Source organism: Leiobunum rupestre, chromosome 3 (assembly GCF_980474605.1).
Source record: "Leiobunum rupestre chromosome 3, qqLeiRupe1.1.hap1, whole genome shotgun sequence".
In the NCBI taxonomy this organism is placed as follows: Eukaryota; Metazoa; Arthropoda; class Arachnida; order Opiliones; family Sclerosomatidae; genus Leiobunum; species Leiobunum rupestre.
This window is the reverse complement of record NC_143386.1, coordinates 38,678,873-38,750,961: the sequence shown is the minus strand read 5'-3', so window position 1 is coordinate 38,750,961 and position 72,089 is coordinate 38,678,873. Positions and strand designations below refer to the sequence as shown.

The 72,089-nt window shown below is 38.1% G+C and overlaps 1 long non-coding RNA gene across 1 annotated transcript; it reads left to right on the top strand.

Moving 5' to 3' along the window:
- The first annotated feature begins 17,724 nt into the window (after window positions 1-17,724).
- On the top strand, window positions 17,725-46,102 carry LOC149951722 (uncharacterized). Its single transcript, XR_016479869.1, has 3 exons — window positions 17,725-17,966; window positions 43,331-43,486; window positions 46,047-46,102. It is a non-coding gene; the product is annotated as an uncharacterized LOC149951722 (long non-coding RNA).
- The last annotated feature ends 25,987 nt before the right edge of the window (window positions 46,103-72,089 follow it).

Genomic DNA, 72,089 nt, shown 5'->3' with positions numbered 1-72,089 from the left:
AGCGTTTGATATTTAATTTACCATCCTATGTTAAAGAGTGGCCACCGCCCACCCTCAGGATACCCGGATGGGCAAACCAATACAAAAGCTGTTGAGGCCATATGATTTCCTAGCGTTTGATATTTAATTTACCATCCTATGTTAAAGAGTGGCCACCGCCCACCCTCAGGATACGCGGGTGGGCAAACCAATACAAAAGCTGTTGAGGCCATATGATTTCCTAGCGTTTGATATTTAATTTACCATCCTATGTTAAAGAGTGGCCACCGCCCACCCTCAGGATACCCGGATGGGCAAACCAATACAAAAGCTGTTGAGGCCATATGATTTCCTAGCGTTTGATATTTAATTTACCATCCTATGTTAAAGAGTGGCCACCGCCCACCCTCAGGATACCCGGATGGGCAAACCAATACAAAAGCTGTTGAGGCCATATGATTTCCTAGCGTTTGATATTTAATTTACCATCCTATGTTAAAGAGTGGCCACCGCCCACCCTCAGGATACCCGGATGGGCAAACCAATACAAAAGCTGTTGAGTCCATATGATTTCCTATCGTTTGATATTTAATTTACCATCCTATGTTAAATAGTGGCCACCGCCCACCCTCAGGATACCCGGATGGGCAAACCAATACAAAAGCTGTTGAGGCCATATGATTTCCTAGCGTTTGATATTTAATTTACCATCCTATGTTAAAGAGTGGCCACCGCCCACCCTCAGGATACCCGGATGGGCAAACCAATACAAAAGCTGTTGAGGCCATATGATTTCCTAGCGTTTGATATTTAATTAACCATTCTATGTTAAAGAGTGGCCACCGCCCACCCTCAGGATACGCGGGTGGGCAAACCAATACAAAAGCTGTTGAGGCCATATGATTTCCTAGCGTTTGATATTTAATTTACCATCCTATGTTAAAGAGTGGCCACCGCCCACCCTCAGGATACCCGGATGGGCAAACCAATACAAAAGCTGTTGAGTCCATATGATTTCCTATCGTTTGATATTTAATTTACCATCCTATGTTAAAGAGTGGCCACCGCCCACCCTCAGGATACCCGGATGGGCAAACCAATACAAAAGCTGTTGAGGCCATATGATTTCCTAGCGTTTGATATTTAATTTACCATCCTATGTTAAAGAGTGGCCACCGCCCACCCTCAGGATACGCGGGTGGGCAAACCAATACAAAAGCTGTTGAGGCCATATGATTTCCTAGCGTTTGATATTTAATTTACCATCCTATGTTAAAGAGTGGCCACCGCCCAGCCTCAGGATACCCGGATGGGCAAACCAATACAAAAGCTGTTGAGGCCATATGATTTCCTAGCGTTTGATATTTAATTTACCATCCTATGTTAAAGAGTGGCCACCGCCCACCCTCAGGATACCCGGATGGGCAAACCAATACAAAAGCTGTTGAGGCCATATGATTTCCTAGCGTTTGATATTTAATTTACCATCCTATGTTAAAGAGTGGCCACCGCCCACCCTCAGGATACCCGGATGGGCAAACCAATACAAAAGCTGTTGAGTCCATATGATTTCCTATCGTTTGATATTTAATTTACCATCCTATGTTAAATAGTGGCCACCGCCCACCCTCAGGATACCCGGATGGGCAAACCAATACAAAAGCTGTTGAGGCCATATGATTTCCTAGCGTTTGATATTTAATTTACCATCCTATGTTAAAGAGTGGCCACCGCCCACCCTCAGGATACCCGGATGGGCAAACCAATACAAAAGCTGTTGAGGCCATATGATTTCCTAGCGTTTGATATTTAATTAACCATTCTATGTTAAAGAGTGGCCACCGCCCACCCTCAGGATACGCGGGTGGGCAAACCAATACAAAAGCTGTTGAGGCCATATGATTTCCTAGCGTTTGATATTTAATTTACCATCCTATGTTAAAGAGTGGCCACCGCCCACCCTCAGGATACCCGGATGGGCAAACCAATACAAAAGCTGTTGAGTCCATATGATTTCCTATCGTTTGATATTTAATTTACCATCCTATGTTAAATAGTGGCCACCGCCCACCCTCAGGATACGCGGGTGGGCAAACCAATACAAAAGCTGTTGAGGCCATATGATTTCCTAGCGTTTGATATTTAATTTACCATCCTATGTTAAAGAGTGGCCACCGCCCACCCTCAGGATACCCGGATGGGCAAACCAATACAAAAGCTGTTGAGGCCATATGATTTCCTAGCGTTTGATATTTAATTTACCATCCTATGTTAAATAGTGGCCACCGCCCACCCTCAGGATACCCGGATGGGCAAACCAATACAAAAGCTGTTGAGTCCATATGATTTCCTATCGTTTGATATTTAATTTATCATCCTATGTTAAAGAGTGGCCACCGCCCACCCTCAGGATACCCGGATGGGCAAAACAATACAAAAGCTGTTGAGTCCATATGATTTCCTATCGTTTGATATTTAATTTACCATCCTATGTTAAATAGTGGCCACCGCCCACCCTCAGGATACGCGGGTGGGCAAACCAATACAAAAGCTGTTGAGGCCATATGATTTCCTAGCGTTTGATATTTAATTTACCATCCTATGTTAAAGAGTGGCCACCGCCCACCCTCAGGATACCCGGATGGGCAAACCAATACAAAAGCTGTTGAGGCCATATGATTTCCTAGCGTTTGATATTTAATTTACCATCCTATGTTAAAGAGTGGCCACCGCCCACCCTCAGGATACCCGGATGGGCAAACCAATACAAAAGCTGTTGAGGCCATATGATTTCCTAGCGTTTGATATTTAATTTACCATCCTATGTTAAAGAGTGGCCACCGCCCACCCTCAGGATACCCGGATGGGCAAACCAATACAAAAGCTGTTGAGGCCATATGATTTCCTAGCGTTTGATATTTAATTTACCATCCTATGTTAAAGAGTGGCCACCGCCCACCCTCAGGATACCCGGATGGGCAAACCAATACAAAAGCTGTTGAGGCCATATGATTTCCTAGCGTTTGATATTTAATTTACCATCCTATGTTAAAGAGTGGCCACCGCCCACCCTCAGGATACCCGGATGGGCAAACCAATACAAAAGCTGTTGAGTCCATATGATTTCCTATCGTTTGATATTTAATTTACCATCCTATGTTAAATAGTGGCCACCGCCCACCCTCAGGATACCCGGATGGGCAAACCAATACAAAAGCTGTTGAGGCCATATGATTTCCTAGCGTTTGATATTTAATTTACCATCCTATGTTAAAGAGTGGCCACCGCCCACCCTCAGGATACCCGGATGGGCAAACCAATACAAAAGCTGTTGAGGCCATATGATTTCCTAGCGTTTGATATTTAATTAACCATTCTATGTTAAAGAGTGGCCACCGCCCACCCTCAGGATACGCGGGTGGGCAAACCAATACAAAAGCTGTTGAGGCCATATGATTTCCTAGCGTTTGATATTTAATTTACCATCCTATGTTAAAGAGTGGCCACCGCCCACCCTCAGGATACCCGGATGGGCAAACCAATACAAAAGCTGTTGAGTCCATATGATTTCCTATCGTTTGATATTTAATTTACCATCCTATGTTAAATAGTGGCCAACCGCCCACCCTCAGGATACGCGGGTGGGCAAACCAATACAAAAGCTGTTGAGGCCATATGATTTCCTAGCGTTTGATATTTAATTTACCATCCTATGTTAAAGAGTGGCCACCGCCCACCCTCAGGATACCCGGATGGGCAAACCAATACAAAAGCTGTTGAGGCCATATGATTTCCTAGCGTTTGATATTTAATTTACCATCCTATGTTAAATAGTGGCCACCGCCCACCCTCAGGATACCCGGATGGGCAAACCAATACAAAAGCTGTTGAGTCCATATGATTTCCTATCGTTTGATATTTAATTTATCATCCTATGTTAAAGAGTGGCCACCGCCCACCCTCAGGATACCCGGATGGGCAAACCAATACAAAAGCTGTTGAGTCCATATGATTTCCTATCGTTTGATATTTAATTTACCATCCTATGTTAAATAGTGGCCACCGCCCACCCTCAGGATACGCGGGTGGGCAAACCAATACAAAAGCTGTTGAGGCCATATGATTTCCTAGCGTTTGATATTTAATTTACCATCCTATGTTAAAGAGTGGCCACCGCCCACCCTCAGGATACCCGGATGGGCAAACCAATACAAAAGCTGTTGAGGCCATATGATTTCCTAGCGTTTGATATTTAATTTACCATCCTATGTTAAAGAGTGGCCACCGCCCACCCTCAGGATACCCGGATGGGCAAACCAATACAAAAGCTGTTGAGGCCATATGATTTCCTAGCGTTTGATATTTAATTTACCATCCTATGTTAAAGAGTGGCCACCGCCCACCCTCAGGATACCCGGATGGGCAAACCAATACAAAAGCTGTTGAGGCCATATGATTTCCTAGCGTTTGATATTTAATTTACCATCCTATGTTAAAGAGTGGCCACCGCCCACCCTCAGGATACCCGGATGGGCAAACCAATGCAAAAGCTAATGAGGCCATATGATTTCCTAGCGTTTGATATTTAATTTACCATCCTATGTTAAATAGTGACCACCGCCCACCCTCAGGATACGCGGATGGGCAAACCAATACAAAAGCTGTTGAGGCCATATGATTTCCTAGCGTTTGATATTTAATTTACCATCCTATGTTAAAGAGTGGCCACCGCCCACCCTCAGGATACCCGGATGGGCAAACCAATACAAAAGCTGTTGAGGCCATATGATTTCCTAGCGTTTGATATTTAATTTACCATCCTATGTTAAAGAGTGGCCACCGCCCACCCTCAGGATACGCGGGTGGGCAAACCAATACAAAAGCTGTTGAGGCCATATGATTTCCTAGCGTTTGATATTTAATTTACCATCCTATGTTAAAGAGTGGCCACCGCCCACCCTCAGGATACCCGGATGGGCAAACCAATACAAAAGCTGTTGAGGCCATATGATTTCCTAGCGTTTGATATTTAATTTACCATCCTATGTTAAAGAGTGGCCACCGCCCACCCTCAGGATACCCGGATGGGCAAACCAATACAAAAGCTGTTGAGGCCATATGATTTCCTAGCGTTTGATATTTAATTTACCATCCTATGTTAAAGAGTGGCCACCGCCCACCCTCAGGATACCCGGATGGGCAAACCAATACAAAAGCTGTTGAGGCCATATGATTTCCTAGCGTTTGATATTTAATTTACCATCCTATGTTAAATAGTGACCACCGCCCACCCTCAGGATACGCGGATGGGCAAACCAATACAAAAGCTGTTGAGGCCATATGATTTCCTAGCGTTTGATATTTAATTTACCATCCTATGTTAAAGAGTGGCCACCGCCCACCCTCAGGATACCCGGATGGGCAAACCAATACAAAAGCTGTTGAGGCCATATGATTTCCTAGCGTTTGATATTTAATTTACCATCCTATGTTAAAGAGTGGCCACCGCCCACCCTCAGGATACGCGGGTGGGCAAACCAATACAAAAGCTGTTGAGGCCATATGATTTCCTAGCGTTTGATATTTAATTTACCATCCTATGTTAAAGAGTGGCCACCGCCCACCCTCAGGATACCCGGATGGGCAAACCAATACAAAAGCTGTTGAGGCCATATGATTTCCTAGCGTTTGATATTTAATTTACCATCCTATGTTAAAGAGTGGCCACCGCCCACCCTCAGGATACCCGGATGGGCAAACCAATACAAAAGCTGTTGAGGCCATATGATTTCCTAGCGTTTGATATTTAATTTACCATCCTATGTTAAAGAGTGGCCACCGCCCACCCTCAGGATACCCGGATGGGCAAACCAATACAAAAGCTGTTGAGGCCATATGATTTCCTAGCGTTTGATATTTAATTTACCATCCTATGTTAAATAGTGGCCACCGCCCACCCTCAGGATACCCGGATGGGCAAACCAATACAAAAGCTGTTGAGTCCATATGATTTCCTATCGTTTGATATTTAATTTACCATCCTATGTTAAAGAGTGGCCACCGCCCACCCTCAGGATACCCGGATGGGCAAACCAATACAAAAGCTGTTGAGACCATATGATTTCCTAGCGTTTGATATTTAATTTACCATCCTATGTTAAATAGTGACCACCGCCCACCCTCAGGATACGCGGGTGGGCAAACCAATACAAAAGCTGTTGAGACCATATGATTTCCTAGCGTTTGATATTTAATTTACCATCCTATGTTAAAGAGTGGCCACCGCCCACCCTCAGGATACCCGGATGGGCAAACCAATACAAAAGCTGTTGAGGCCATATGATTTCCTAGCGTTTGATATTTAATTTACCATCCTATGTTAAAGAGTGGCCACCGCCCACCCTCAGGATACCCGGATGGGCAAACCAATACAAAAGCTGTTGAGGCCATATGATTTCCTAGCGTTTGATATTTAATTTACCATCCTATGTTAAAGAGTGGACACCGCCCACCCTCAGGATACGCGGGTGGGCAAACCAATACAAAAGCTGTTGAGGCCATATGATTTCCTAGCGTTTGATATTTAATTTACCATCCTATGTTAAAGAGTGGCCACCGCCCACCCTCAGGATACCCGGATGGGCAAACCAATACAAAAGCTGTTGAGGCCATATGATTTCCTAGCGTTTGATATTTAATTTACCATCCTATGTTAAAGAGTGGCCACCGCCCACCCTCAGGATACCCGGATGGGCAAACCAATACAAAAGCTGTTGAGGCCATATGATTTCCTAGCGTTTGATATTTAATTTACCATCCTATGTTAAAGAGTGGCCACCGCCCACCCTCAGGATACCCGGATGGGCAAACCAATACAAAAGCTGTTGAGTCCATATGATTTCCTATCGTTTGATATTTAATTTACCATCCTATGTTAAATAGTGGCCACCGCCCACCCTCAGGATACCCGGATGGGCAAACCAATACAAAAGCTGTTGAGGCCATATGATTTCCTAGCGTTTGATATTTAATTTACCATCCTATGTTAAAGAGTGGCCACCGCCCACCCTCAGGATACCCGGATGGGCAAACCAATACAAAAGCTGTTGAGGCCATATGATTTCCTAGCGTTTGATATTTAATTTACCATTCTATGTTAAAGAGTGGCCACCGCCCACCCTCAGGATACGCGGGTGGGCAAACCAATACAAAAGCTGTTGAGGCCATATGATTTCCTAGCGTTTGATATTTAATTTACCATCCTATGTTAAAGAGTGGCCACCGCCCACCCTCAGGATACCCGGATGGGCAAACCAATACAAAAGCTGTTGAGTCCATATGATTTCCTATCGTTTGATATTTAATTTACCATCCTATGTTAAATAGTGGCCACCGCCCACCCTCAGGATACGCGGGTGGGCAAACCAATACAAAAGCTGTTGAGGCCATATGATTTCCTAGCGTTTGATATTTAATTTACCATCCTATGTTAAAGAGTGGCCACCGCCCACCCTCAGGATACCCGGATGGGCAAACCAATACAAAAGCTGTTGAGGCCATATGATTTCCTAGCGTTTGATATTTAATTTACCATCCTATGTTAAATAGTGGCCACCGCCCACCCTCAGGATACCCGGATGGGCAAACCAATACAAAAGCTGTTGAGTCCATATGATTTCCTATCGTTTGATATTTAATTTACCATCCTATGTTAAAGAGTGGCCACCGCCCACCCTCAGGATACCCGGATGGGCAAACCAATACAAAAGCTGTTGAGTCCATATGATTTCCTATCGTTTGATATTTAATTTACCATCCTATGTTAAATAGTGGCCACCGCCCACCCTCAGGATACGCGGGTGGGCAAACCAATACAAAAGCTGTTGAGGCCATATGATTTCCTAGCGTTTGATATTTAATTTACCATCCTATGTTAAAGAGTGGCCACCGCCCACCCTCAGGATACCCGGATGGGCAAACCAATACAAAAGCTGTTGAGGCCATATGATTTCCTAGCGTTTGATATTTAATTTACCATCCTATGTTAAATAGTGGCCACCGCCCACCCTCAGGATACCCGGATGGGCAAACCAATACAAAAGCTGTTGAGGCCATATGATTTCCTAGCGTTTGATATTTAATTTACCATCCTATGTTAAAGAGTGGCCACCGCCCACCCTCAGGATACCCGGATGGGCAAACCAATACAAAAGCTGTTGAGGCCATATGATTTCCTAGCGTTTGATATTTAATTTACCATCCTATGTTAAAGAGTGGCCACCGCCCACCCTCAGGATACCCGTATGGGCAAACCAATACAAAAGCTGTTGAGGCCATATGATTTCCTAGCGTTTGATATTTAATTTACCATCCTATGTTAAAGAGTGGCCACCGCCCACCCTCAGGATACCCGGATGGGCAAACCAATACAAAAGCTGTTGAGGCCATATGATTTCCTAGCGTTTGATATTTAATTTACCATCCTATGTTAAAGAGTGGCCACCGCCCACCCTCAGGATACGCGGGTGGGCAAACCAATACAAAAGCTGTTGAGGCCATATGATTTCCTAGCGTTTGATATTTAATTTACCATCCTATGTTAAAGAGTGGCCACCGCCCACCCTCAGGATACCCGGATGGGCAAACCAATACAAAAGCTGTTGAGGCCATATGATTTCCTAGCGTTTGATATTTAATTTACCATCCTATGTTAAAGAGTGGCCACCGCCCACCCTCAGGATACCCGGATGGGCAAACCAATACAAAAGCTGTTGAGGCCATATGATTTCCTAGCGTTTGATATTTAATTTACCATCCTATGTTAAAGAGTGGCCACCGCCCACCCTCAGGATACCCGGATGGGCAAACCAATACAAAAGCTGTTGAGGCCATATGATTTCCTAGCGTTTGATATTTAATTTACCATCCTATGTTAAAGAGTGGCCACCGCCCACCCTCAGGATACCCGGATGGGCAAACCAATACAAAAGCTGTTGAGTCCATATGATTTCCTATCGTTTGATATTTAATTTACCATCCTATGTTAAATAGTGGCCACCGCCCACCCTCAGGATACCCGGATGGGCAAACCAATACAAAAGCTGTTGAGGCCATATGATTTCCTAGCGTTTGATATTTAATTTACCATCCTATGTTAAAGAGTGGCCACCGCCCACCCTCAGGATACCCGGATGGGCAAACCAATACAAAAGCTGTTGAGGCCATATGATTTCCTAGCGTTTGATATTTAATTTACCATTCTATGTTAAAGAGTGGCCACCGCCCACCCTCAGGATACGCGGTAGGGCAAACCAATACAAAAGCTGTTGAGGCCATATGATTTCCTAGCGTTTGATATTTAATTTACCATCCTATGTTAAAGAGTGGCCACCGCCCACCCTCAGGATACCCGGATGGGCAAACCAATACAAAAGCTGTTGAGTCCATATGATTTCCTATCGTTTGATATTTAATTTACCATCCTATGTTAAATAGTGGCCACCGCCCACCCTCAGGATACGCGGGTGGGCAAACCAATACAAAAGCTGTTGAGGCCATATGATTTCCTAGCGTTTGATATTTAATTTACCATCCTATGTTAAAGAGTGGCCACCGCCCACCCTCAGGATACCTGGATGGGCAAACCAATACAAAAGCTGTTGAGGCCATATGATTTCCTAGCGTTTGATATTTAATTTACCATCCTATGTTAAAGAGTGGCCACCGCCCACCCTCAGGATACCCGGATGGGCAAACCAATACAAAAGCTGTTGAGGCCATATGATTTCCTAGCGTTTGATATTTAATTTACCATCCTATGTTAAAGAGTGGCCACCGCCCACCCTCAGGATACCCGGATGGGCAAACCAATACAAAAGCTGTTGAGGCCATATGATTTCCTAGCGTTTGATATTTAATTTACCATCCTATGTTAAAGAGTGGCCACCGCCCACCCTCAGGATACCCGGATGGGCAAACCAATACAAAAGCTGTTGAGGCCATATGATTTCCTAGCGTTTGATATTTAATTTACCATCCTATGTTAAAGAGTGGCCACCGCCCACCCTCAGGGTACGCGGGTGGGCAAACCAATACAAAAGCTGTTGAGGCCATATGATTTCCTAGCGTTTGATATTTAATTTACCATCCTATGTTAAAGAGTGGCCACCGCCCACCCTCAGGATACCCGGATGGGCAAACCAATACAAAAGCTGTTGAGGCCATATGATTTCCTAGCGTTTGATATTTAATTTACCATCCTATGTTAAAGAGTGGCCACCGCCCACCCTCAGGATACCCGGATGGGCAAACCAATACAAAAGCTGTTGAGGCCATATGATTTCCTAGCGTTTGATATTTAATTTACCATCCTATGTTAAAGAGTGGCCACCGCCCACCCTCAGGATACCCGGATGGGCAAACCAATACAAAAGCTGTTGAGGCCATATGATTTCCTAGCGTTTGATATTTAATTTACCATCCTATGTTAAAGAGTGGCCACCGCCCACCCTCAGGATACCCGGATGGGCAAACCAATACAAAAGCTGTTGAGGCCATATGATTTCCTATCGTTTGATATTTAATTTACCATCCTATGTTAAAGAGTGGCCACCGCCCACCCTCAGGATACGCGGGTGGGCAAACCAATACAAAAGCTGTTGAGGCCATGTGATTTCGTATCTTTTGATATATAATTTACCATCCTATGTTAAAGAGTGGCCACCGCCCACCCTCAGGATACCCGGATGGGCAAACCAATACAAAAGCTGTTGAGGCCATATGATTTCCTAGCGTTTGATATTTAATTTACCATCCTATGTTAAAGAGTGGCCACCGCCCACCCTCAGGATACCCGGATGGGCAAACCAATACAAAAGCTGTTGAGGCCATATGATTTCCTATCGTTTGATATTTAATTTACCATCCTATGTTAAAGAGTGGCCACCGCCCACCCTCAGGATACGCGGGTGGGCAAACCAATACAAAAGCTGTTGAGGCCATGTGATTTCGTATCTTTTGATATATAATTTACCATCCTATGTTAAAGAGTGGCCACCGCCCACCCTCAGGATACCCGGATGGGCAAACCAATACAAAAGCTGTTGAGGCCATATGATTTCCTAGCGTTTGATATTTAATTTACCATCCTATGTTAAAGAGTGGCCACCGCCCACCCTCAGGATACCCGGATGGGCAAACCAATACAAAAGCTGTTGAGGCCATATGATTTCCTATCGTTTGATATTTAATTTACCATCCTATGTTAAAGAGTGGCCACCGCCGACCCTCAGGATACGCGGGTGGGCAAACCAATACAAAAGCTGTTGAGGCCATGTGATTTCGTATCTTTTGATATATAATTTACCATCCTATGTTAAAGAGTGGCCACCGCCCACCCTCAGGATACCCGGATGGGCAAACCAATACAAAAGCTGTTGAGGCCATATGATTTCCTAGCGTTTGATATTTAATTTACCATCCTATGTTAAAGAGTGGCCACCGCCCACCCTCAGGATACCCGGATGGGCAAACCAATACAAAAGCTGTTGAGGCCATATGATTTCCTATCGTTTGATATTTAATTTACCATCCTATGTTAAAGAGTGGCCACCGCCCACCCTCAGGATACGCGGGTGGGCAAACCAATACAAAAGCTGTTGAGGCCATATGATTTCCTATCGTTTGATATTTAATTTACCATCCTATGTTAAAGAGTGGCCACCGCTCACCCTCAGGATACCCGGATGGGCAAACCAATACAAAAGCTGTTGAGGCCATATGATTTTATATTATCTCGGTGATTAAATTAGTATTTTCTTAGAGCAGATATTTAATATGGATTATTAACAACTGCATAAATCATATTATTGCAAGAATGTATTTATGTACGAAGAATATGGCAAGACGGAGATTCTGTCCCCATGGTCGCATAGTTTTCAGCTTAAGGGCCTGTTGCCAAAGTGCTAGCCCATTGAATTTAACATTTTTGATTCTAGCAAAGCAGACTTTTGCAACACGCCCTAAGTTCGACTGCTTTGGAATTTTTGGTCTCACTCTTTCAAGTAGACGCGAGCGTAGACGATTCCATTCTTTTACTTTTATTGTTCTATGAGACCAAATTTTTTTTCCGATAACTCTCCGGAGGGGGCGGAAATTAACGGCACGGCGTGCGCGTCAAAGAGCTCTATCGAATGAGACCAACTTGTTTTTTTCGGTCACTTTCCCTTTAAGGGGGTTGTTCGGAGGGGCCGGAAATTATCGGCACTGCGTGCGCGTCAAAGAGTTCTATCAAATGAGACCAACTATACAAACTATACAAGTTCGCCAAGAAGGCGATAATATTATTTTGTGCCACATATAAACGACTTCGATAAGAAAGTGCCATACTTATTTATTACTTCTGACCATACACGGTTTCGATAAGAAAGTGCCACACTTATTTATTACTTCTGACCATACACGGTTTCGATAATAAAGTGCCACACTTATTTATTACTTCTGACCATACACGGTTTCGATAAGAAAGTGCCACACTCATTTATTACTTCTGACCATACACGGTTTCGATAATAAAGTGCCACACTTATTTATTACTTCTGACCATAGACGGTTTCGATAAGAAAGTGCCACACTTATTTATTACTTCTGACCATACACGGTTTCGATAAGAAAGTGCCACACTTATTTATTACTTCTGACCATACACGGTTTCGATAAGGGGGTCGAAATTGGGGCGGGGGGAGGCGAAGTTTGAGATTAACTTGACCCTAAAACGCCGTAAATATACGTAAAATAACGTGGAAAAACGAACGGGAATTGCGACAACTTAACTTGACAAATCCCCCCGCGTTGCAAAGAAAGATTAGAAGTTCCGACTGGCCTCATGTTGGCAAGCAGGGCTGTTTATAATCAGCAGCGACCCCTCGCTGCGCGTTGTCGCCGGTCCGATCCTCCGGTAGAAGCTCTATTGTTACTTTCTGTCAATCAATGCTTTTAGTTTTAAATTCGCCCGTAAAGTTCAGCCGAAAATAATTACCGGCAACACTGCCAAGAGACGAGTTTCAGCGCCATCTAGTATTTTTTTCTCGAAACACAAAACCTCAGACTTCACCCTTAAGGTTTTTGATAAATGTAAATTAAATAGCATTTAAATAAAACAGTAAACAGATCCTCCAATTCCAATTAGACGATTCATTTTATATTTTTAACTTATAATTTACGTGTGAATCATAAGAAAGTTTAGAAACGTTCGCGTAAGGCCAGGATTCTTGGCTAGGCTTATGTTTCCCACAAAAATACTGCAGCAAACGAAATTGGTTTTTAACGTTTTTTATAGTTTTGATATCTGTACATAGATGGCGCTGCTGTTGAACATACGTCACAAACTTACTTCCCCTTCCTACCCCCTTTCCGAAATCCTCTAGTAGTGAGGGAAAGAGAACAACTTAGGCGAAATATTTTTATCGGCCTATTTTAATGAACCAAAACTTTTATACAGGGAATCGAATTATTTTAAAAGAAAATTTATTAAAGGTGTACATAAACGATTTTTGGTAGACTTAATCTAGATGAGGGGAGTATAACAGCGAACTGTGGGGGGTGTTTGACAAAAAAACTATTGTATCCGACCTTTAGAAATTAATTTGTTGTAGTTGTTTTAATATTTTAACTTGTATGTGTTTATTTGGTTCTGTTTCGAAACGTTACATATATCGGTAACGTTGCATTGTTTCATTTACTTTGACAAAGACCCGCCCCCCGCGGGTCGGAAGCTCACGATAGTTTTAATTAAACTGCTGATTTTTAATATCCATGTGTTTCCTCCGTTTAAATTTTTATTCTTAGTAACGTTATGATATTTATGGTCATTGATGAAACAGACTAAATTATTAGAAAAATTACTTTATTTCAAGAGGGTAATTTTCAAATAGTTCTGTGATAAATTTTGTGATTAATATTTAGTTCCTTAAACGTTCTGGTCATTTTTAAACGTTGTAATTCCCACGTTGCAATGTAACACGTTTTTTATTTCAAAAATAACTTGAAAGAGTAAACTCATTAGTTACTTTTAAAAGTAAAGTATAAAGTAGTGAACTTCGGAAAATTTTCCGCTAAAAATGACCGAGGCCTTTTTCTGGAAAATTTTCAGTATTTTTCCAAAAATAATGATAAAAAATTTTCATTCCATAATTAGTCTAATATTATTTGCAAATTTAAATATTTTAAAGCTGAATTTTTGCCTCATTTTTTCGAATCTAAAAGTAAAACTAAACCTCTAAACTAGAATCAAACTTATTAACAATTTAACACTATTAATGTTTTGTAGTATGTTTACTGTTATTAGATATTTTATATCGATAAAAAGTTTAAAATATTAAAAACCCTTAAAAAGTAATTTATGTTTTAATTTTTTATTTTTCCGGAAAATTAACAACACTAGCTTCAACGTTCTCAAGAACCTACATGCGTTCTCTCTAATATGAAAATCTCCATGTACACTCCCTTATCTGATGCATATCATTTGAATATCATTTATTATTTGACTAATTATTCAATGATAACGCCAGTAATTCGGATTAGAGATAAAATCTTTTTTATATTGGTGTAAAAATAATATAAAGGTCTGGGCTCTAGATGGCGACTACGGTTCAAAGGCAAGGTAGAGATGTTGCCGTCACGCAAAAGCCACTTATAATAAATAGGCGACTTTAGTGTCTTTGGTATCTAAACTAAAATGTCCCGCCCTATATCATATCTTGAGAGATTTTTAACCCGGAAAATTTGCATAGCGTCTCGACTCTAAAACAACAAAATTTGTCTGGCTTCGTAGTCATTGCCTGTTTGTTTAGAACAGAACTTTATTCAGTTTTCTTTTTATTATTTTCTTCACGTATTCGAAGAAATAATAGATTTCATCGTAGGCAATTTTTCAAACGTCAAAAAATAACGCATTTGTACGCTGATGTAACCTTTTGCGTCTCAATCGATTGCTTTTCAATTTTTTAAGGGCGTTAGTTTAGCGTTAACTTCTACTACATTTATTATAAATTAGTGTTGTTAATTTTCCGGAAAAATAAAATGCGGAAAATTTTCTGGAATAGGTGGATTTACTTATGTTCACGGGGAAAGTTTACTTTATAGGGGTAAACGACATAGTCACAATTTAACATAATGAACACTTGGCTCACTAGATGGCGGTAGTCGCGAGTTTCGACTTTAAAAAATTATCTGGCAGCCAGAAACTTTAGCGCTTTTCCGTTGCACCTTGCTGTACGTGTTTTGTCACATAATAGAATTTCATAAATAGTTAAATTTTTTCGCTTTTAATTGAAGGTAGATATTAAATTAGTTAGTAAAATGCATGGTTGATGTTTAACAACATCTATATTATCAGTCAAATTGGTTTTAGACGATAGTGTCTTAGAATTAAATTCCAAATCTTAAGCCTTTGCATACTGTGTTATATACAATGGGAAGATTTTGTGTTGTACTTAGTTGTAAAGAAACATAAATTACTTTTTAAGGGTTTTAAATGTGTTTATCTTTTTATCGATATAAAATGTTTAATATCAGTAAACATACTACCAAACATGAATAGTGTTACATTGTTAATCAGTTTAAACTAGTCTATAGGTTTAGTTTTACTTTCAGATTCGACAAAATGAGGCGAAAATGCCGCTTTATTTAAATTTGCAAACAATATATTAGACTAATCATGGAATGAAAACTTTTTATTTTTTCGGAAAAATACAGAAAATGTTTCAGAAAAAAGGCTTCGGTCATTTTCCGGAAAATTTTCCGTGGACTTACAACACTGTTATAAATATTATAATTATTTTAACGCGCAGTAGATTTATTTTATTTACAAATATTACTCTTCGTTATGAGGGAGTGCCGATTTTTGCGTTACGTCATATATTATGTATAATATTTATAATACATTACATAACACTACATTACATTACATTACACTACATTACATTACATTACACTATATTACATTACATTATATTAAATTACATTGCATTATATTACATTACATTAAATAGTATTGCATTACATTATAATACATTACATTACACTACATTACATTATAATACATTACATTACACTACATTACATTGCATTGCATTATACTTCATTACATTTCATTATATTACATTGCATTACATTTCATTATACTACATTTATATTTACAAAATCCTATAATGTCTTATAATTACAAGGTTAAGCGAGCGCTAGAAATCGGGCAGAAGAAACCTGTAGGAATGAATACGTAGTTTTATTCTATACAATCTACACTCGGCTACATTTTCGCACTACAAGTTTTCTAAGGCTGGCTTAACCTGTAGTCCTGTATAATATTTCCCGAACTTTTAGTTTTGTTCGTACTTTTAACGTTTTTTCCCGAAATAAATATTTTATACCGATATTACCATAAGTTAATAATATTGTTACATAAGAGTGACACTTCCTATTTTTACTGAGAGCTATTCACCAGACTGCATTACCGGCCGTTTTGGGTCCGCTTGATAACGCGTCACACGTAGCCTTTGACAGCGCCTCGCTAGGGGGAGATTTTCTTCTTGTGATGACGTCACTCCGTTACTAGAGATACGAATCGGTAATTTACCCTGGTAATTTACGCGGTAAATTACCCTGGTAACAGTAATTTACAATTTTCTCAGGTAAATTACGAAAATGGTAATTACCCTGGTATAAAATTTTAATTTAAATAATTGAGACGAAACAACAGAGTTTAATTTATTCAGAATAATATAAATTAAGTAGTTACAACAGCGAGTTAGACGTACTAAAACAATGCACAATTGAATTTAACCCTATTTACAGAACAAGTTTATCAGTTAAATATAATACAAAGCAAATTTTAAAAAATAGCAAAAATTGTACTTTTTTTCGCCTAGTGAAGTTATAGACTCTATAGTACAAGGAAATGGCGGTAGATGGCGTGATTATCGTGTTAATAAGACAAAGTTTGCTTCACAAATATAAAGTCACTTTTTAAAAACATTATTGACTTTATTATGAAGTTCACGCATCCTCCGCAAACGAACTTGGCGCTGTGTACAACTTTCGACCTTTAAATTTTAATTGAGGCCAAGGCCTACAGAAAATTAGATCACTTTCGTATTGAAATTATTGAATCTTAACCTAAAATTGGCAAATATAAACACTCTTCTTTAATTTATTACCATCATCGTAATACGGTAGTCATTACTTCAACAAATAGACGAAACACTATACTTCGAGAACGGAGGACAAGCTACTAGATTTATAGGTCCTTTAATAGCCACTTTGAAATCTCAAATTTGATCAAGGGTGTTTGAATCTCGTCCTATTCCGAGTTGCATCGTTAGTTTTATTAATTCATTCTTTGCCGGCGATAAATAACGAACGCCCGTCCTCAAGGACACGTCACGTCGGTCACTGTAAATGCATTTTTTATAGTTCTGGCATTTTAGGTTTAGCGAGACGAGCCTCGGCCATCGAGCCAATAAAAATCCCCTACTTTCATCTTTTCTCCCTCTTATTTATCCAGTGATTCGCATCTTCAGCGAAACGCGGAAGTTGAGCGAGAGTCGGAAGACTAGCCCGGTCTCCAGGGGCAACCAACCCTCCGCCAATCACGGCCGTTCTTTTCGCCGCTTCTGTCGGTGACGTCACTCGTTCATCTTCGCCTGCCTTAAAACGCGTCTTCGAACGGGTTTTCGAATTAAACGAGCAGTCAACGTTCTGGCAACGCGTCGCGCGGAATTTTATTCAAAATAAGCCGAATACGCGCTTTTCAGAATTATACATTTCTCGGTCGTTACTGACAAGTGACAACGCGTTATATCCCCCAACATAATTACCAGAAGTCGTTTTAGCAGGAAAAATAGATAACAGTTTTTAAATAATCGATAGGCCTTTGCCAAATTCGTAGTGAAACTAACGAGATCTGCTTCGAGATTTTCAAGTATTCTGAGGTAAGTCTTATAACGGTTTTTTTGGCACGATTGTAGATTCCCTACGGTAAGATTTAACGTTTTAAAAGGACGATTTTTTTTAGAGAATAAACCGAGCGCCAGTAATTTAAATACCGGTATCGTATTAAAAGCAGCTCGACTGCTGTTTTTGTTGTTTTTTCGACGCTGACGCTGCTGGAGGAATAATAATAAAAATGTCTAGCTGACTTCCTGGTCGTGTTGTTTAGTAGATTAAATAAGGCTGAATCTGATGTGGTAGAAAGGAAATTACAATTTTAGTTTTTTAGTTTTTTATTTATTAACAGCCAGGCTGTGGGGTTCTATATAATTTGAATTTCTACGAAATTGATCTACGCTTGTGATGGTTACGTCTTTTATTACGAAACTTACGCTAGAAAAATGTTCTTGGCGAAAATCGCCGCCAGAATCTTTTGATATTTAATTATAACCCTTGGTTTTTAAATTATTCGTGTCTAGGCTGATGCGGTCTGCACAATATTTTATTATGTGTGTTTTATGGTTTATTTTGGTTTTAGTTTTTAGTAAGTGTATCATCATTGTGGTGGGAGCGAGCAGTTATTATCAGCAGGGGAAAGATGACATGCCAAACTATATAATATAATTTTTGACTACCTCGTTTCGGATTAAAACGTTGATTTATTTATTATAAGTCGGGAAATTGGAATTATAGTTGCTAGTACAAATGTCATGAAAAAGTCGGGAAATTGGAATTATAGTTGCTAGTACAAATGTCATGAAAAAGTCGGGAAATTGGAATTATAGTTGCTAGTACAAATGTCCTGGAAAAGGTGGGGAATTGTAATTACTAGTACAAATGTCCTGGAAAAGGTGGGGAATTGTAATTACTAGTACAAATATTATGGAAACGTCGGGGAATTGTAATTACTAGTACAAATATTATGGAAACGTCGGGGAATTGTAATTACTAGTACAAATATTATGGAAACGTCGGGGAATTGTAATTACTAGTACAAATATTATGGAAACGTCGGGGAATTGTAATTACTAGTACAAATATTATGGAAACGTCGGGGAATTGTAATTACTAGTACAAATATTATGGAAACGTCGGGGAATTGTAATTACTAGTACAAATATTATGGAAACGTCGGGGAATTGTAATTACTAGTACAAATATTATGGAAACGTCGGGGAATTGTAATTACTAGTACAAATATTATGGAAACGTCGGGGAATTGTAATTACTAGTACAAATATTATGGAAACGTCGGGGAATTGTAATTACTAGTACAAATATTATGGAAACGTCGGGGAATTGTAATTACTAGTACAAATATTATGGAAACGTCGGGGAATTGTAATTACTAGTACAAATATTATGGAAACGTCGGGGAATTGTAATTACTAGTACAAATATTATGGAAACGTCGGGGAATTGTAATTACTAGTACAAATATTATGGAAACGTCGGGGAATTGTAATTACTAGTACAAATATTATGGAAACGTCGGGAAATTGTAATTACTAGTACAAATATTATGGAAACGTCGGGAAATTGTAATTACTAGTACAAATATTATGGAAACGTCGGGAAATTATAATTCCTAGTGCAAATGGTTTGGGAAAAGTCTGGGGATTATAATTACTTGTACAAATGGCTTGGGAAAAGTTGGGGAATTTAATTTTGGTTGCAAATGGGAAATGTTTGTTAAAATATGGGTAAAATTTTACTAAATTGTAGGTTAAAAGATATCAGGGAACATCTCTGGGAATGCTCATGGAAAACCTGGGAAAGCCAGGTAATTTGAATCTAAAAAACTGGCATCCCGGTCAAAACTTTTGTATTTTTCTTTCAATAACAGTCGCATTTCAATAATAAATTAAGTTCATTTACGTATGATAATAGTAGTGTTTTCTGTTCGACAAATAACTAATCTGAAAAGCGACATATACCGCGAACCACCCACGTCTAACTCAGTCGTTTAAAACGGAAAACGTTTACTTTATCTGTTTTTCCGTTATTATAAATTGCGAATTATTTATATGCAGTCCCATTGTTTGTATCGTTGTTTGCTTTTAAGTTTCGTGTCATTTTTCAACCGTCTGTTGCGCTTACGAGAATGGCGCCACCTTTTGACGTTTCGCTTTAATTCTTTCAAAGCTTTTTTTTGCGCGCGCGTTGATTAAAAACCCGTAGAACGTTTCTAAAAATAAATTAAAAATTTTCCACTAGATTCGACGCGTTGTCGTAAGCTATTGAAATCGTGTTGTACGTCGCCGCGCTACCACCTTTGTTTATTTATTGGCGCGTGCGTAGGATGAACTGAAATATTATTACGTTTTATTCTCTTCCCACATAAATCGCTTTAAAAGCGTACGTTGAGCTGGCAAAATATCACTAACACGAAACTATTATATTACAATTACTTTTAAAATTTACCTCCTTAAATTTCGCTTTAGAATAATAGGTGTTGGTCCATTTGATCGAAAAATATATGATCGACAGTCGATCATTATACGTTTGCAATTGATCGAAATTCCATTTGATCGAATCCCATTTGTCATTTGTTTCATAAGATCGAACCTTCAAATGATCGAATACTATTTGATCGAATTCAAAAGTATTTATAGTACCAGTTGGTATGTTTTTATTTTACCGAATGTCAATATGAAGTGCAGAAGGAATAATGATGGAATGATTCATTGCTTAAGTGCAGAAGGAATAATGATGGAATAATTCATTGCTTTAACTGTATTAAGCCACAAAGATGAAGAGATTTTTACTTTATACACTATATGATGGAATTTTTTATGACATCGACGATAACGGCCCGTTGTTTTTGATATATATAAATAGGGTCAGGTTAGGTTAGGTTAGGTTAGGTTGATGTACACGCGCCTTAGGCGCGTATGCACCGTTGCCTTTTCGATTTACTCCCAAAAACTAGTAGTTTTGCCCTACAGTAGCTTTCGATCAAATGCCATTCGATCAAATGGGACCCGTTCGATCATTTGGGAATCGATCAAATAGACTCAAACCGAATAATATCATAATATCTACAAATTAAGTACAAATTAAATGATATTATATTAGAGAGGTTAATCTGGACGCTTTAGACGTTTGAACGACAACGTCGGGAGTATCTAGACGTTCGTGAAATTAAATTCTTTAAAATCAGTTAAGCGTGCTGTCACTTTGATTGCTAAAGAAAACATTTACAATTGCAATGGAATTTTAATGCATTTTATAAATATTTGCCAAACCCGGGTACATGACGAAAATAACAAGACGTACGACGGTCAGAATACACACAATCCTTCTAATGTGTTAAGTTTGTTTGAGCTATTCACAGCAACCTGCAACGCCGGTATGGCGGTATCACAAACAATATCCACGGTCACGCATAATTGTATTTACACTTATTTGTTACTTCTAGTCATACTTTGAAGGCATCGAAGATTCCTACGATCAGTGTCACTCTTATTTTTTACTTCTGATCACACTTATTTGTTACTACTAGTCAGCCGTTGAGTGTCACACTTATTACTTCTGGTCATACGCCGAAGACTAGGTCGATCAGTGTCATACTCAATTATTACTTCTGGTCATACGTTGAAAGCGCGGCGCACTCTGAACGGCCTTGAAAAACGCTAGAGGGAAACGGCCGCGTAGACCTCTATAAACACGCTGATTTACAATGTTGGAAATTGCGGGAGTCCGTATACGCTGTCCAAAAAACCATACTTAGAATTAAAATTAAGGAACCTATTTGCAACTCTAGGTTATATGTAAACCACAGCTATTCAAAAATATAACTTTCATGAAAATCGGACTTAAATTAAGGAACTGTATGTAGATTTTTAGGCGAAAATATAAAACCACGAAAATTTGGGTCCCGTAAATTACCCTGAAAACTATACTTAAATTTAATATTTACCGATATAACCGAAGTTGTAGGTCCGCTGAATCCTAACCTATCCAATAATATTTTTTTTAACGTTATCGGACTTAATTTTAAATAAAATATCTACCACATAAAGCGAAACCACCGAAAATAGTAACTTGGGCAAATGCCCAACTTCTAGGGCGCCGATTTGAAAACTTTATGAAAGGCTATCAATGGAGATGTATGTACATTCGAACGAGATATCATTGACTCTTTGAGCCCTAACCGTTGAAGAGATATGCGTGACACATCGGCATCGGCGGCAACGGCTACACTGTACGTGATACTAATACACACAAATCCTTAGGATTGTGTGTAAAAACCAATACTAAAACTAAATCTCTCGACGTTGCTGTTCAAACTTCTAGAGCGTTCTGCTTAACCTCTCTATTGGTTTAGTCCAAGAATGTTTTTATTTATATCTGAGGAGAATTACTGACGTGACCGGCGTGGGTTTTAAACGCGTCGGAAAATATTAATTTTAGGGAACCAATGATATACCGAACTGCAAGGGCGTATTTAAGGGGGGCGAAATGCTGATGACCGGGGAGGAGGGTGCCTAATAAAAATCAGTGAAACTTCCGTCAGCACCCCCCCCCCTTGAAATTTTCCCTCAAAACCTCCCTGAAATAAAATCCTGGATACGCCCTTGCCGAACTGATTTGATTTGGTTTAGGGAAAATTGTCTCAACAAGGTCATTATTTCGAAGTGGAAATAAATATTTTTGCTTAGATATTGAAAGTGAGTCTAGAATAAAAATAAGTTAACGCGTAGAAAAGTAATATTAGTTCTGCGTCTCGGGTGACGTATCGATGACGGTTTACCACGAAAAGCCCTGGACATAAGAGTGAATTCGACGAGGAACCCTGTTTTTAAGCATAAACTTCTACGTATTTCGTGACGTAGGATGCAACAAGCGCAGAACCAAGCAGCAGGGACTTAAAATACTGTTTAAGTTTACTTTTTTACGCTGGTTACCTCGATTGGTTTACCAAGTCCTTTTTTACCTATCGCACGAACCGAAACCTTAATGTTCGCGTTTCCCCGCTGCTTGGTTTTGCGCTCGTTGCAGCCTACTTCCAGGGGATAGTAGGCCTCACTTTGAAGCTCTCTGGCACTCTTTTAACTCATCGTAGGAAAATGGGGAAAAAACAGGCATACTTCTCAACTCACCCTCTACAACTCCTTAACATTTTTGCATAATATTTTGAAACACCCTGTATAAATATAAACCTGCCGAAAATGGCGATAACTTGCAAAGCTTCTACTACTTCGGCTATTTATTAGTAATACTTCTGATATAATAGCGTTGGTTGTTCTGTATTTGGTAAAATAAGACTCACGACGATAAAAAACACCACATTCCATTGCTAACGCTGCTTCCTGCTTGCCTCGTTGTCAAATTGCATTTCGTCAAAATTACTTTAAACAAAAACATTTCTTCGATAAGGTAAGACTCGCGACGAAAGAAAAATTTGTATAGCCTGTTAGACGTAACTAAACAAGTTTCAACAGTCAGTTGCACCGTGAAAAAACTTAATTTCGATAATTATCAATACTTTAAAAAATTAGATTTTAATATTATTCTCTTTAAGTATAATTATCGCAGAAGACTGTAGAATAAGTTGAAATTCGATAACGTTGATAATATATAATTATGTTTAAGAAATGTTGAGCTTTCCAACAATTACCATTATAATAAATATCCTTTTTTTTCTAAAATGTACTATAACATCCTGTATTTTTAGCAAAATCTCCAAAAAGGACTATAAAGTCCTATATTTTTAATATTTTGAATTATTTTCCCATTTCAAATCCCGCAACTCAGTTAAAATGCTATAGGATAAATACCTATACAAAGTCATTCTAGTCTATACTTTTGTTATTGTTAACATGGTTAGCTACTAGTATATTTTTGTGATAAAATGGTTAAAAAGTTTCTATATTTAGTGAAAATCAAAGATTTATTTCACCTAATATAGATTGTTTTTAAATGCATAAAGTAAATAGAAAATATAGTCTTATATTTTTAGAAATATTATCCTTTTTTTCCTACAAACAATTTAAGATTTGAGTGGGGGCCTTGTTCTCCCTAACTAGAAATAAACACGTTCTTGTTACAACTTATAACGATTTTCGTATTGACGACCATTTGAAATATCAGTGTACTTCCAACGGAACACGCAAATTTTCCAATACAAGAAAATTGTTTTCGTTGTTTTGAAATGGCGAGTGTTGCCAATAAGGAATTATTGTGAATAGGGTGACCACAGTTCCTATAGAGTATTATCAACTCGTAGCTTTGGCCATGGCCGCCATTTTAGGCGCGTTTTTTTCTCTATAGGAAAAAGCATGGGTGACGTTGCGTGATGTAGCACTGACACTACTCTATATTTCCTATTTTTTTTTCTTATAATTTGACTTCTTGCCTTTTTATCCTATAATTTCATTGAATTTCCTATAATATCCTATATTTTAACTCAAAGGTCTGAAGAAATGAAAATAGTTGATATTTTCAAAAATAAATAATATATTCTATGTATAGAATATATTATTTAATTTTGATATTTTACCCTTAGATATTTTCTTTTTTCGGAAAAGTTATATTTTTAATCAATAATGTAATAAAGATTACTTTTAATTAATTTTTTTTTCGGTTATCAACTTTAATTTGAAGGTTAAACCCCCTTTTAACAATTTTGACGTCCATTTTCTTTTATTGTATATTTAATTTTCTCCTATTTTTTCCTCCCCCCCCTCGATTTTCTTATATTAACTGATGAATTTCCTATAATTACTTTAAAGGATATTGAAATATTATGTGGTCACCCTGTGGGAAAAAGGGGGAAAATTAGATAAATAATTACTAATAAATTTTCTAATTCATTAATTTTAAAATAATATTCTATTACAGGGGTACTGCCGTTACAAATCTTTAATTAAATAATCGGAGACTCACCAGATGGCGCCAACAGTTTGAAACGTAGAAATTTTAAATTATTTAAAAATTCGCCCGAAAATAATAATTATTTAACGCGTTTTTTATGGTCTTTAATTTTTAATTTTTACATAAAATTCTTTTTGAAATAAATTATATATTTTTTTCCAGGACCTTTGAATTAGCGCCATCTAGAATAATTTAAAGTAATAAAATTGAGGAGTTAATATTTCGTTTCAGTTTTTACTTAAAATGTCGCTTAGAAGTTATTTTTGTAATAAATTAATCTTTATTACCTTCCTTTCAAAACGTTTGAAATAGTGCCATCTAGTATAATTAAATAGCATTAAAATAAAACCTCTAATGGCTTCGCTTCAAATGTTTGTTTCTCTGTAATAAAAAATTCGTGAATCTATCTTAAAAGGACTATCAACTTCAGTATTTATAATAGATCAACTAGTTAGGATTTAGTTCATATTTATTTTAAGTATAACAAAATTATTAGTCAAAATTTGACATTTATACACTGAAATTTCTTAAATTTTTTGAGTAAAAATTAGTGTTGTAAGTCGGAAAATTTTCCGCAAAAAAATGGCCTTTTTCCGGAAACTTTTCCGTATTTTTCCCGGAAAAAATAAAAATAAGTTTTCTTTCCATGATTAGTCTAATATACAGTATTGTTTGCTTTAAATAAAGCGGCATTTTCGCCTCATTTTTTCGAATCTAAAAGCAAAACTAAACCTCTAGACTAGTTTAAACTGATTAAAAATGTAACATTATTAATGCTTTGTAGTTAATTTACTGATATTAGACGTTTTATATCGATAAAAAGTTAAAAGAATTAAAAACCCTTACTAAGTAATTTGTTAAAAATGTTTTTTTTTCCGATTTGCGGAAAAGTTTCTGAAAATTTTTCCGCATTTTATTTTTCCGGAAAATTAACAACACTAGAAAACTAGTTATCTAAAACGAAGCGATTCTAGGGGTAAGTGTGAACCGGGCTTAAGACTTAGACGAGCCATTTTGATACCTTAACCCGCAAAATAAATGTCGCTAGAAATTGGGATTCCCAACTGTCAGATCGATTTGTTTTGTCTGCCGACGCTGTCGATAAAACTCCCTTGTTTCAGAAAAACTCTTCCTTTACACGAACGCTCCTCCCATTTATTGGCATTTTAATATTTTTTATCCGAAACGAATAGGTGCTATGCGTCTATTCATGGCAGCCTTGCATGATGGCGTCACACGAATAATCCCATTTGAAATAGGCGAAACTATAAAGTCCAAGGGGCCTGAAAAGATGGTAGTCACGTGACTTTGTGGAGAACTGCAGCGCCATCTATCCTAAGAAATACGAACTATTATTCATTTTATTTTGCTAATGGTGGTTTAAATTTTGATCGATTCGTCTAAATTATCTATTTATTTTTATTATTTAAAACATTTTTGTAATAGAAAAGTGTAAGTTAATTAGCTGTCTGCAGTATCTGGAATTAATCTATTTCTTCTTTAACGTCGAACTGCCAACTATGAACACGAGTCACCGAATCGAAGTTGGCTGTGAAAAGGTAGTCACGTGATTTTGTTTTCCCATTTTAACAAGTTGGTTAAGACCAAATTTACTTTATAGTATCGCCTATTAGTAAAATTTTACCCTTACAGCAACGTTGCCAGCTCCTAAAACTGAAATTATGGGGTAGGTACATTTGTTCGAATTTCAATCGTCCGAACGGTGGAACAAATGTTCGAATTTCATTCGTCCGAACCGCCGAAATAACAAATGTTTCAATTGTTAGAATTGGACCACTTGTTTGTTTCATTCGTCCGAATCGGTAGCATCAGTTGTCCGAATTCTGTCTTATTGCTTTTTTTGTGGGAATTGCGTTGAATGTTGTGGATATTTTAGATTAGGTTAGGTTAGGTTCACGTTAATGTTACTATTTTCATATATTAACAATATTAAAAAAAAACAATTCCTAATGTTCGAAAAAACGGACAAACGATTATTCGAACAAATGAAATTCGCCAATAAAGTTAACATAAATTGAACGACAAAATCACCAACAAAAGTTGTGATAAATTTTTCGGGCAATGAAATACGTTTTCGGACATACGATCCTGTTTTCCGACATTCGGGCATTTGTACCACGTACCGTTCGGACGAATTAAATTCGAACAAATCTACCCAAATCGAAATTATAGTACCAAAACCCAAAAATAATCGAGTTTTCTAGAAAATTATAGTACACAAGTACGGCCAACTTTTATTACTCGCTATACCGTGGTAGCACTTGATCATAGTTGGCCGTACTCATATATTTATTGTGCCGCCCACTTCTACAACGCTTGATTACTCAGCTGTATTTGCGAGTGTAAAAAGGTACAAACCAAACACTCCAAGGAGTATAATATTTTCATTCATAGCCTACTAGGAGTAATATAACAGACTGGAAACGGCGTTCTTAAGTTAACCGAAAGGAACTTTCTCAAATTTCTATAATTATCGCACAAGTATCGGAAATATACTCAAATTATCGCAAAAATTAGTACGCGATTGAAATTATAATACGGAAAAAATCGAAAGATAATATTATCGAAATCATAAGTGGATAAGAAACATAAGTATGACACTTCCTATTCGCCCAATGCTAATTTTTAAATGATAGTCTGTTTCGCCAACGACAGCGTAAGCCATTACGTACCGACGGACTGACAGCTCTCCGCGAACTGCTCCTGGTAATTGGAGGATGCCCCGAAAATCGGCGACGGTCCGCCGGCAGCCTCTTCGACGGACCAGCCAAGGCCTATTGAAAATTGAAATACTTTCAAAAGTGTAAATAACGCTTACTCTTGGAAAATAATGATGATTTATTGAATCTGAAGATAAAACTAAATATTATAAACACGGGCTCCATTTCAGAAGTTAGTTATTTTCGAATTTCATACCTAAACGGGTGTATACGCTCGTATTTCTCGCCATCAAACTAACCAACTATTTTGCCAACGGAAACAGTAGGAAGGGTCGAGTTTCCGGTTCGGAAACTTCCTATTTCGCAATCACTCCACGACAGACTATCATTAACCGAATTCGTTCTGTGCCATACTTATGTTTATAGTACATTTCGACATAAGTAACATAATAATTATAATACGGTTGGCAACCAGAGCTGGACATGACTACTAAAATAAATGATCTGACTACTAAAATTAATCGAAATCTGGGGACTCGCTAGTCAATTTGACTAGTGACAAATTTATATAAATATTCATAAATAATGGCGAATATGGCGTATCATAAATTCATCATTAATCAATCCCATTTTATTTTAAAATTGTGATCGGCCAAAGTCATATTACTCAAGTGATAATTAATTCCTATTTTAATTCTGAAGGGTAAAGCAAATTGTTTGCACTTTGCAGCCCTTCTGGATTTTATACCCCCATTTTTACCCCCACTAGTCAGGCTGACTACTAAAATAAATTAATATAGGAGGCTCACTAGTCAGGCTGACTACTAAAATAAATTAATATAGGAGGCTCACTAGTCAGGCTGACTACTAAAATAAATTAATATAGGAGGCTCACTAGTCAGGCTGACTACTAAAATAAATTAATATAGGAGGCTCACTAGTCAGGCCGACTAATAAAATAAATTAATATAGGAGGCTCACTAGTCAGTCTGACTACTAAAAAAATATCCTTAGGTCCAGCCCTGTTGGCAACGCTGACGATGACGTCACACGAATAATTCCATTTTACTTTCAATTTTGTTTCGTTTGTAGCCAATTGTTTGTGATATTAGTTCGTGCCGAAACGCCGTGAAAATAAAATGTAACCCTGCAGACTCTCCCCTGGTGGTGGAAGCGATAGCCGCGCTTCCAAGCGACTCTGTTTTTATTTAGAATTCCTGTTTTGTAGGTCGAATGATGTAGCCGTAAGCTGTCTGGTAGGCCAAAAATATGATTTCCCCTTCTTGGCTTTCCAGCCAGCCAATAGCTTGTTTGTCTACCTGCTGTCGCCCTTGTGCCTGATTGTTATTATAACGCTATTATTTGAAAAATTGTCGTCGGTCGTGACCGTCGTGTTGTCGTGGTTTGGTATTTACACGTTTTGAAGCTACGAAACTGTGATGTCCTTTTTCGTAAATGACCATTTGGGCTGCTTTTACGTCGTTATTTTTTACCCTCCCTTATACTTTAATTAAAATACTTTTTTTTATTTATTCTTTATTATTATTAATTAGGAAACATGACGGCGAATATAATGTTTTGGAGCAAAATTTTACTTCATTTAATTAAAATATAAATAGTTCTTTATTTAATTTAATTAAAATATAAATAGTTCTTTATTTAATTTAATTAAAATATAAATAGTTCTTTATTTAATTTAATTAAAATATAAATAGTTCTTTATTTAATTTAATTAAAATATAAATAGTTCTTTATTTAATTTAATTAAAATATAAATAGTTCTTTATTTAATTTAATTAAAATATAAATAGTTCTTTATTTAATTTAATTAAAATATAAAGTTCTTTATTTAATTTAATTAACATAGAAATAGTTCTTTATTTCATTTAATTAACATAGAATAGTTCTTTATTTCATTTAATTAACATAGAATAGTTCTTTATTTCATTTAATTAACATAGAAATAGTTCTTTATTTCATTTAATTAAAGTGGTTATTTTTCCTTTTTTAATTTCGTTGTCAAATGGCAATATTTCTTCATTTCTTTTTTTTAAATGGCAATATTTCTTCATTTCTTTTTTTTAAATGGCAATATTTCTTCATTTCTTTTTTTTGAAATGGCAATATTTCTTCATTTCTTTTTTTTTAAAAATGGCAATATTTCTTCATTTCTTTTTTTTAAAATGGCAATATTTCTTCATTTCTTTTTTTTGAAATGGCAATATTTCTTCATTTCTTTTTTTTAAATGGAAATATTTCTTCATTTCTTTTTTTTAAATGGAAATATTTCTTCATTTCTTTTTTTTAAATGGAAATATTTCTTCATTTCTTTTTTTAAATGGCAATATTTCTTCATTTCTTTTTTTTGAAATGGCAATATTTCTTCATTTCGTTTTTTTTGAAATGGCAATATTTCTTCATTTCTTTTTTTTGAAATGGCAATATTTCTTCATTTCTTTTTTTTTTTGAAATGGCAATATTTCTTTTTCTTTTTTTTAAAAATGGCAATATTTCTTCATTTCTTTTTTTTAAAATGGCAATATTTCTTCATTTCTTTTTTTTTGAAATGGCAATACTTCTTAATTTCGTTTAGGGCGTTGGCTATGCCTATTCATCCTTGAAAATTATCGAATACACAATCAAAATAAAATTCTTAATTTACAGAAATAATTATAAATAAATAAATAGGTAGAATATTTGTCAAGCGAATGAAAACGAGCACGTATTTCAACTAAGGAGATCCTTAGTATCAATATCAGCCCTCGTATAACGAGATATATAATACCCTGAACCATTTCTGCGTCAGTGGCTTTCCTCCCAGAGTTGATTCCCCCAAGGTATTTACGTCGCAGACCGCGCCGCCACCCGGGGGGGAAACGAGTCTCGTCTACCCCCCTTTTCGTCTGTATCGCGAGCTTGCAGACGGCTTGGCTCCAAAAAGAAAATTTGGCGGGAAACTCTGATGGGGGGAAAAAAGAATAAGGGAAACCCATTATAAGCCGTATCAAGAACTTACTTAGGCTACTGAGAACGGTTGCGTTATTTATTACATCAGCCTTTTCAGTTTACATAAGAGCCATGCTGGATACTCGTAAACTGCAGGATTTCTCTAAGTAGGCTTTTTTATAGCACGGCTTGTTTACACAGGTTATAATTCAAAAGCGATATGTGGGGGACCGTTACGAACTGCAATCCCGCGGCCCAGGTGAATTATGGCGTTCGACGCGACATCTATCGATGAATTGTTGAAGATAGTTTTTTTGTGTTTTTATGGAATATTGAGTCGTTAATTAGCGGATGTTTATTTTAGTTTTTGAAGATAATTGAAATAGCAGTGTAAAGATAAATTATTATGTTAAATCTTCCTATTGTTTATTAAATAAACAAGTCTTTGAAAATTAGGCTTAGGCTTTAATCATATATTTCTTAATTTAGCCTAGACTTAGCGATTTCTCATGTTTAGTAAACACGTGGCTTAGCCGTGGTAAACATTTTTCGCGCTTTAGGAGTATAGGCCCTTTAGTAGCGCCACCTTGATGATAATTTTTGATAATTAAAATATAATTTTTAAAGTACGAAAATAGTATTTTAAAACAACAATTTTTGCTTTAGTTATAATTAAATTATACTTACATTTAAAAAAAAATAATAATAATAATAATAATTAGTTCTTTTTCACAATCCAGGTGGCGCTTGGGAAGCTATAATTCCAATGAGGATAAAGGCCAGCAGTTCGTAACGGTCCCCCTTCTATAGTACGTACGAAAGTACACAGAGTTATAAGTTATAACCTGTGTAAATAGGCTGTAACATTCTGGTTAGCGGATGAAAATAGAGCAGTTTATTACATTATCGTGACTCTATTTAAAGTGAAAGGTCTAATTGTATCACGCCATCTGGTATCTTTCGTGAATACGTAGATGGAAAAATTAAGTTTAACTATTTAGTTTTTTTATTAGAGCTAAATTAAAGGATTATCTTTTAATTAAAGGAAGTACGAACATAAATGAATTATTGTGTATCAACGAATCTCTGTCACCAGGTTTAACAGAAGCTAGGGGTGATTGGTGCAAGTTACCTTAAATCAAATAATTTATTTAGATAATTATCGAAATATTGGGTAGATTACTAGATTATCAATTATCATGTCAAGAAAAATTAATTTTAAAACGATTTTCCAACCGATGTCGTTACTGTTTCAATTTGAATCGCAATCTTTAGTTAGGCCTTGGTAGTACTTCTTACGTTCTCATTTACCTAAATACGTTCTTGGCCTTAGAGAGACTGGATCGCGTCCCCTTCAATCGTTACTTGATAGTTCACTGGCGGGCTTAACTCCGGTTGTTTCTCCGCGTCCGTGGTATCAAGTGACGTCTATTTTCGATTGGAGTCGTAGCCAGACGAGAAAGGGAAGTCCCTTAACCGTAGAGGTATCTTTTTCGTCTATATTTGAGGCCTATGAGTTCGTAGAGGCTTTTTGTCGAAAGTGACTGTCTGGCGCGATTTTCTTATTGTTTTAAACCTAGTAGATGGCTTTGCTTATTTATCAGCTGAGAGTTGATAATGTCACCTTTGAATTTTTAACGGCAAGGCTGCCTTACGATGAATTTAGATTTTTGATTTTGGAGATTTTGATAGTTCTCAATTTTTAAATATAATTTTGGAACGTAAATTTGACACTATATATTTCAATCGAAGCGTAGCTAGATATTACCTTAAATCCCTAGACATACTTTATCCCCTTGACAATGACAAGTCCATAGGGCTTCGTGTACATATTATTGTTGATTTCAATAAATAATGTACATTTTTTAAATTATGATTAGTAAATGGTGACCATGACCTGGCTATTTTCATAGTTTATTTTTTATATTAAATTTTTTAATTTAATTTGATTTTAATTTAATTAATTTTGATTATAATTTGATTTTGATTTTAATTTTCATTTTGATTTGATTTTAATTTTATTTTAATTTGATTTTTTAAGGTTTTATGCTGGGTTTTCTTGCCAAATTGATTAATTTAGAGTATAATTATATTTAATGAAGATTAATTTAAATTTTAATTGAAAGTTAAAGTTAACTGAGTTTTCTCTGAATTGACATTTTCCTAAGCTTTCCTAAATATTTTAAATCGGCGATTGTTTTAAAGAAATCCCTTTATTTAGTACTATCGTTGGTAGATTTCCTACTACGTTTTAGACTGCCACGCCACCCGTGACTGTTGACGGAAGCTAGGTTATATTCCCATTTAATTGCTTTAAATTTAGTATCAAAATGTATTAAGACAACACAACTAACGTAAATTGAGTAAGCTACTCTTTGTAATGGTTTTTTAATGATGGCTTGCAACAGCAAATTATTCCCTTTATAAAAGGTTTGTTTGGCTTTTCAAAGTAACCACACATCGCAATTAAAGGTAAGCCTATGCTTTTAAACTCGGCCTAATCTGTATTCGGTTTTTTCCTGAACTGAAAATACCATCGATATACTCGTTATTATAGCGTAGTTCGTACCCTCGCCGCAACTATTAAGTAAACAACGCGTTTAGAACAACGCTAGACTAAGCTAAAAAAATATGTCCTTTTAAAAACCCATTATGTTTGGTCTGGAGAAACAAAAATTCTTGTCAGTTAACTTTTTATTTTTGTTACGAACACGCGAGGAAGTAGAGCTAATTTTAACAGTTAAGACTGTTAAAAGTTGCAACATTTCGAGCTTTTTTTAACGTCAAATGAATTATTGTGGACGTTGCAAAAATTATATGATTTTGAGCGTTGGTCCTAATCCTCTTCATGCTCGAAAAGTAAGATCCATAAGTATGATACCAGTGCTTCCACTTGGACAATCTCAATTCTCTCTCTTTCGGATCTAATAAATCCCTTTTTAACAACTTTTTTCTAGTGTTGTTAATTTTCTAGAAAAATAAAGTTTTCCGCAAATCGGAAAATAAAAAATTGAAACTTAAATTACTACAAAACATTAATAGTGTTACGTTGTTAATCAGTTTAAACTAGTCTCGAGGTTTAGTTTTACTTTTAGATTCGAAAAAATTAGGCGAAAATGCCGCTTTATTTAAATTTGCAAACAATATATTAGACTAATCATGGAATGAAAACTTTTTTTAATTTTTTTTTCGTAAAAATACGGAACATTTTCCGGAAAAAAGGCCTCGGAGAGTAAGTGCTAATGAGCCTCCGCCTGGGATTTCTAAATCCCAGTTAATTTCATTCGAGGGCAGTGGCGTAGCTAAGACAACCTAGCCCCCCCCCCCCACGAAACTATTTTCTGGGTTTTAGTCGGTATCTAGCATATTATTTTATAGGAATTTAGGGGCCCCCTGAAGGCCTGTTGCCCTCCTGAATTGCGGGGTCTGCGGGGGCCTTATTTACGCCACTGTTCATGGGGTCTAATAAAGGTCGAGGCGTGGTGTTTGAAGTACTAGACCAAAATATTTCTGGCGAAATTTAGGAAAATTAACAAAAGCCTTTAAATACTAATTTTCGAAAAATCCCTTAATTTTCCAAAATAAAATCAATAAGTGGAAGCACATAATGATACTTGCTATTGTGTCAATGCTAATTTACTAACCGAACCTGTAGATTTAGTTGGGCATATTTAAGACACTAGGGGGCTCTGTACCGGACTAAACCTTGATTACCCAATAACTCTGAAAATCTGTTGGTTGAAAATTTATAGATTATGGTTAATAGTCATACTTCTTGGTATTAATTTACATACGACCAAGAGCGGGTCGGTAAAACTATAATTCCGGGCCCCAGGACTCCAGGAGAAGTCTCTATTATAGACATAACTATTCATTTTAACTCGGGTGAAGGATATCTCGTTTGCTTAAATGCGTTCCCCAGTACCCTGGATTGTGCCACGTAGGAGCAACAAACACAGCACTCCACACGAGGAGAACGCGACCCGTCAAAAGGTGTGCATTTTCTCGCGTACATTTTTCATTGGTTAGACGCTTTAGCGCCTGCTGCCGTCGGAAGGGGGATATTCGGAAATTGTCTTTCCCCCGCCCCTAAAACGTTCACAACACTGCGTTAGCGTGTTTAAAGGCTAGCTGCGTTCTCCTCGTGTTTGTTGCTATTAGCTGCCATAACTGGACATGCATCAGATTTATAGCCCGATGTACCGGTAAGAGTGAAACCACACCACCGGAGGTCCATCATCAAATGCCCTACGCCAGCGTCCACACGCCCGGACAGGTGACAAATCCAGCATGGGTAGCAGAACCCCACTGCTGATGGTCGCACCTTCGACGCAAGCCGCTCAACCCAGCAGAAGGTGCAGCAATGGGCCGACCAACACGCCACTTCGCACACAGCAGTGGGAATGAGAGCGGATGCTCTGGCAATGCCAGCCGACACCCTACCTAGAAAGGTAGAGAGCCAAGCCCTTTGGAAAGAGCGCCTAAAGGGGAACGGCGGGCACACGGCAAACCGCATAACCCGGCACAGCTGGCAACGGAAATCCCGGTGGAACCCCAAAAGGCCGGGAGATGGTCGCCGTGCCCTCATGCGGAGGCCCGCAGCCCCACAGCAGGCAACTCAATCCGCCGAAGTGGCCAGTTTGCCCGGCCCCTCTCCGTTAGCCTGGGCCGAAGCCCAGTTACCAGCCCACACCTGACCGAAGTCGGAGGTGGAGATAGCTCCGTCCAAATGGTCCTAACATCTCCCAGCGCGCCACCGCCCTTATGGGTTACAAGAGCCGGACCCCGACTCCCCGGTAAAGCCACCAGTTATTGCACACTCCTACCCCTCGTGGGCCAACTGCCATAACTGTGAAAATAAGTTCGGTGATAGTCTAGGCCACCTAATTCATGGCGGAACCCCAACTCATTTTTTTACTTATCTTAAAAGACTCTTGACACAAACAAAGATGGCCGCGCTGCGAATTCTCGGAACCCCGGCGACCCTTCCTCGGAACCCCGGCGACCCTTCCTCGGAACCCCGGCGACCCTTCCTCGGAACCCCGGCGACCCTTCCTCGGAACCCCGGCGACCCTTCCTCGGAACCCCGGCGACCCTTCCTCGGAACCCCGGCGACCCTTCCTCGGAACCCCGGCGACCCTTCCTCGGAATCCCGGCGACCCTTCCTCGGAACCCCGGCGACCCTTCCTCGGAACCCCGGCGACCCTTCCTCGGAATCCCGGCGACCCTTCCTCGGAACCCCGGCGACCCTTCCTCGGAACCCCGGCGACCCTTCCTCGGAACCCCGGCGACCCTTCCTCGGAATCCCGGCGACCCTTCCTCGGAATCCCGGCGACCCTTCCTCGGAACCCCGGCGACCCTTCCTCGGAACCCCGGCGACCCTTCCTCGGAACCCCGGCGACCCTTCCTCGGAACCCCGGCGACCCTTCCTCGGAACCCCGGCGACCCTTCCTCGGAACCCCGGCGACCCTTCCTCGGAACCCCGGCGACCCTTCCTCGGAATCCCGGCGACCCTTCCTCGGAACCCCGGCGACCCTTCCTCGGAATCCCGGCGACCCTTCCTCGGAATCCCGGCGACCCTTCCTCGGAACCCCGGCGACCCTTCCTCGGAACCCCGGCGACCCTTCCTCGGAACCCCGGCGACCCTTCCTCGGAATCCCGGCGACCCTTCCTCGGAATCCCGGCGACCCTTCCTCGGAACCCCGGCGACCCTTCCTCGGAACCCCGGCGACCCTTCCTCGGAACCCCGGCGACCCTTCCTCGGAACCCCGGCGACCCTTCCTCGGAACCCCGGCGACCCTTCCTCGGAACCCCGGCGACCCTTCCTCGGAACCCCGGCGACCCTTCCTCGGAACCCCGGCGACCCTTCCTCGGAACCCCGGCGACCCTTCCTCGGAATCCCGGCGACCCTTCCTCGGAATCCCGGCGACCCTTCCTCGGAATCCCGGCGACCCTTCCTCGGAACCCCGGCGACCCTTCCTCGGAATCCCGGCGACCCTTCCTCGGAACCCCGGCGACCCTTCCTCGGAACCCCGGCGACCCTTCCTCGGAACCCCGGCGACCCTTCCTCGGAACCCCGGCGACCCTTCCTCGGAACCCCGGCGACCCTTCCTCGGAATCCCGGCGACCCTTCCTCGGAACCCCGGCGACCCTTCCTCGGAACCCCGGCGACCCTTCCTCGGAACCCCGGCGACCCTTCCTCGGAACCCCGGCGACCCTTCCTCGGAACCCCGGCGACCCTTCCTCGGAACCCCGGCGACCCTTCCTCGGAACCCCGGCGACCCTTCCTCGGAACCCCGGCGACCCTTCCTCGGAACCCCGGCGACCCTTCCTCGGAACCCCGGCGACCCTTCCTCGGAACCCCGGCGACCCTTCCTCGGAACCCCGGCGACCCTTCCTCGGAACCCCGGCGACCCTTCCTCGGAACCCCGGCGACCCTTCCTCGGAACCCCGGCGACCCTTCCTCGGAACCCCGGCGACCCTTCCTCGGAACCCCGGCGACCCTTCCTCGGAACCCCGGCGACCCTTCCTCGGAACCCCGGCGACCCTTCCTCGGAACCCCGGCGACCCTTCCTCGGAATCCCGGCGACCCTTCCTCGGAACCCCGGCGACCCTTCCTCGGAACCCCGGCGACCCTTCCTCGGAACCCCGGCGACCCTTCCTCGGAACCCCGGCGACCCTTCCTCGGAACCCCGGCGACCCTTCCTCGGAACCCCGGCGACCCTTCCTCGGAATCCCGGCGACCCTTCCTCGGAACCCCGGCGACCCTTCCTCGGAATCCCGGCGACCCTTCCGCGGAATCCCGGCGACCCTTCCGAACCGCTGGTCTAGGCTATTTGTCATACTTATAGTTATAACGTTACTTGTGGTAGAATGACTATGCTGTTAAAATTAAATCAAATTAGCTCGGTGTTTCACTGGTTCCCGGCCAATTAAGTCCTTCGACTATTGAAGCTTACGCCGGTGACGCATTTCCTCCCCCCACTTGTTAGTCATTCTCTCAAACGTACAATTAAACGCGTTCATGTCGTTGCATAAGCGAGATGAATCCCAACGGACTTCGAGATATCGCTCTGTATAATTTGGGAAGCTCAAAGTCGAAGAATGTGTGGCATTCAACTTATACTACTACTTCTGCCAACCCTTGCAATTTTCAAGATTTAGGATTTGATTTCGACCGAAATTCGGGTTAATACTTAAGTATATGGTAAGGACGAATAACCGTTGCTAGGTCGTCGAAAATCGATGGTTATTTTAACATCTACAGGGTGTTTCAAAAGGTTATGCAAAACGTTTATGGAGTTGTAGGGGGTGAGTGGAGAAGTGTGCCGGTTTTTTCCCCATTTTCCTACGATGAGTTAAAAGAGCGCCAGAGAGCTTCAAAGTCTGGCCTTCTAGCCCCTGGAAGTAGCCTGCAACAAGCGCAGAACCAAGCAGCAGGGACTTAAAATACTAATTAAGTTTACTTTTTTACGCTGGTTACCTCAATTTGTTTGTAAAGCCCTTTTTTACCTATCACACGAACTTAAACCTTAATGTTCGCGTTTCAATGCTGCTTGGTTTTGTACTTGTTGCAACCTACTTCCAGGGGCTACTACGCCACACTTTGAAGCTCTCTGGCGCTCTTTTCACTCATCGTAGGAAAATGGGGAAAACACAGGTATACTTTACAACTCACCAGTCTCACCCCCTACAACTCCTTCAAATTTTTGCGTAACCTTTTGAAACACTCTGTATATAACAGGGTTCATACAGACCGGGAAAAACTGGAAATATTAGGAAATTTGAATTCCCATTTTTAAGTAAAAATCAGGGCAATATGGGAAATTTATGAGGGTTCTGAAAGATTTCCCTATGAATACAAATTTCTATCAATATGTTTTTCGTATTAAAGATTTGACTTTACTACTTCTGTTATATTATAATATCTTGAACCCAGAAAAATCCCAGAATAATCCGTGGAAAAACCTGGATATATCAGGGAAATCGAGTTGCCAATAGCTGTATGATTGGTTAGAGTTTAGGTGATGCAACATTCTCTATCGGCGTAAAATAGAACTATTTTGTAAAGGTTAAGCAAAGATAACATAGATTCGAAATTTCTAAAATTGAAAGTTTTGTAAAGAAACGATTACCTACTTCCGGTACGTGACCTTCGAAAAATTGGCCACCATCGGTGGCTTTAGGCAGACCCATATTAAAGGGGAACGGTCAAGCTTTAACCAGTTAGATAGCCCTATAGCCCATTAAAAACTAAAATTTATGACGAAAACCGCATCAAAAAATATTAGCGGTTAATTTTTAATAAAATAAAGATATTTCGGTAAATTGAAAAGCGCGCGTCTGCCGCGACACCTGGTGAGAACTTGGTGAAGAGAAGTATTCTGGAGTGGAAAAGTCGGGTGCCACCTACGGCTTTGTAAAATTCCCATCATGCTCTTTTTGGTCGGACGTCATCAAGCCAGAATGATGGCAGATAAAGCTGACGTCCTCCTCCAAGGTGAGAAGTCGGTGAGACAGAAAATCAACGTAAAAGCTGAAGATGCAAAAAAGTTTTGCACGCGCGGCGCGTTCCAGTTATAAGAGACTTAAGCCTAAATTGCGCGATTTTAAAAGTTAGGATAGTTCGCCAATCGCTCATACGGGGTTAGGGGGGTTTAAATACATCATATTGGAAACCAGTAGCGCGACCAAGTGTAATTTACACGAACTAAGATCTGGAGGGAACAGAGCTAAGGTGGTCAGATGTGTTAAAATTATAATATTTCTAGTTACTAGTGCAAAATAAACTAATTAAGAATTAAAGACCACGAAGATTAAAAGTGCCCACAAATGTTTATTTTAAAGAATTGTAAAATTAAGTCCGACTAGTATCGGTCGCGTTATTGAACCGTCATAATTTAATTTTATAATTTTTTAAATCAAACATTTTTGTGCACTTTTAATCTTCGTTGTCTTTTACTCTTAATTAGATGTGTTAAATCCAATATTTTTAATTGGCCAACAAACTTGGTCATAAAACAGTTGAGATTGAAAGACTGCGTTGTTTCTTCGAGTCATCCTTCCAACTGGATGAGACGTCTGGCTCTGTCATCTAGGTCTGAAAAGCGTCTATTCAATTTGCCCCTCCTCCCCTAATAGAAACTAAATGGTGTGGCTAAAATAGCACCTACCCATACATTGTCTGAACTGGTGCGGGGAATCAGGCAAAGTTGGACCAATATTCTACTTTCTATAGTTCGCCGAATTCCCGCCTTTGCGCGAGCTTTCTGGTGACCTTGCCAAACGACTACGGGCAGCGAAGTTGGCTGCTCTCTCCCGCCAACGCCACAACAATTCATTCCCCATTTTGGTCGCCCCCCCCCCCCCCCGCAGCCGCTGTCATTATTTTGGGGTCTTTTATTGGCGCGTCTCGCCGTCTGCTCCGAAACGCGGCGCGATAGGGCGTCATAATCCGCTCTCCCTCCCAGTCCGTAGTGGCCTTGACATAATAAGCGCCCGCCGCCGACGACCCTGGTTTACGTCTCTTTACGTCACGTCGGGCAAAGTAACCTTACGTGACCTTTCTGGTGGTCATGACTTTGAAATAGTGTGTTCTGGACTCTTTAACGTTTTCGTAGAGCCTTCTCTGGTGGTCTTGACGCGGTTTTCGTGATCTTACGGTTGGTTTTTGACATGGTTGTTCTGATCCCGTGACCTTTCGGTTGGTATTGACATTGTTGTTCTGATCCCATTACCATTCGTGACCTTTCGGTTGGTCTTGACATCGTTGTTCTGATCCCATAGCCATTCGTGAACTTTCGGTTGTTCTTGACATCGTTGTTCTGATCCCATTACCATTCGTGACCTTTCGGTTGGTCTTGACATCGTTGTTCTGATCCCATAGCCATTCGTGAACTTTCCGTTGGTCTTGACAACGTTGTTCGGATCCCATTACCATTCGTGACCTTTCGGTTGGTCTTGACATCGTTGTTCTGATCCCATTACCATTCGTGACCTTTCGGTTGGTCTTGACATCGTTGTTCTGATCCCATAGCCATTCGTGAACTTTCGGTTGGTCTTGACATCGTTGTTGTGATCCCATAGCCATTCGTGAACTTTCGGTTGTTCTTGACATCGTTGTTCTGATCCCATTACCATTCGTGACCTTTCGGTTGGTCTTGACATCGTTGTTCTGATCCCATAGCCATTCGTGAACTTTCCGTTGGTCTTGACAACGTTGTTCGGATCCCATTACCATTCGTGACCTTTCGGTTGGTCTTGACATCGTTGTTCTGATCCCATTACCATTCGTGACCTTTCGGTTGGTCTTGACATCGTTGTTCTGATCCCATAGCCATTCGTGAACTTTCGGTTGGTCTTGACAACGTTGTTCGGATCCCATTACCATTCGTGACCTTTCGGTTGGTCTTGACATCGTTGTTCTGATCCCATAGCCATTCGTGAACTTTCGGTTGGTCCTGACAACGTTGTTCTGATCCCATTACCATTCGTGACCTTTCGGTTGGTCTTGACATCGTTGTTCTGATCCCATAGCCATTCGTGAACTTTCGGTTGGTCTTGACAACGTTGTTCGGATCCCATTACCATTCGTGACCTTTCGGTTGGTCTTGACATCGTTGTTCTGATCCCATTACCATTCGTGACCTTTCGGTTGGTCTTGACATCGTTGTTCTGATCCCATAGCCATTCGTGAACTTTCGGTTGGTCTTGACATCGTTGTTCTGATCCCATTACCATTCGTGACCTTTCGGTTGGTCTTGACATCGTTGTTCTGATCCCATAGCCATTCGTGAACTTTCGGTTGGTCTTGACAACGTTGTTCGGATCCCATTACCATTCGTGACCTTTCGGTTGGTCTTGACATCGTTGTTCTGATCCCATTACCATTCGTGACCTTTCGGTTGGTCTTGACATCGTTGTTGTGATCCCATAGCCATTCGTGAACTTTCGGTTGGTCTTGACATCGTTGTTCTGATCCCATTACCATTCGTGACCTTTCGGTTGGTCTTGACATCGTTGTTCTGATCCCATAGCCATTCGTGAACTTTCGGTTGGTCTTGACAACGTTGTTCGGATCCCATTACCATTCGTGACCTTTCGGTTGGTCTTGACATCGTTGTTCTGATCCCATTACCATTCGTGACCTTTCGGTTGGTCTTGACATCGTTGTTCTGATCCCATAGCCATTCGTGAACTTTCGGTTGGTCTTGACATCGTTGTTCTGATCCCACAACCATTATTTACCTTTCGGTTGGACTTAACATCGTTGTTCTGATCTCATAACTATTCTTGACCCTTCGGTTGGTCTTGACATCGTTGTTCTGATCCCACAACCATTATTGATCCTTTGGTTGGTCTTGACATCGTTGTTCTGATCTCATAACTATTCTTGACCCTTCGGTTGGTCTTGACATCGTTGTTCTGATCCCATTGCCATTATTAGACCTTTGGTTGGTCTCGAAATTCTTGTTTGTGACCTTTCGGTAAAGTCTTAACTTTCAAACATGTTTGTTCTAACCTTTTAACCATTCCGTTGGTCTTAAAATGGATGTTCGTGACCTTTCCGTTGGTTTTATCTTTCAAACCTTTTCACACTGACCTCTTAACCTTTCGTGACCTTTTCGGTGGTCTTGTATTTGAAATATTTACTATTTACTATTTTTGACTTGACTGACCATCTCTGGTGAACTTGACCTTTGTGATACTTATAACTGCAACATAACAGGTCACCAACGACTCGTGACCTCTATGGCCGTTGATTCTATTAAATTTTCACCACCCCTGGAAATTTAAATAGTTTTAAGACATTCTAGTTAAGCTCTCAGGTGAATTTGACCTTGAAATATCGGGTGTTAAATAACCATTGCAAGGTAAACCTGAAATCCGCTTATGCATTTTACCTTACCTGTTGGCACGTTTGAAATAGCGGAAATTCATTAATTTTTAAAAACAATTCTCCTACAAAAAGTCTGATTTTGAAAACCAGGATCGGTGGAATATATATCATAGGAATAGCAACTCTTGACTCTTTACCGTCTCGGGGGGGGGGGGGATAATTTCCGGTAATGTTATTAATTATAATTATATAATTATAATTTATATATTAACCGGAAATCGAGGGGTCGGACACTTGCCATTGTTTTGTACGGGTTTTCGGGATTTCGTAGAGATTTTGGCGATTTTATCATTACTTTTTGAAGTGATTTTGGGATTTCAATGTTAATTTACCATAGAGAGAGTTAAAAGATTTTGCAATTTTAGAAAGTGTATGGGATTTTGGTAAATGTCAGACCCCTCGCCGGAAATAATGCAAACCCCTAACTTCACACCCCCCCGAGTTTAATTTAAAACCTCCAATCAGAGTTCAACTTCCGTTAATGTTATAACTTACGCCTTGTCTATTAAAATATATATTAACCGGAAATAATGCAAACCAATAGCTTCAGAACATCCCCCAGAGAAACATTTAACCCCCCCCATCAGAGTTCAACTTCCGGTAATGTTATACATTACGCCTTGCCTATTAAAATATATATTAACCAGAAATAATGCAAAACCCTAACTTCAGAATACCCCCCCCCCCCGACAGATAAATTAATAAAAAAACCTCATTTCGAGTTTCTATTCCTTTTTATATTTTCATTCGATTCCTCTTGTATATTTTCTACGAAGAATCATAAATTTACTACCGTAACTTCTGAAACGTAAACAAATCCAGCACGCGCACGCGAGATCACCCTGTACACTGCCATATATTACGACGAGTCGTGGAGTGTGCAGACAGTAAATACGTTTACTCGGACGCCTCGCGAATGAAGATGGCGCTATTTAACTGTTTTTGTTTTGTTTCTCTCAAGGATCTACTCTAGCGGCGTCTGCTGCGGGACATTCACAAGAGATAGAAGTAGCGAGCGCGTCGCCTCGCCGATCTATGAGCCTCCTAGTGGTGTGCCGCCGCTCTACGCTCTACACGACCAGCTTCCTTCGATGACTGTAGGCCGCGTCTCAACCAGGTAGGCGCTATTTCGTTTCCATTTCCGCTTGTATTTCGATTTCCGCTTCTACCCACCGACGAATGTCTTCAAGGACGTGAAGATTCCGGCCTAACGCGGGAAAAACGCTCGTTTTTAGGACGAATCATTAACGTTACTTTCAGTTATTTTTCGGTCCGTTAAAAGTTAAAATCCTTCCTGATATGATGAAACTCCATTCGTTTCGCGTTCCAAGGTTAAATGTTTTTACGCGTTCTTAGCGTCGCGATAAGGGCTCGAAATCCATGTTATCCCAACACTACTAATTACTAATGCATTTGTCATTAATAAGAAACAATTACTTGAGTTTCGTTGACGTGTCGATAGATGAAATTTACTTGGTCTTCCGCAATTATTTTTGCCGTCACTTCAACAATGAACTCGTATTTTTAAGAACTTTGCACCTAAGCTTACAAAAAACAAATTAACGTGTTAATTTACGTACTAAAATCAAGCGTTTTGCGTCTTAATTGTTTACTATTTAGGTTGGGTATTATATAAAACCAGTGTTGCCATACTCTTTTAATCGTTGTCCACTTTAATTAACGTGTTAATAATAATAGGCATAATTTCAACAAGACACGTCAGATAATATTATATTCCTTTTTCCCGTTAAACGCATCTTAACAACGTATGTATAAACACAAAAACTACTTAAACTAGACGGAAATAAGTAAATTTCTAAACGTATAGTTTATAAATTATGCTTGAAATTCGGTTTAATGTTAAAACTTAAGTAATATTACTTAAGTTAAAACATTAAACCGAATTTCAAGCATAATTTATAAACTATACGTTTAGAAATTTACTTATTTCCGTCTAGTTTAAGTAGTTTTTGTGTTTATACATACGTTGTTAAGATGCGTTTAACGGGAAAAAGGAATATAATATTATCTGACGTGTCTTGTTGAAATTATGCCTATTTTGTTAAAGTTTAGGTGTCGAAATTTTCCAGACCTGTTTGTAGTGTAAACGGTTTTAAACTAACCTATTTTATCATTAATGGCAATGCCGTGTTTGAATTGTGCGTGTGTTTTACGCTTATTAGGAATAGAAGAGTATAGACGCCGCACACGACACGTAGTTCGCGTTCATCATTTTTGTATTTTATTATAATTTAGTTGTTAAAGGGTGTTTTAGCGTTAATTTAAATCGGAAATTACCCTCGCATCATTTGTAAATTTTGAATTAATTCCTAATTATGATTAGCCAGGGCCGTGCAATGGGGGAGGTATAGGGGGTAAACTCCCCAGGGCTCGGCGAAAAGGGCCCGGAAACATGCTTATAGGTATGTTAAGGCCCTGGGAGCGTGCTTTTTAGGGGCCCCGGTATGATAAGGGCCCGGAAGCGTTCTTTTAGGGGCCCCGGTATGGTAAGGGCCCGGAAGCGTTCTTTTAGGGGCCCCGGTATGGTAAGGGCCGGAAGCGTTCTTTTAGGGGCCCGGAAGCAGGATTTTTTAGGGGCCCCGGTATGATAAGGACCCGGATTCAGGATTTTTTAGTGGCCCCGGTATGATAAGGGCCAGGAAGCAGGATTTTTTAGTGGCCCCGGTATGATAAGGGCCCGGAAGAAGGATTTTAAAGGGCCCCGGTATGATAAGTTAGAAGGGTGACATAATAGATTGCAAATTAAATTCGTTGCCGTAGTTAAGCCCCTGCATAGTCTAAACGGTACTTCACAGTTTTGAAAATTTTACTACGAAAAAAATATTGTACGTTTTTCTAACATTTCGTAAAATTCTTACGAAAACTTATCTTATATACTGTTTCGCAAAGATTCTCGTACTTTGAGCGCTTTCTTTTTGCTTTGCCAAAAAGTTATCTTATTATTTTCGTAGATGACCTTATTTTGGGTGCCCGCGATAAGCGAGCCGTTCACTTTCTTGAGCGAATTTACCATCTCGTAAACTTTCTAATAGTTGGCGTGCTGGTGGGTTTCGTATTACCGTCGAATTACGTAAAGTGTGTTTTCTGTTATCCGGTAATAAATTTAATCCACTCTCCCAACTCCCAGCTTTCTCATATCCAAGATAAACTGTATCTTATAAAATGTTTCCTGATTTCGTATCTCCCGGGAATTACGGTTCTTTTAGTTCGAACTTCGTACCCTTGTTTTTTGCAGGTTTTAAATTTATTCCGTTTCATTTAATTCCGTTGGCATTGGTGACACTATTTAACGTTCTTCAATTTCATTAAAAAATAGCGGTTGACTAGTAGGATTTGCTCCATTATTAATTTCCTTAAAGAATAGGCGATCATATAAAGTAAATTTGGTCTTAACCAACTTGTTAAAATGGGAAAACAAAATCACGTGACTACCTTTTCACAGCCAACTTCGATTCGGTGACTCGTGTTCATAGTTGGCAGTTCGACGTTAAAGAAAAAATAGATTACTTCCAGATACTGCAGACAGCTAATTAACTTACACTTTTCTATTACAAAAATGTTTTAAATAATAAAAATAAATAGATAATTTAGACGAATCGATCAAAATTTAAACCACCATTAGCAAAATAAAATGAATAATAGTTCGTATTTCTTAGGATAGATGGCGCTGCAGTTCTCCACAAAGTCACGTGACTACCATCTTTTCAGCCCCCATGGACTTTATAGTTTCGCCTATTGTTCTAATTACAAATTGTATTATTTTGGTTAAGTCTAAGAATGTATTAATTTAGACTTCAAGTTGTTTAATTGTTATATTTTTATCTTCTATTTGATAATTAATTTTAACCCGATTTAATTTTTGATGACTTTGTAAAGTTAATACTTAAAATTAACCAAAGAAAAATAGAAAATAAAGTGTATTTAGAAATTGGTTTTGTAATTAGAAAAATTTTGTTTATTTTTTCAACTTTGGTGTTCAGGGAGAAGCTCCATTACAGGGGCAATAGGCCATGGACTTTTCATGTGTCCTATTTTACGTTTTAGGCTCCCATCTGTGGGTGACGTCACTGGAAGCTTATTAGTGCGTTATAGAGCGCTGTTTAAAATTCAGTGGCGTCACAGATATAGTAGCTCTTTTTTCTATAATATTTGTATGTCAAATAATATAAATAATCGCCCTGTAGTAAATTTCCTATAAAACATTAAATTACAATAATCCTTTTGACAAAATTTTGCAGTTTAATTTCAACGTTATTTCAGTAAATATTTAATATCTATAATTGATATTACCAAATGATTAAATATTTAAAATCTATAGTTGATATTACCAAATGATTAAATATTTAAAATTATAGTTGATATTACCAAATGATTAAATATTTAAAATTATAGTTGATATTACCAAATAATTAAATATTTAAAATCTATTGCCAAATAATTAAATATTTAAAATCTATTGCCAAATAATTAAATATTTAAAATCTATTACCAAATAATTAAATATTTAAAATCTATTACCAAATAATTAAATATTTAAAATCTATTGCCAAATAATTAAATATTTAAAATCTATTGCCAAATAATTAAATACTTAAAATCTATTACCAAATAATTAAATATTTAAAATCTATTGCCAAATAATTAAATACTTAAAATTATTGCCAAATAATTAAATATTTAAAATCTATTGCCAAATAATTAAATATTTAAAATCTATTGCCAAATAATTAAATATTTAAAATCTATTGCCAAATAATTAAATATTTAAAATCTATTGCCAAATAATTAAATATTTAAAATCTATTGCCAAATAATTAAATATTTAAAATCTATTACCAAATAATTAAATATTTAAAATTATTGCCAAATAATTAAATACTTAAAATCTATTAATAGGATCATATTTTCGAGAAGTACCGCGCTTTGAAGATTTTAAATTATTAAAAAAAAAATCAAAATAATTATAAAAACAAGTCGGGTGCCAATTTAAATATCAATGTCTCATTTTAATTAATATCATTTAATTAGATGGAAAAATTTCAAGCTGACAAAAAACGTTAAAGATTCACGTTAAGTTATTATTTTTTATAACAAAAAAGTAAATGCAAAAAAGATAACGAAAACAACGAACCTTTTGAAATCGTGGCAGACATGGAAAAATAAACAAAAATATTTAAATTGTAGTCTAGCCAGCCAAAAATAGGGGAAGAAAACATGTCGAGATAGCTTCCCCCCATTTAGTAAATACCAGACTACGTCTGGTGTCTAGAAAAATTTATAATATATATTTTTATTACTCCATTAAAAGCCTTGGAAAACCATTAGTATAGTGAGAATGTCTAGCCGGTAAAATCGGATACAAAGTTGTGACTTGAATGTCTGCTGGTTTTTTATTGACAAATAAATGATGACTACTTTCTAAGGGGGGAGGGGGGGCTTGAAGCTAATGTTTGTACCGGCCGCCCTAATGGATTATTGAGATTTGGCAAAAAGACAATGTCCCGACTTGGGACGAAAAATCAGTCTCTAGAAAATACGTTGTTACATTGTAAAAGAGTTGAGTAAATTGTCCTAAATGGCTTTTCAAGTAAACAAACATTTGGCTTTTATTATTCCAACCACGATCGGTCATATCGCGTTTGTAATTTGCTCAATACTAGACGACTCAAGCGTTCAGTTAAAGTTTAGCATCGTCTGGACGTGTGTGTTCAAGATTGGTTCGAAATGTCGCAAAGAACTATAGTCGAAAAATAGGCCTCCGAGGCTCCGATAGCGGGCTTGAAATTTTCCAGGAGCCCCTATAAAGCACGCTTCCGGGCCCTTGATATTTTTTACTCTGCGCGGCGTTGAAGTTGTCTGATATAAATTTAATGATTAGAAGAAACATTAATCTGTTCGTTAATGAAGGTTTAATTTCAAATACCGGTTTTAAATTAAATTGTTTGCTTTTCTAAATTATCTTCAATTATTTATTCACCGAAACGTTAATAATAATAATAATAAAAATCAGCTAGGCTAATACCTAATTCACAATCTTAGGCCCAAGTTACTAGCGACTTTTAAAGCCCTTAATTCCGGTGGCCGGGTTACAATTCGTAGGAGGGTGGTGGCAAGCCCTTCATACCACGAGAGCGAGGGGTAAGACACTCTGCGAACTCGGTGTACACTGCCGTACCTTTGACAGTGCTAAATGGAACTCGTGAACTCTTGAGAATATGTACCTTTAACACGAGCTCGGTGTAGAGATTATCTGAGACTGTCTTACCCCTCGCAAGCAAGCCAACAGCTCCCTACACTCACTATTACCATTAACCTTAACAAGTTTTTATGGAGGGGGAAACCGAAGAGCTCGGGGGAACCCCTTAATTTCAAATACTAGTTTTAAATTAAACTAATAGTTTGTTTTGTAAGTTCTGTGTAATTTTTCGTTGACCGAAACCGAACCAAGCACCGAAATTTCTTTAAAATATTAAGTTTTATTTTCCATTTCAGGGTTTAAAAAACTTTCCACATAAGGAAACCTTAGAATTGGTTTTTTTATTTGAAATAAAATTAAAACAAGTATTTAGACTTGAATCGTAAATAAAAAAATTGTTTTTAAATAAAAATTTCAAAATATCTGATAGATAACCGCTATTACTTAAGATAACTATACCCAGGAATCCATACCTCTACTTGGAATGCTTATCCTGGCGTATCGCGTTTGGTAAGATCATTCTGACGGCTTTGGCCCCGCCAGCGAGATAAAAAATCCCCTCTGCGCGCGCTCCCCTCTCACGTTGTGGTTTCTTAAGTTAACATAGTGACGTCAAAAAAACCGTCAGCCACATCGCGACGAAAATCTGCCGCGATGAACATTCCCAGTAGAAGTATGGATTCCTGCTATACCAAATCAAACGTCTTAAGAAAATATTTAACGAGCCGGTTTCTTTCCTATTTGAATCGAAAACGTCTAGATGTCTCCGATTTCCTAGAAAGCCTACTTAAGGAATCCTAAAATGACTTTTAAAATCCTGAAATAGAATATATAAAATATATCCGAGCTACAAAGACAATAAAAATGTCTAAAAATAGCATTTTAGAAATGCAAATCCTTATTCGAAATTCCGGTAAAATGCTCTTGGTAAAAAATATGATGGTAATTTTATTTATCAACAATATTTACCGTACAAATTACATCCTCTTAATTTTATAATTAAATACACAATTGGGAAACGCGAATTATTTTAATTTAACTTCACAGGGTTGACTGGGCTAACCGACACTGGTTTAAACTTTGGCTTAAATCAAGTGTTAAAAAAAACCATGAAAGTTTCATTTTTTTTAATAACTCTAGTTTTTTAATAAAATCATAGTGATTTGAGTTTTTTTTAAATATTTTTATCCAATTTTAATAAATGTTTGGTTAATTATATTAATTGTAGCTTACGCTTAATTTACCAAAAATTTAATTTGAGTAAAAAAACAATTAAAATTTTGCGGGTAGAATTAAACGAACACAATTTTTAATTTTAATAAATAAAATTCTTCTTAGCATTAATTTTCTGTGAAATTTGGATAAAACGTTTTTAAAAAAACTAAATCACAACAATTTTATGAAAAAAAAGGGTTTCCACACGTCAGGGAAAACAGGGAAAAGTCAGGGAATTAGAAAATGAGCCTAAAAGTTCAGGGAAAGGTCAGGGAAGTTTAATAATTTGTATTGAGTCGGGGAAAGTCAAGTAATTCAGTTTTATCTTGACATTTCTTTAAGGTAATTTTACTATACATTATGACAAATTGTTGTTATTATTATTATTATTATTTATTTAATTGAAAGGTTTTTTTTAACTTCTGATAAAAGTAAATATAAAGTAAAAAAATTGTCTAATTTTGGCCGTAAAAAGTCTGGTAAAAATATTTTAAAATAGTCAGGGAAAACAGGGAATAGTTAGGGATTTTGATTTGAAAATATTGTGGCAACCCTGAAAAAGTTTATTAAAAAATCAAAACTACAGGGGTTTTTTTTAAACACTTGGATTTAATCCAAGGTTTGAAATTAAACTAGGTTTAGAAAAAAAAATAGGTTTTTGTTTTTTAATAATGAATAGTTTTTTCCAACCCTGTTATTTAATTAAAAGGAGCAAACAATATTTTTGGGCTTATTTAGCTAACCCCTTTCTAAAAATCTGTACAACGATTACAGTTATATGAAACTGACAAGGAGACGACCCGAGGTGATAATCACCGATTTTGTTCAAAGTCAGGTATAATGTACACCTCCATGTAACTTGAAAAACCTGCAAGGGAAAAGTTGCGACGGGCTTTCGTTTTGCCATGGCAACCGAAAACGTTTTTGACAACATGATTTGGAATTATTTCCATTGAAAATAACATGGGAATCTGAAGGATTTTAAGGGTCCCCCAATTGACCAAATTGACCCTTAAAATCCTTCAGATTCTCATGTTATTTTCAATGGAAAAATCCCAAATCATGTTGGCAAAAACGTTTTCGGTTGCCATGGCAAAACGAAAGCCCGTCGCAACTTTTCCCTTGCAGGTTTTTTAAGGTACATGGAGGTGTACACTATACCCGAGTTTGAACCAAATCGGTGATTATCACCTCAGGTTCTACAGCCTTTGTTAACAGGTCAGTTTTAACTTTTCCGTAGGCCTTAGGCAAAAATCTCTCATTTACCGACTTTTCGGACCTTCGTAGGCCCTATTATATAGAATCGTAGGCCCTAGGCACTTTGCCTAGTCTGCCTTATGGATAAGGCGGCCCTGTTTGTTAATGCTAAATCTGTAAATCAAATTTAAATCGCTTTTGATATTTCATTTTTTAATAAAAATTTATTTAAAAATTGTACAAAAATGGTTGCTATGCCAATTAATAGTAAAATATTTCAAATATGAATTAAATTTAATTGAGATTGATTTCAATTTTAATTTACATTACCAGTGTATGCAAATTATTAATAAATAAAAACTAACATTAAATACAAAATTAATTAAAAATGTAAAAATAAAAAATTGGTTTGTAGTAAAAGATATTTTAGAGTGAAAGTTACTAAGTTCATAAAATTCAATGTAATTTGAAATATTATATAAACGTTAAATATAAGGACGGTAAATTTCCGCTGGACACTTAAATCTATTTTAGAGAATTGAAACGTCTAGTATTTGTAGAGGTCGGGGATGGTTAACTTATATTCAATAAATAAAGCTCTAAAAATTATTCGTAAAACGTTTGATCGAGTAATTTATATTTCTATATTATCCGATTAATTTTTTGATAAATTTGTAAAATTAATCGCAAAAACGACGTTTTTTTTCGAAAAAAGCTCAAATTTTAGGAATAATACACGTTTTTTAATCATTTTCCGAAATATTAACCGCTAAATGTCTTGGTTTACATTTTCCCCCCGAAAAATTCAATTTAAACATGGATAATGATTAACCGTCCCCGACCTCTAAGTATTTGAAATTCCCGGAATCAACAGCGCAACGGGCCGTTTCCAGATCAATGTGGTATATCGTTTTGCGCGCCTAAAACAAGCAAATTTGACAAGGCAAGCCCGTCTGATACAGTTGGCGGGTACTTTCCCCTCGCAGTCTCGCTTCCCCGCCGATCGATAGTCCTTGGCAGTGAAACTCGCCGTCTCGTATCGCACCTTTTGTAAATTTGAGCAGTTGAGGGAAGACTTGCGCGCCTGGGATGCGCGCCGCCCCGCCTAACAACCTCCGCAAAGCCTCCTCGTACGTTGCCCTACACAGACTTCACCCTATTAGGGCCTCCTCATCAAATTTTACTTTTAAATTTTTAGAAAAGACTCCGCCGTATTTTCTTGAAATTGCTATTTTCTGTTTTGGTTATTTCTAAAAGTCTCTTCTGGAGGATGAATTTATTATCTTTTGTTATTTTCAACGTGGCATTTTTGAAAGCGAAAATGAAACACGGGTTAGGTCTATAATTAGTTAACATGATCTCAGTGGCGTAAATAGCGCCCCCGCAGACCCCGCGGTGCCCCCGAGAACTAGGGGGCCCCCAAACGTTTATGATTAAAATCTGTGCTATTTAAAAGGGCCGCAAGTCGTTTTTCGCGGGGGGGGGGCCTCAGAGTTTCTAGTTACGCCACTGCATGATATAGCACCATCTCGCGATCCGGACCCTATTTTAAACGAAGTTTACTGACGTGAACGTGTTCTTGCAAGATTTATAAGATAGCTTTGGAGGAAGATTATATCGGGTTAATATATTTTTCCTATAATTCCGGAATGGTCCTATAAAACCTATAATTTCATTTTGTATTCTTTATTTTTAGCATATTCGCTTAAAAACTAACTGTTAAAATTTTAAAGAGTAACAAGAAATATATTTAATTTGTCATTTGGAAATTGAAATCATGAAGGAGAAGATTAAAAAATATTTTGAATTTAAAGCCTATAGGTTATATATACCTATAATTATCCTATAATTTTGAAATTTTTATCCTTTAATTTTGAAATTTTTATCCTTTAATTTTGAAATTTTTATCCTTTATTTTGAAATTTTTATCCTTTAATGAGCTTATAATTTTGAAATTTTTATCCTTTAATGAGCTTATAATTTTGAAATTTTTATCCTTTAATGAGCTTATAATTTTGAAATGATTATCCTTTAATGGGCTTATAATTTTGAAATGATTATCCTTTAATGAGCTTATAATTTTGAAATGATTATCCTTTAATGAGCTTATAATTTTGAAATGATTATCCTTTAATGAGCTTATAATTTTGAAATGATTATCCTTTAATGAGCTTATAATTTTGAAATGATTATCCTTTAATGAGCTTATAATTTTGAAATGATTATCCTTTAATGAGCTTATAATTTTGAAATGATTATCCTATAGTTGGCCTCTGATTTTGAAATTTTTATCCTCTAATTATCCTATATTTTTGAAATGTTTTATCCTATTATTATTCTATATTTGGAAATGTTTTGTCCTATAATTATCCTACAAATTTGAAATTTTTTGTCCAAAAATTATCCTACAAATATAAAAAAAATTTGTATTATAATTATCCTACAAATTTGAAATTTTTTGTCTTATAATTATCCTACAAATTTGAAATTTTTTGTCCTATAATTATCCTACAAATTTGAAATTTTTTGTCCTATAATTATCCTACAAATTTGAAAGTAGACAATGGCCACTGTAGTCTTCCCCCTTAACACATTCACTTTCACTAACTCATAATAACCATATCAAACGCCACTTGTTAAAAGTCTTCAAAACACGGTATCCTACAGTAGACGATGAGTACTATTGCAGACGCGCCCCGTGGGTGGATGTTTGGTGTCTAAACAATCGCGCTAACAGTTCGTTGACTCGGAGGAGTTTCACCCAAAATATGCCGCCACCAATATCTTATCTGGACAACCATTTATACTGTTTTGTCCGCAATTTTCACTCAAAATCGGCAGATAAATTTAATCTGACAATAAATTGACCTTTTGTTTGTAATTGCGATGTCTCTTTCGGATCCAAGTCAACAACCCTCGTTGCTTGGGTTATGCGTTATTATTCCAAACCTCCCCTGGCGGAACCTGGCGCCGCCCTCGTTCGATTATACCCCCCTAAAGAGAGCCCACGCGCACCACCCCACTTTTAAGGCCAATTTGGGCTGCTGGACACAGTTGACCAACCGAGTTGAGCCCTTGCCAACTGAAAGATAAATTCGACAACGGGGATCATAGAATTCCTCTAGGAAGACGATGCGCAAAGTAATCGATCTAAACTGTTGGGTGCCCGCAAAGTAATCGGCCTAAACTGTTGGGTGCCCGCGAAGTATTCGGCCTAAACTGTTGGGTGCCCGCAAAGTAATCGGCCTAAACTGTTGGGTGCCCGCAAAGTAATCGGCCTAAACTGTTGGGTGCCCGCAAAGTAATCGACCTAAACTGTTGGGTCCCCGCGAAATAATCGGCCTAAACTGTTGGGTGCCCGCAAAGTAATCGACCTAAACTGTTGGGTCCCCGCGAAGTATTCGTCCTAAACTGTTGGGTCCCCGCGAAGTATTCGGCCTAAACTGTTGGGTCCCCGCGAAGTATTCGGCCTAAACTGTTGGGTCCCCGCGAAGTATTCGGCCTAAACTGTTGGGTGCCCGCGAAGTAATCGGCCTAAACTGTTGGGTGCCCGCGAAGTAATCGGCCTAAACTGTTGGGTGCCCGCAAAGTAATCGGCCTAAACTGTTGGGTGCCCGCGAAGTAATCGGCCTAAACTGTTGGGTGCCCGCAAAGTAATCGGCCTAAACTGTTGGGTGCCCGCGAAGTATTCGGCCTAAACTATTGGGTGCCCGCAAAGTAATCGACCTAAACTGTTGGGTGCCCGCGAAGTATTCGGCCTAAACTGTTGGGTGCCCGCAAAGTAATCGGCCTAAACTGTTGGGTCCCCGCGAAGTATTCGGCCTAAACTGTTGGGTCCCCGCGAAGTATTCGGCCTAAACTGTTGGGTGCCCGCAAAGTAATCGGCCTAAACTGTTGGGTGCCCGCGAAGTATTCGGCCTAAACTGTTGGGTGCCCGCAAAGTAATCGACCTAAACTGTTGGGTCCCCGCGAAATAATCGGCCTAAACTGTTGGGTGCCCGCAAAGTAATCGACCTAAACTGTTGGGTCCCCGCGAAATAATCGACCTAAACTGTTGGGTGCCCGCAAAGTAATCGACCTAAACTGTTGGGTGCCCGCAAAGTAATCGACCTAAACTGTTGGGTCCGCGCGAAGTAATCGGCCTAAACTGTTGGGTCCCCGCGAAGTAATCGGCCTAAACTGTTGGGTGCCCGCAAAGTAATCGGCCTAAACTGTTGGGTGCCCGCAAAGTAATCGGCCTAAACTGTTGGGTGCCCGCGAAGTAATTGGCCTAAACTGTTGTGTGCCTGCAAAGTAATCGGCCTAAACTGTTGGGTGCCCGCAAAGTAATCGACCTAAACTGTTGGGTCCCCGCGAAGTATTCGGCCTAAACTGTTGGCTCGTGTGTGAATCGGCCTGTAGGGTCGTAGCTCTGGCGCGAGAGGGGCGGGAGGTGATGACCCCGTGGACGAGCCTTAATCTCGAGTGACAACGCCATTAGTCCGCTGGCGCGTCCGCTCATAATTCGATTTCCCGAGATTCCTTTTTTCTTTTTAGCGGCCCTTCGAAGGGTTCCAGTCTGGAAAGCGCCACCTACGGCCGTTATTGGTCGTCGAGATATTAGTCCCAGGTTCGTTAGAAGCACCGACGGGAGCCGGTTAAACTAATTTATGCCCGTTTGAATCGCTCCCGGGTTTTCGCGAAGTTACAATGTTACGAGCGTATATTAGTACTTGGAGGTATTTTTGAGAGACCTAACTCGATTTGTTGGCCGCTATTTTGAGTTCGTAATTACTGTTTACACATTGAAAGTTTCCCCAGTCGCCATTTAGATGCTACAATGTTACTCGGTTTAACGTAAATAAACGCTCGTGGCTATTCGTAATATTTAATCGAGGGAAGTTGGAAATACATTACGTACGATCTAGTAAATGCACTTCGCGCAAAAACTTTTATAGTTCGATAAATATCCGTCAGAAGGCAGTAGCCTTTATAAATAAACGTATGGAAGAGGAATAGCAACTCTATAGGGGTTAGGGAATTATTAACTTCATCTTGAATGTTATGAAGCTAACTTAATTTTAGGTCTGCCATAAATTCTGTGGCTATTATTATTATATTTAAACAGTACCTAGAAAAAACTTGGAATTCCAGGAATTAGGAAATGGGCGAATTGTAAGAAATAGTTCACGAGTCAGGGAATTGTAAGAAATCGTTCAAGAGTCAGGGAATTGTAAGAAATCGTTCAAGAGTCAGGGAATTGTAAGAAATCGTTCAAGAGTCAGGGAATTGTAAGAAATCGTTCAAGAGTCAGGGAATTGTAAGAAATCGTTCAAGAGTCAGGGAATTGTAAGAAATCGTTCAAGAGTCAGGGAATTGTAAGAAATCGTTCAAGAGTCAGGGAATTGTAAGAAATCGTTCAAGAGTCAGGGAATTGTAAGAAATCGTTCAAGAGTCAGGGAATTGTAAGAAATCGTTCAAGAGTCAGGGAATTGTAAGAAATCGTTCAAGAGTCAGGGAATTGTAAGAAATCGTTCAAGAGTCAGGGAATTGTAAGAAATCGTTCAAGAGTCAGGGAATTGTAAGAAATCGTTCAAGAGTCAGGGAATTGTAAGAAATCGTTCAAGAGTCAGGGAATTGTAAGAAATCGTTCAAGAGTCAGGGAATTGTAAGAAATCGTTCAAGAGTCAGGGAATTGTAAGAAATCGTTCAAGAGTCAGGGAATTGTAAGAAATCGTTCAAGAGTCAGGGAATTGTAAGAAATCGTTCAAGAGTCAGGGAATTGTAAGAAATCGTTCAAGAGTCAGGGAATTGTAAGAAATCGTTCAAGAGTCAGGGAATTGTAAGAAATCGTTCAAGAGTCAGGGAATTGTAAGAAATCGTTCAAGAGTCAGGGAATTGTAAGAAATCGTTCAAGAGTCAGGGAATTGTAAGAAATCGTTCAAGAGTCAGGGAATTGTAAGAAATCGTTCAAGAGTCAGGGAATTGTAAGAAATCGTTCAAGAGTCAGGGAATTGTAAGAAATCGTTCAAGAGTCAGGGAATTGTAAGAAATCGTTCAAGAGTCAGGGAATTGTAAGAAATCGTTCAAGAGTCAGGGAATTGTAAGAAATCGTTCAAGAGTCAGGGAATTGTAAGAAATCGTTCAAGAGTCAGGGAATTGTAAGAAATCGTTCAAGAGTCAGGGAATTGTAAGAAATCGTTCAAGAGTCAGGGAATTGTAAGAAATCGTTCAAGAGTCAGGGAATTGTAAGAAATCGTTCAAGAGTCAGGGAATTGTAAGAAATCGTTCAAGAGTCAGGGAATTGTAAGAAATCGTTCAAGAGTCAGGGAATTGTAAGAAATCGTTCAAGAGTCAGGGAATTGTAAGAAATCGTTCAAGAGTCAGGGAATTGTAAGAAATCGTTCAAGAGTCAGGGAATTGTAAGAAATCGTTCAAGAGTCAGGGAATTGTAAGAAATCGTTCAAGAGTCAGGGAATTGTAAGAAATCGTTCAAGAGTCAGGGAATTGTAAGAAATCGTTCAAGAGTCAGGGAATTGTAAGAAATCGTTCAAGAGTCAGGGAATTGTAAGAAATCGTTCAAGAGTCAGGGAATTGTAAGAAATCGTTCAAGAGTCAGGGAATTGTAAGAAATCGTTCAAGAGTCAGGGAATTGTAAGAAATCGTTCAAGAGTCAGGGAATTGTAAGAAATCGTTCAAGAGTCAGGGAATTGTAAGAAATCGTTCAAGAGTCAGGGAATTTATTTTTAATCTGATTGAAATCACATATTACACTTCAATATATTTATGAAAATCTACGAAAATAGGTTCTTTAAAAATTTTAATTCAAACAAACTAAAATTAAATTAATAGTTAAATTATATTTAACGTTTTTGCCGTACACATTATTTCTCAATTTGTCAAGAAAAACCGGAATAAAATCTTAAAAAAATAAATAAAATAAAATAAAAAAAAGCTATAAAAATCCAATTTTAATCAATAAAGCAATTTACAAAAAATAAACAAGCCTACAACCCTGTTTATTTAGTGATTTAAAGGTTCTGGTAAATTTTTATCGTTGTAGTTCCAAAGTTACGATGAAAATAAATAAAATATAGTTGAAACGTAATCTTAATACTAAAATTTGTAAATTTCAGAAAAATCGTTAAATGTTTCACGGTTTTAGAAGTGTTAGTTTTTGAACGCTACGTGGTAGACGAAAAGTTTCAATTTTGTTTGTTTTTCATGACCAATTATTTCAGTGACGAAATGTCCGATTTCCACCATACCAATTACATTAAAGGTTTTCGAGTATGCTCTACAACTGGCTTATTGAAACTTTTCGTCTACCACTTCTAAAACCATGACAAATTTCACGATTTTTCTGAAATTTACAAATAACAACGATCTCCCCCGAGAGAGTACATACTGAAAATTTCACATTTCTAGTACGTATAGTTTTTGAGAAAAATGCATGGGCCGATCAAATGGAGACACCCTGTATAATACCAAAATGTACCATATTTCCAACCTATTGTACTATAATGGTACTATTTTTATATTTACATTATTTCTACTACTAAAATAATAAGATTTTTTTTTAATATTTGCATTATTTCTACTACTAAAATAATAAGATTTTTTTTAATATTTACATTATTTCTACTACTAAAATAATAAGAATTTTTTTAATATTTACATTATTTCTACTACTAAAATAATAAGATTTTTTTTAATATTTACATTATTTCTACTACTAAAATAATAAGAATTTTTTATTAATATTTACATTATTTCTACTACTAAAATAATAAGAATTTTTTTTAATATTTACATTATTTCTACTACTAAAATAATAAGAATTTTTTTTAATATTTACATTATTTCTACTACTAAAATAATAAGAATTTTTTATTAATATTTACATTATTTCTACTACTAAAATAATAAGAATTTTTTTAATATTTACATTATTTCTACTACTAAAATAATAAGATTTTTTTTTAATATTTACATTATTTCTACTACTAAAATAATAAGAATTGTTTTTAATATTTACATTATTTCTACTACTAAAATAATAAGAATTTTTTATTAATATTTACATTATTTCTACTACTAAAATAATAAGAATTTTTTTTAATATTTACATTATTTCTACTACTAAAATAATAAGAATTTTTTTTAATATTTACATTATTTCTACTACTAAAATAATAAGAATTTTTTATTAACTATACGTAAAATGGTCGCCTGAAATCAAAAACCACGTAACTTTATACTAATTAAAAGTGTAGTTAAAGTTACGTAGTTTTTGCTTACAGGCAACGAAATATTAAGCCCACGTTCAAGTGTTGCCAGATCACTCGATAGTCGATACCATTGAAATCGGAATTTCTAATCGGCGTGCGCGGCAAAATTTCAAAAATCGTTCAAGTTAGTTATTCCGATTTCTATGGTCGGTACTGACTACATCCACTAAAAACATTTTAATTAAAAGTAATTAATACTATTTTATATTGGTACCATAATTTCTATTGTTGTACAACAATTTTTTTCTCTTTGTGCAGAAAAATCCGACAACGCTGTTGGCAAGCCCTTCATCCACGTGAGCCAACAGCTCCCTACACTAACTATTACCATTAACCTCTACAAGTTTTTAACTCATAGAAACTATAACTTGTTTACAAATTTTGGTAGCTTAGTAAAAAATGGTTTGTAAGCTTGTTTGTCGAGATTTCTTCGTCGGCTTAATTAAAAAAAAAATCCAAAGATGCGTAATTAACGAAAATAGTCGCGTATGCTAATTATTTTGTGTTTATACAAAATATTCAAATTTTGCGCCAAATTTACAAAACTTCAAGGGTTCCGCCTACGAAGAATTCCCCTATTGCAATATTTTCCGGGTATAGTCGAAAACTTGCCCAGCCCTTAACTTAATTTGACCTATCATTAGCCCAAGAAAATCAACCTATTAATGTTGCTAGAAGCTAGGAGCAACAAACACAGCACCCCACACAAGGAGAACGCAACCCGTCAAAAGCCGTGCGTTTTCTTGCGTACAGTTTTCATTGGTTAGACGCTTTAGCAGGGTTGGCATAGAACCAGCCATACCGGTTATAGCCACCTGGTTAAATCCGGTTATAGCCCCTAAAAAAATCCAGAAGTTTTTGGCTTTTTTTTTCAAAACAAATTACAATATGAATATTTTAGTAAATTAATAGTTTTTATTTAGAAATTTAGTTTATTTTTTGTTTCATATTTAGAAACCGGTTTACTTTTACCAGTTTTTCGGTAGGTTTAAAGTTCCAAAGTCCGCTTCATAGACTAACCTATGGGCCGCTGCCTCGCTTCTGTCGGTGCGTCATACACAATAACTAGGGGGAATTTCCCGAGGAAATCAAAAGAATTCAGTTCTTTTATATAGTTATTTCGCTTTATTTGTTTAGTTTCTTATTTACGACAATAACTGCAGACAATTTCTACTTACATAAGTAAAAGGTACTGTTTATATTTTAGCCGGTTATAATCGAAAAAAACCGGTTATAGCCAATTAAAACCACTGGTCTGGATTTTTTCAACAAAAGCCGGTTTTTTTGCAACCCTGCGCCTTAGTGCCTGCTGCCATCGGAAGGGTAAAATTCGGAAATTGTCTTCCCCCCCTTTCCGTAACACGTTCAGCGTAAAGGCTCGTCCAATGAAATTTGTACACAACACTGCGTTAGCGTGTTTAAAGGCTAGCTGCGTTCTCCTTGCGTTTGTCGCTCCTAGCTAGAAGTTAATAACCATAAAGATTTTTATTTTAGTTAACAGTCCAAGCCCCGAGATTCGACAAGCGCGGAAAATTGACTCTTCACAACAACGAAAACATATTCTACTTTTTGCTTCATTTTTTGTTATTTAATTGTACCCTAAGTAACATAAATTTTTACCATAAGTATGACATTTCATATTTTGTATTCTCTCAACGCTAATCTTTTCAAAAAGTATTTTTGGGCTTATTGAAATAAATTAGGGCTGTGCGATTAGTGGGTTTAGGCATTCGAGTCGGTTATCGAATATCAATTTTTTTTCATCGAGTATTCGCGAGGGGTCGGTCATTTGGCCAAATCCCGTACAAAATTTGGAAAAAAATCCAAAATCCAAGAATTTTGCTCCCATAAACTTTATATGACAAATCCACAATAAAATATCCAGGATTTTTAAAAAATCCAAAATCCCGTACACAAAACAGGCAAATGTCCGACCCCTCGAGTATTCGTGTCGAGTAATATTGAAGTCGAGTCGAGTTATCGAGTACTTGATTAAGGGGAAACGTTCTCTTATTCGAGTCGAGTAACTAAAAAAAAAATCGAGTAATATTTTTAAAGAGTCGGGTTATCGAGTACTTGATTAGGAGCTGGTTTTATTCAATTAATTAGGAAATTAAATTTAAGAGGAGTATAAAGTAACGTTCAATGCTGAAAAATAGTCCTTTAATTTAAATGAAGCACAGTTTCCACAACTTTGTCGGTACCGGTTATTGCCCCTTAAAAAGTTGTTAAAACCCCTCTTTGAACTTGGAAGCAACGAGGATAGGAAATACAAATACTCGACGAGTTTAGAGAGCAGCTTATTCGAGTAATCGGGTACCCGAATAAGCAATTTTTTAGTAATCGGTAATCGACGAGTATTCTCCAATTACTTATTCGAGGTCGAGTTCGAATACTCGCACAGCCGTAAAATAAATAAATAATTAGGTGGCTAAAATCAACTCCAGCGAGCCAATTTGAAGGATCAACGAAGGCTTATTGAAAATTTACATACTTATGGTCTTACATTATATCAAGAACCAATAGGAGTTAGACTTCACAAACCTAGGAAAGTGACCTACGCCATCTAGTGCCTACATTTTCATATAGTCGTAAAAAATAGCGTCTGTAAATTGTAATTTATTATTGTTATTACTATTTTTATAATTATAAATTATAATAGTTAAGTAATTAAAAGTAGTCCTAACATTTTTGAATCAGAGTGGGTGAAAAATCCCGCTATGGCATCCCCAGATGGCGCTGTGGACGAATTCTTAGGGCGTTTCCATTCGGAGAAGTATGAGGTCATGGCAGCACACTTCCTATATTTTATAATTTTACCTATATTTCGTTTGTTTTCGTATAAATTCCTATAATTTATCTATTTTTCGCGCTTTGCTTTCAATGTAGTTTTGAAGCTTGAGATAAGTCTTTTACTAAAACACTAATTTCAATGGCTGACAGCTGTTTTAAAATGATAGTGTAATATTACAAAGCCTGTGATGTTTTCATATTAAATGTAATAATTTATATATAAAGTTCCTTTAAAAGCATGTTCTATCTATATTAAATTTATTCCTATAATTTCCCCTGAAAGTTCATATAATTTCCTATATTAACCTAAAAATTACTCCCATAATTTCCTATATTAACCTAAAAATTACTCCCATAATTTCCTATATTAACCTAAAAATTACTCCCATAATTTCCTATATTAACCTAAAAATTACTCCCATAATTTCCTATATTAACCTAAAAATTACTCCCATAATTTCCTATATTAACCTAAAAATTACTCCCATAATTTCCTGTATTAACCTAAAAATTACTCCCATAATTTCCTGTATTAACCTAAACATTACTTCTATAATTTCCTATATTAACCTAAACATTACTTCTATAATTTCCTATAGGGAACTAACACTCCGTAGCTTTGGCTGTGGCTGCCATGTTAGGTAGAATTTTTTTCAATTGGAAAAAGCATGGGTTACGTTGTGTGACGTAGAACTAAAAATTACTCCTATTATATCAGCTAGGCTAATACCCAAGACACCACCTTAAATGGTCGGGGAAAATAACTTGAATGGTCGGGGAAAATAACTTGAATGGTCGGGGAAAATAACTTGAATGGTCGGGGAAAATAACTTGAATGGTCGGGGAAAATAACTTGAATGGTCGGGGAAAATAACTTGAATGGTCGGGGAAAATAACTTGAATGGTCGGGGAAAATAACTTGAATGGTCGGGGAAAATAACTTGAATGGTCGGGGAAAATAACTTGAATGGTCGGGGAAAATAACTTGAATGGTCGGGGAAAATAACTTGAATGGTCGGGGAAAATAACTTGAATGGTCGGGGAAAATAACTTGAATGGTCGGGGAAAATAACTTGAATGGTCGGGGAAAATAACTTGAATGGTCGGGGAAAATAACTTGAATGGTCGGGGAAAATAACTTGAATGGTCGGGGAAAATAACTTGAATGGTCGGGGAAAATAACTTGAATGGTCGGGGAAAATAACTTGAATGGTCGGGGAAAATAACTTGAATGGTCGGGGAAAATAACTTGAATGGTCGGGGAAAATAACTTGAATGGTCGGGGAAAATAACTTGAATGGTCGGGGAAAATAACTTGAATGGTCGGGGAAAATAACTTGAATGGTCGGGGAAAATAACTTGAATGGTCGGGGAAAATAACTTGAATGGTCGGGGAAAATAACTTGAATGGTCGGGGAAAATAACTTGAATGGTCGGGGAAAATAACTTGAATGGTCGGGGAAAATAACTTGAATGGTCGGGGAAAATAACTTGAATGGTCGGGGAAAATAACTTGAATGGTCGGGGAAAATAACTTGAATGGTCGGGGAAAATAACTTGAATGGTCGGGGAAAATAACTTGAATGGTCGGGGAAAATAACTTGAATGGTCGGGGAAAATAACTTGAATGGTCGGGGAAAATAACTTGAATGGTCGGGGAAAATAACTTGAATGGTCGGGGAAAATAACTTGAATGGTCGGGGAAAATAACTTGAATGGTCGGGGAAAATAACTTGAATGGTCGGGGAAAATAACTTGAATGGTCGGGGAAAATAACTTGAATGGTCGGGGAAAATAACTTGAATGGTCGGGGAAAATAACTTGAATGGTCGGGGAAAATAACTTGAATGGTCGGGGAAAATAACTTGAATGGTCGGGGAAAATAACTTGAATGGTCGGGGAAAATAACTTGAATGGTCGGGGAAAATAACTTGAATGGTCGGGGAAAATAACTTGAATGGTCGGGGAAAATAACTTGAATGGTCGGGGAAAATAACTTGAATGGTCGGGGAAAATAACTTGAATGGTCGGGGAAAATAACTTGAATGGTCGGGGAAAATAACTTGAATGGTCGGGGAAAATAATAATAAACCGGGAATAATCAGGGAATTTGAATCTGATAATATTGTGGCCACCCTGTATAAAATGACAATAAATTTCCAATTTTCCCTATATACAATTGGAGCTGACAACGTTATCGTTCTTGGTTCCGCGTCATACTTATGGCAGGGCCATCTTTACCTAATTGGAGGCCCCTGGGCAAAGCTATGGGCGATCCCCTGTAACTCCACCCAAGTTTCTAACTTCCAGTACATCGTTGCTCTAATCTACAACTATCGGTTCAAATAGTTTCACTTGTCCTACTAAAGGTTACTAAAGAAGAAGCTTATTCTGAATTTAAAAATACCAACAACCAAAAGTGTTTATTCGTTTTAGATTTACCCTGGTTATAGACGCGACTAAATACGGAGTTTAAAGTTAAAATCGTTTTGTTTATTAAAATTTCTTTTACATTTCCCAATTTGAAAAATTGGGCCCTAGGACTAGGGCAGTGCCCTTTTTGCCCAATGGGAAAGACGGCACTGACTTATGGTGTGACGATATTGGTTAGGAAATAATATTGTGGGTTTGTTGTTGTTTATATATTTGTCTAAATGAAAAGGCAACGCCGCCGTCGGCTTCTGACGGAACTGGTGGTTGTTTTTGTTATTATTTTCCGAGCGCGACTGTCTGGTTCCGAACCTGTTGTTGCTTTTCTTGTGTCTGCCGAAGAAGCCAGCGGGGGAGGGAGGCGCCGATTGAAATTGAACTTTCAGCGCAGCTTCGTCTCCTCGTCCGCGACCCTCCCGCGTCTTGGTTTTGTTTTAGCGTCTGATTTCGACGATGCCACGCCTGTTTTGATAGTTACAATCGTGGCGGGGTTTGTTCACCCTACTAAATATAACAAAGTTCATGACGTTTTTCATTTTCCAATAATTTCAATAATTTTTGTCAAAGGGGGAAGCAACAATTCAACATGCATCAGCCCGAGTTTGAATCCCGGTAAAAGACGTCAGTTTTAGGCAACCAATGAGATAGTTGTATGGTTTGATTGACTCTTGAGGGTAGGAGCTTACTGTTACAGAGTGAGGGGTTTTGGGAGTTTGAATCATGGTAGAAAACGTTATTTTACGGGTTCTGGTTTGATTGACTCTTTTGAGGGGAGGAGCTTACTGTTAGAGAGTGAGGGGGACTGGGAGTTTGACTTTGAATCACGATAAACAGGAATCCATAGCTCTTCTTGGAATGCTTATCCTGGCGTATCGCGTATGGTAAGATCACTCTGACGGCTTTGGCCCCGCCTACGAGATAAAAAATCCCTTCTGCTCCCCTCTCACGTTGTTGTTTGTTAAGTTAACATAGTGACGTCAAAAAAAAACCGTCAGCCACATCGAGACGAAAATCTGCCGCGATAAGCATTCCAAGTAGAGGTATGGATTCCTGCGATAAACGAGGTCAGTTTTAGGCAACCAATGAGATACCTGGATGGTTTGATTGACTTTTGAGGGAAGGAGCTTACTGATAGTGTGAGCTAGGAGCAATAAACACAAGGAGAACGCAGCTAGCCATTAAACACGTTAACGCAGTGTTGTGTACAAATTTCATTGGACGAACCTTTACGCTGAACGTTTTACGGAAAGGGGGAAGACAATTTCCGAATTTTCCCCTTCCGACAGCAGCAGGCGCTAAAACGTCTAACACATGAAAAATGTACACTAGAAAATGCACGGGTTGCGTTCTCCTTGTGTGGGATGCTGTGTTTGTTGCTCCTAGGTGTGAGGGGGGACGATCATAACAGTAGTGTATATGACAAAATCATTATAAAACTTGGTTCAGTGCACTGTCATACCATTTTATTCTAATTTTTTAGTAAAAAAAGAGCATATCCGAATATGTTTCTTTTCATTTTACGTGATACATTTTCTATCACAATTTCACAAACCAAATATGAAAGGTATGATCTATCTTCTGAAGTCTGACGTTCGCTGCCAATCAAATAAAATATTATCATTAGTTAGTTAATCGAAAATTTTCTTATTTTTATATGCTTTTCCTGAAAATATTTTTCTAATTCCGGTATTGGCCAATATCGGCTTCGTTTAAGCCAATATTGGCCGATACCGATATTGAAAATAATAGGCCGATATATTGGTATGACAACAACCACCTTATTGGGGGCGTGACCCACTGTCCCACAGCACCTAGCTAACGCCATTAATTCTGTTTAAATTTCAACTTGTCCTAAAATGGACGCAGACTGTTCAATCCAAGCAACGTATCTAAGTACCTATTTTAGCTTATAAATACTGAAGCTTCGACACCGCCGTCCACTTTTGTAAAACTATTTTTAAATTTTAATTAAAATAGTTCTCGAAATCCGTACGCGTTTAAAAGAGTTCGACCTCCATTTTCGGGAATCCGTCGTTCGTTGACGCTTTGAGCAAGGCGAAGAGCGCCCCTGGGGACCAATCTCGGCGAAAACTTTCGCACTCCCTCCCCTCCCTTCGTCTAGTCTGTCTACGCTGGAGTCTTTGGTAAACACCCCGTGGTTGTTTTCGAACGTCTGGTAACTGAGAATTCGTTTTAGCAGGTGTTTGCTCGGCAATGGGCATTTTCTCGAAATCCATTCTCAGCTCGCGAGCCGCTCGTGATAACCCGACACTTATTTCCGAGAGTAGTTCGGACATCCACTCCAAAAGCTCATCGAACATAGAAAACTAAAAGTACCTAGTTTAAAAAATAGCTCCGCTTGTCCCATGCTCAATTTATAACTAACAAGGAGAGTACCCGAGGTGTTTATTGCCGAGTTTGTTCAAAGTCGGCCGGAGACGTTGAACTACCCATTCGATTTGCCATGGCAACCGAAAACGTTTTCGACCACTTAAAACAAAATTAGGATTTTTTCCTTATTCTACCCAAAAAGTGTTACAATTTTTCGCCAAAAATTTCCCAATTTACCCAAACTTAATGAAATTTACCTAAATGTGGTCCAAATTACGCATTTCGTGATTTAATTTTTTTTAAATTTTCGTAGGTGAAACCGACAAAATCCCATGCTTTTTTAAATTGAGATTTTTTTGTTTTAAGTGGTCAAAACATTTTCGGTTTCCATGGCAAATCGAATGGGTAGTGCAACGTCTCCTTTGGGAATTTCATACCGCATATAGGTCTACATTACGCCCGACTTTGAACAAAATCGGTAATAAAAACCTCGGGTACACTACACTCCTTGTAAGTGAAACTCTCCTTTCAGAGCGAAAGTGATACGCCGTTCATTTGCTCATTTGGATTATCTATCATCTCGCTCATGGCGGCTCTGCTCTTCTCTCAATTATTCGAAAAACAAATCTCGGATCATTCCGACTCAAAACACTCGGACCCGCTCTAAAATGATGGGAGAGCGCCCATCCCCTGGTTGTTTTTGCAGGCGATCAGCGCCCCCTTAGCCCCCTTTCGGAACTATATCCTATTTTATCTTCTCGACCCACTCACTGTTCAGTCATCCAGACGTGGGACATGATGCGCTGTTATTATTATCATCATTTTTGTTGCTATTATATTATCTCGTCTGGGTTTTTATTTTTATATTTAAATCACGCATGCGCGTCGAATTTATTGGTTTGTGTTTGTCTAAATGGCTAACGAATTGAAGTGGTCATTTTTCTCTGGATTTTTTTTGAATTTTAATTATTGCGTCTAGGGTTACTGACTTGGTACTTTTGAGCCAACAAAAATACGTCAGACCGTCTGCCCCAATGGGGATTCCAATTCCTTTAGAACATGGATATATTCTTAAGAAAAGAACTTTTGTATACTCTGAAGATATTTCTTGGTTTAGAAATTAGAAACCTTTTAGAACATGGGTTTTCTCAAATAGCCTTTTGAGAATGACGATACTTTTCAAATAGCCTTTTGAGAATGACGATACTTTTCAAATAGCCTTTTGAGAATGACATTTAATACTTTTCAAATAACCTTTTGAGAATGACCTTTAATACTTTTCAAATAACCTTTTGAGAATGACATCTAATACTTTTCGAATAACTTTTTGAGAATGACCTTTAATACTCTTCAAATAACCCTTTCAGAATGACTTTTAAAACTGAGAGCTATTCGCAAGACAGACTGCATTACGGGCTTCGTCGCCGTTTGGCGTCCGCTTGCTAACGCGTCACACGTATCCTTTGACAGCGCCTCGCTAGGGGGCGATTTTCTCATTGTGATGACGTCACTCCGTTACTAGCTCTCAGTAAAATATTCCCCAGAGCGACAAACTTATGGAACAATTTATAGACTCTAAGACTTACGGTAAAAACTTATAAGATGATACTTAGACCTGCAAACCCAGTTTAAGTCTGTGTGAATGCCAGTTTTGACCATGAAACCCCAGAGGTTCCTTATTTCCTTAAATATGCGTTTGCGATTATCCTTGAAGGAAATATTAATTAATTGTCCTTAGGCGCACTTCAACCGCTTTTAGAATAAAATTAAAATACATTTCGCAGCGCCATCTGTACCCGAAGCAGTCATAACAGTATTAAGGACAGGGTTGTCACAAGTCGGGTAATTTTAAGAATTTTAGAAAAATCCATGGAATATAAACTGTAACCTACACTAAAATAAAGCGATTAAAAGTAAAAAGATTAAAATCGGATAAAAGTAAAATATAAAATTCCAAAATGACCAATTTGTCACAAACATTTAATTACACACAATCCGCTGATGTATTAACTTTATTTTAAATACATTAACTTAATAAACCCAAGAGGAATTTTTCGAGTTTCAGAAATAAAGTAGCCAAACGCGAACACGTTAATTTAAATTAATTATTAGACAAACCAAATTTTTAAAGTTACCTGGTTTTGAAAATAAGGTGGCCCTGTTTTTGGAGTTAGATGGCGCCAGTATTAATTGGTATGAAATTCAAATATCACAATAGCGCGAATTCCCCAGAAATCTCACTTAAAATTAAAATTTATTAATGAACCGAAATTGTAGTTCAGACATGTTTAGTACTAACTAAAAATATAATTTTCAACTAGCGTTGTAAGTCGGAAAATTTTCCGGAAAATTACCGAGGCCTTTTTTCCGGAAAATTTTCCGTATTTTTCCGAAAAATATTAAAAACGTTTTCATTCCATGATTTGTCTAATATATTGTTTGCAAATTTAAATAAAGCGGCATTTTCACCTCATTTTTTCTAATCTAAAAGTAAAACTAAACCTATAGACTAGTTTAAACTGGTTGAAATGTAACACTATTAATGTTTTGTAGTATGTTTACTGATATTAGTCATTTTAAATCGATAAAAAGTTTAAAACATTAAAAACCCTTGAAAAGTAATATATGTTTAAATTTTTTATTTTTCCGATTTGCGGAAAATTTTCCGCAATTCGGAAAATTTTCCGGAAAATTTTCTGGAAATTTTTCCGCATTTTATTTTTCCGGAAAATTTTCTGGAAATTTTTCCGCATTTTATTTTTCCGGAAAATTAACAACCCTATTTTCAACCATGGAAAAATAATAACCTTTTGAGTTCCGATTTAAAATATTTATAACGGGCTACCGAGGGCATGATATTTCCTTTCGATTAAAATATCCCTGGCCCTTCTAAGCCTAATTCTTGGAGAGTTATGTGGAACACGGCGGCATCGGCTACACTGTACGTGGGCCCAGTAAACACAAATCCCTTAGCGATTGTGTGTAATAAAGGTCAGGGAAAATTTATAAAAGTGGTCAGGGAATTTGAAACTGAAATTTTGGTGGCAACCCTGCCGGAAGGAGAATACTCTTTTAACTGCGGCCATATCCAAGGCTTCCAAGTCAAGCAAGTTGAAAAGGTTTGATATTCACGTTATTAACTCGATTATTTTCCTTAATTTTAAGTTTTCGAAATGCAAAAGCGGCGCGATGATGAAAGTCGACGCAAAAAATATCCGTTAAGCCTAGGACATGTTTTTTTCTCCTAGACGCAAAAATTATACGTTAGGCCTAACACGATTTTTTCGCGTCGAGTAGCTTGCACATCTATGATTTTTGTATTAATACTTCCTTGAAAATAGCTGAATAGGTTTTATTGAAGCGCCTATTCGGGTCCATTAAAATAAATTATTAAAAAAATCTCATTAACTAAGTATAAGTAGATCTTTTTGTAAGTGTACTCTTACTTCCCCAGGTGCAAGCTCTCTCTAAAAATTTGGTATACCTTTTTCTTTTGAAGGGTCTCATTATCGCTAAATAACATTGCGGGGGGGGGGTAGAGTCTCTTACTTAGGGGGTGATTTCCTCATCAGAAACCGCCCTGTCTTTGTAGCCTGGCCTCATTGAATTGTCTTCTCGTACCCGGCCAAATTACTTCCTTTTTCAAAACAAAAGCGCCCCTTCCGACATAAAAAGTAGTCCCCCTCATTCACCTCCAGCCTTTTTCATCACTAATTAACCCTGAAATTAGAACACGAAGCTACCAAGCGATACGCATTTGACAAGGGAGAAGATCCTTTCACGGGGATAACGCCATTAGAGGCAGGGTTCTAATTATCCAAAGTAGTACCAGATGGCGCCACCAGTTTTTGAAACGAAGGAATTTTAAAATATCGTTTTTTTTTCGGGCGAATTGTTTCAGAGTTGTTGAAATAAATTTCTTTCGTTTTTACTTTGCTTTAGTGTTAGAAGTGGTTTTAATAATAAGAAGAGAAATATTAAATTGGCCCCATCTAGTGAAAATCAAAATGTTAACATCGAACCTCTAATGTCTTCGCTTTAAATGTTCGCTTGCTTATAAGCAGTTTGTGAACAGATCTTAACTGCAATATTTTTATACAATTATTCGAAAATCCGAACGCAGCTGATGTGGTAATCCTATTTATCAATATCTTAAGTATATTCCAATATAGCATCTAGGAAATTTATTTAACAAATAATATAATACATAGTTTGCACCTAAGGGAGGGGCCTATGGTCTCCTTGGAAACCAGGAGGGGAGTGAAAATTTCAAACCATTTCGCGCGTAGCTACCAAATAGGTAGCCATTTTGTTGGTAATCTCATCAAAGCGACAAAACGTACGAAAATTAGATTTATACTTTCAAATTTTTAAATTAATATCGTTAAGGGCCTTATGAAAACCCAGATAGGATTTTAAACCCGGGTAATTTAAATAAAATAGCAAATAACGACAGGAATATCTAAGAAAAGAATTTAGCAAAGTTTGTGGTGATCTCTTTTACAATTACCTTCGGTATTGAGGTGGGGTGGCGGAGTGGTTAGCACTTTCACCTCGCAGCAAGAGGAGCCGGGTTCGATCCCAGCTTGTGGCACTGGGTGAAAACTCGGAACATCTTCCGCGTAGAGTTTGCAAGTTCTCTCCCCACTGGTTTAAGGGGTTTTCCCCCGAGCTCTTCGGTTTCCCCTCCCATAAAAACTTGTTGAGGTTAACGGTAATAGTTAGTGTAGGGAGCTGTTGGCTCGATCGCGTGGCATGCAGGGCTTGCCACCACCCTCCTACGCGTTGTAACCCGGCCACCTGAATTAATGGCTTCAAAAGTCGCTTGATGACTTAGGCCTAAGGTGGTGCCTTGGGTATTAGCCTAGCTGATGATGATGATGATTGAATAAAATGACAATTTTCGGTCTCCCTTTCTAATGGAACAACTCGAACAATTTTAACTAGGCAGTTAACCATTTTTAACGTGAAACTTAATTCTTAATCATTTAAAAATAATTAAAATCCACAAACCGACGATTGAAACTGTTAACGCTTGCGTTTTCCTGAGAAACCTACACAAGCAAAATGGCGACATCCTACCGTTCATTCTTGACTAAATTACATATTTATTCTTGGTGCATGTATCTATACTTGGAACTGCGTCATTGATGACGTAGGGATTCAAACTATGTATAATGGACAATGTGGTGGGTTCGTTTCATGACTTATATAGGGTAATCTTTCCCCGTTTCTAACAAATGTATTCCGGTTTCCCTACTCTCTAA